We start from the raw sequence: 61,252 nt of genomic DNA, 5'->3' as shown, positions 1-61,252 counted from the left end.
ATACACCACAAAGTTGGGTTTGAGTAGCAGTTACCAGTAATTCGGCGGAATGTTATACCAGTACAGTGTAAATATTACTTGTCCATTTCAGGAAATGATAGTGGATTTATCTACATTCACTATCACAGATAAATCATCAAGCTCATCGATTGATAGCTATTCTTAGGTAGAAGTTACAGTTACGTTATCATTGAGACGTTGGAACTGAGAATCAGCGTTTTAATACTTGCAACGCTACTACTATATTAATACATATATAAACTGAGAATATTCTCACCGGGTATGTTTCCCGACATAATAAATATGATGGAATTGTTAAACCCTCAAAACAAATAAAAAGAACACTGCCTGATAGGCATCAAAAGTGGTTACAATTCGGAGAAGTTAAGAGACAGGAAAAGGAGAGGAAGCACCGAGAACTGAAGAAGCGGTGTAGTTCGGGACTGAACTGCAAACTTCCCATACCAAATAAGGATCTGGTTGCTCCTCAGACCAAATATGGTGGTGCTCCAGTACCACATAAGGAAACAGCAGCTAGTCACCGCATCATATTGAGCTACTGAGCCGTGTCTTCCTGGGAAACTGTTGGAGAACAACTAACAAATATCTAGCAGCTACGTTTTACAGGGTACAATCTCACCGCTAGCTACAAGCAGCTCTACAAGCAGCTCACACAGGACCAATAGAGTTACCTCCCTCCCTAATTGTCTCACTATCAGTTGGGATTGCCATCCGGCAACGGAGAATGCCCAATCAGGAGGAGGAAGAAGCGGCGGGAGCCAATCAGAGCGGAGAACAAGGTCACGTGATATGAGAAATGGGCGGGAAGATTTAGTGTTCATTAACGACATTAGTTACCACCTGCAGTACTGGCATCTAGATACCTGCAGGGTATCTAGATGCCAGTACTTCACTCCTTCACCACCAAGTACCCACACTACTGTACCCTGCAACTACTATAAGTTATCCAGCTCACTGCGTATTGTTTAACGAAAGTTCCCCAATAATTAACTACCTCAGTCACAACAGTTCTTCTGTACCCTTCACTTTAAGCAAAGGCAACTACGAAACTTTAACTTAATATAACGAACACATGTCTAACCCTCAATAAGTCGAGAACTGCGACAACAGCTTATTTATAAAGAGAGCCCATCTGGCTGAGTAACTACTGCATAACATTTCGGCCTATTTTATCACAATGGCAATTTCACAACCGAACAAATGATGATAATATAGCGAAAAAAACCTACCACTATGATAAATTATTATCAAATTTTTAAAAAATCTGAAGTGATTACAAGAAACTTCCTAAAGATCTGATAAGTCTTTAGTTTTTATATAAAGTTCTTTAAAGAATAATAACTTTCACCCCGGTCAGGTGATGATCACATAATCATAACACCTGTTATTTGTTGCTACTACCTGTTAGTTACTAATACTACCTGTTACATGTTACCCTGCCTGTTACATTACATGGTAATAGCCTGCTAGTAGATGTTAATGTAACGAATACATACGGCAACTCTACAATCTCATTAAACTTGCAGTTCCTGATAAACTGATAGCCTGAAGTCAGCCACCGACTGAGATTTAAAACGACGGAAAGAACCACATCAAAATAAATCTATACTATATTATAATACACCCGAGTTTATGGATTTGTGGAGTAGCGCGTGTTAAATTATATAGCTTAAATAAAAGCCACCTCATTCAAAATAGACACAGCTGCTAATGTCTAACTTTCTACAAATTACCTTTTGAGAAGGATGCTGGTTTCTTGGCCCTGGTTTTGGTACAATTTAATACATTTGTTTGAAGAGTTCAGGAGTTGAGCAAAGAAACAGTTTAACTTTAAGGCAAAGATACACAAATTAAAGCAGCAACACACAATACTGTAACCTTAGAGAAACGGAGACAGGGCACAATGCACATTGTAAATATTTACCTGGTAGACAGTGCTTAAGTCTCAGCAGGAGTACTATAAATACATACCTGGATACCTGACTACCTGAATCAACAGAAATGAACAGCTCTGAACAGCACTGAACAGCTCTGAACAGCACTGAACAGCACTGAACAGCACTGAACAGCACTAAACAGCTCTGAACAGCACTGAACAGCTCTGAACAGCACTGAACAGCACTGAACAGCACTGAACAGCACTGAACAGCACTGAACAGCACTAAACAGCACTGAACAGCACTAAACAGCACTGAACAGCATTGAACAGCTCTGAACAGTTTGATCCTGCTTTCACTATCACGATATCAAGATATCTAACGAAAGAATGAATAAAAATGTCTCCAAAAAGTAAATCATTTCTCGGAAAAGTATTGAATATTATAGCAGTGACGAGATCTATGAAACGTGCACAGTAAATAACAAGATCTCTGAAACGTGCACAGTAAATGACAAGATCTCTGAAACGTGCACAGTAAATGACAAGATCTCTGAAACGTGCACAGTAAATGACAAGATCTCTGAAACGTGCACAGTAAATGACAAGATCTCTGAAACGTGCACAGTAAATGACAAGATCTCTGAAACGTGCACAGTAAATGACAAGATCTCTGAAACGTGCACAGTAAATGACAGGCTTGAGAAAGGGATGAGTTAGCCGGGAATAATCCCATCAAACATCGAGTTAGTTCGTTAAATAACCTAGTTACAACTTTACAATATGGTTATAAGGTTATACATATACTCATGGCTTACTGGCTGTGATGTTGCGCTTCGTGATCTTGTTATATCCCAGTTATAAATATGTCATAAAGAAGTTATATCCAGGTTATAAACGGGTTATATCGTAGTCATCTGGAGCTATTCAGTGGAGATACCATTATCAAGTGGAAATTAAAAAAGAGATTAAAGTTGCAAATATTTTCAAAAATGCCCTATCTTTTTTTTTAAAACTTTTTTAACTATGAATTTTAAAGATTCAAATGACACCCATCCCCCAATATCTCCTATGATAAGTTAAATAACGGAGCTAAGAAAGACAGATTAATTGATGTAGAGGTAATCTAAAAGCTCTAGTAATTGTGTAAAAGACGGTTCGGTTACCGTGGGTAGTTACAGAGTTAGTACAACAAGACTGGAGGGCATATGTTTAGAGTCCCAGTTCTGAGTTTCATGAGGTCAAGGAGGGCTTCCTCTCAAATAACCCGCGCTCAGAGTGGAGACCAGAACTTTGAGGGATGTTTTTTGGGGGGTAGTTACAGCGGGCTTCCACTGGTATTTGAAATTAAGAAATTATTGCGTATCCTGAGTTTTATGGTACTGAATGACGTGCTTTTTTAACTTGGTTAATCGAAGATTTTAGGCGCTTAAATTTGAAGAAAACCGTACAACGAAATGAGAGTAATTGTGGGAGGAAAACAACAATCTTGCAGCTTCAACTTTTCGAGAAACTAAACGTCGTGACTGGGAGTTCATGACTTACATTTCCAAAAACTAGCAGTCTAGTGTACCAAAGTAAACTGGGTCAGAGACAATATCTCTCACAAGGTAGCCGTCTCATGGAACCCTAACTTCCCGGCCCTGGACCCTGAACAACATTACCCCCACTCCAGGGTCACAATCTAACCGAGCATTTCCTGGTCCCAGACAAAGAATCAAACATAAAGAGCAGTAGGACACGAGACTTCCGCCCCTTATATGGTAGTGTTACTATAGTAACACTACCATATAAGGTAATGTTCTCCACTTCCGCCCCGGGGGCCGGGATAGTATCAGGCAGGGGGAGTGAGTGGCTTTGTGGTTTACTAGCACCGCCCTTCCTGCAGCATCAGGGTACATCTGTTAATTGAATCTGTTAATTGAATTGTAATAACCTGGGATTAATAACTGTGGATGAGCAGGAGTGGGCGAGAGAAACGTTTTATTTTAGAGGCGGCGAGAAAGTGAGAAGAGCGGGGTTTATAGTAAGTTCAGGTGTCTTTATAAGAGCAGGATAATTGTAGCTGCCAGAGGGGCAGTATTGCACTTAGTGTCTCATTATGCTGTCAAGCGAACAAGGGCTGCTGTAAAGTGAGAGGGGTACATTGTCGCATTTAGTGTACTGCATTTGTGCAGCTGAGGTAGCCAATAAAGTGACTAAGTAAGACGGAGAGAAGTTGAGGGGGGATGTGCGCTGCTGGAACTATAGGATCTATGACATACTTTTTCGTAAGTAAATTGAATACATTTTTTTTGGAGCAATTAAAAAATCCAAACTAAGGAACAATGTTATGAAAAAATCCAGCGAAGGCGACTTGAACCTAACTCACAAATCTAAGTATAGCCTTTAATATGCCGAAGTGTTTGACTTAACGAGCAAAAACAAATAGAGAGCCAAAATATGTTGACACCCGGCACATCAGGAGAGGTATGTAATGCTTGCGGAGGGGGTATGTACTTTAGTGGTATGTAAGGTATGTACTTTAGTGGAAGATAAACTGCAGTCTCATAGCTCTGCACTGAACATCTGATGTGCGTCATTTGTAGTACTATAACACATTTTACAGATAGCTCTACAAATAGCAGCTTTTATACCAGCAACAAATCAAATACCAAATCTTATACCAGCTGTTATACCAGGTCTTATACCAGCTTTTATACCAGCATAATGTCCAAGCTTTTACGTTAAACGTGAAGACAAAAGAGATAAAAATTAGGATGAACTACAATCAATGTCAGGAATATTTAAAATCATTATTGAAACATTAAAATGGTCGATCATGACCAAGGTGTTGTCAGATACTAAACAAACATCTCGGCAATATTTGAACGAACCTATTAACAATAGATTAACTAATGTATTTACAATAGAAATGGTATTAAACGGTAATAAGTTTGCTATTGATCACACGACACACTCACAAATCCAAAATCACGAAACGCTGCAGCAAGTTTTGCTTTCCCCCGAAAACTTTAGAACTTTAAACATACTTCTGATATTCTCCCAGGTAATTTAAAAACGAAAGGAGAAAATAAGGGGTAACCTCACATTGCGCTGTATTTAAAGGGATGACACGTTAAGATTTAAGAAGCCCTGTTCAGAGGTACTCATGATATTACACTTCCACGGGAGACAGTACTAAACGGCTATGGAGGCCATCTTCCAGACACACCACATTTGGAGAGAGACACAACTGCGACACCAATTAAAGGGTTGCTCTAAAATTGAGGGTTCTTAGATGAATTAGTCGAAGGAATCGTATTTAAAAGACAAAATAGGGGGTGGGAGGGGGGTTAGTGTGGTTGGGGGGGGGGGGGGGTTTGTGTGGTGTGGGCCGGGGGGTTAGTGTGGTGGGGGGAGGGGAGGGGGTTAGTGTGGGGGGAGGGTTAGTGTGGGGGAGGGGGTTAGTTTGGTGGGGGGTTAGTGTGGGGGTTAGTTGGGGGGGGGGTTAGTGTGCGGTATGTTGGAGACCGTTCTATATACTATACCCCTCCTATCTTATGTGTTCATGTGTTGATGCTATTATACTGGCAGCAGATGTCACTGCTGTCTAAAGAACATTCTCTACACTTTACTCAACACATTATAATACATATTGTATGTTATTAATGCATTATGCTATGCGGTTTTTGAATGTTCTAGATTTTCTAAGAAATTGGATGTTTCTAGAGACTAATGGTTATATGAATTACACAATTCAGATAAAACTTATCAGCTGCAGCTGCAGCTGATAATTTCTATTTTTAATGGTGGTCCAACGTATTTATACTTATAAGTTCTAGCTAGAAGAAAAACCCACTAAGTCTTGATTAACTTAGTCTTGATTTATTATCATTAATACTGAGATGAATATTAATCTTATTGACAACAATTAATGAATATTATTTCCAGAGGATAATGTAAAACAGCTTTAATAAACTGTACTAAAGTATTATCAGCTGAGCGCGTATCAGAAGCTCTGCAAACCCTGCAGAAACATGGTACAATTATTGGTACATTAATAAGTGCTGATCGCTGAAGAGGAGGTGTGAAGTAACTATGACGACTGCAGAACTCTTAGTGATCCTGCAGGGCTTCTCCCCACACAGGAACAAGACAGGAAGTGTAGGTATAATGTACTGATAGTGCTGGTAAGGGTAGTGTAGTGGAACTGTGGAACTACACGTCGCCTCACTCTTATTACCATGGAGCTGTCACCACTGGTTACATGTCACCCCCATGACCCTATTAACACGGCTCTAACTGCAGTGTCAACACAAACCCTACTCTAACTATTTATCCTGCTGATACAGTGCCATAATACTGTCTATTTTGGCGGAAGCGGGTTTTTCAACATGCTACTATCTCCGGGCCGTGTGTAACCCAGGCAACATTAAAATGTCTAGTTACCAAGGCAACGGTAGAATGTCTAGTTGTCATAGCAACGAAGGTTTTTTATCATGACAACGACAGGTTGTAATCATGCTTAATATAGTTCCACGCATAAAAAGCTCCGATCAAGGAAAATTCAAATTTAAACCTAAATATATCTTGATAGTTGCATGACCTGTTATAATTTAATCGCACAGCACTACTACGGTATCATCAAAATCCGGGCTTAACGCAAATGTAGCAATTCGTAGAATTTGCTGCGCTATTTTGGTACCAAGAAGTTAGAGGGAACTTCAATTCAAAACGTCAAGAAAGCTACTCCTTCGTAATATTAAACGTTGTAAGAAAGAATCCCTGGTGACGCTTACAACTTAACAAGTTAGGGATATAAAGTGTACTTTCCATAAATTCTCAAATGTGATATTTTACAAAGCTGGGTTTTTAAGAGGGTCCTTCGTTTGAACAGTTGGTGGTCCATGTTTTACTTTCAATGGCAAGTCTCTTAAGTTAGGCAAACACACATCCTAACCATTAAAATAAAATCGAGAGGTAAAATCTTCAAAAGAGGACACTAATTTAAATAGAAACAGAGAGCTGGAGAAATGAAATTAGTTGGATTAATCATTAAATTCGTGACAGACGAAAGACAGAAAAGATGACATGAAGAGCTCGGGCTACATTTCAAGGAGTAAAGAAGGACGAAACTAAGAAACACACGTATTGCAACAAGTCAAGTAGTGGAGTAAAACTACTTCCCCTTGAATAAGGGGACACACCATGTGTATTATATGTCCACTTCTATTCACCTTCAGATTTTAGGTTACACAAACTAATGATGGTAAATCATTGACATATATATATTATATAAGGTAAGCACTGCGCTATTTAATGTCAAGCAACATTGATGAATTGCCCTAATAGGGGCCCTTGGGGGGGGGGGGGGTGGGCTTCCTTGGGGGGAGGGGGCTAAGCCTTGGGGGGAGCGGGCCTGCTTGGGTTATCTTCCTCTCTTAAACGTTCCTAGATGGTCTGATTGTAATGGTAAAGGTAAGTGAAGTGAGGAGGGGGGTGTGGAATCTAAGCTATCCACACTGTGGATAGCTTAGTGACCGCCTCGTCTGAAATACTTTTATGTTTTAATATACTATATTGTTAAATAAAGAAACATAATTTCATCACTGACTAGCCTGTACTCGAGAATTAGAGTTTGTGTAAAAATAAAACGTTATTAAACAACAAATTCTGTCGAACGAAAGACGCAAGTTTTAAACAAATATATGCCAACGTCAAAATATCAGCGGAAAATTAAAGAATCGAAATCTGACATCAGATATTGATGTATCTGCGAGTATCAATTACCGAGGTCAACGTTTCTAGGCACAAAACTACTATTGGTAAATACTTGGATATTGTTCCACTGAGAGCTTGCTAATGGAATATTTAGGAGGGGGGATCATCCCCAAATTGGGGGGATCGTTGGGGGATCATCCCCAAATTGCTTTTGCAATGGCAACATTGAAGAATATGGCCGGACTTTTTTCGCCATTTTTGGACGGAGAAATAAAGATAAAAGATGTAACTTTATTTAAGACATTTACGCTATAGCGAGGATGGGAAATTTGCGAGCTTAAAGACTCTGACAGCGTTTAATATTATGAAGGAGTAGCGCTTATCTCCTTCAGGTTGTGATGGAAATGTGCTATCATGTAAGGCAGGAGAGCAATACGAATCAAAATTATCATATGAGAATTGAGAATTATTGGACAATATATAAATGTGATATAATTGATTGAGAATATATTAGAATATATTTCTATATTATACTTTCGTAAAAGCTTGGAACTGCTCGCCCTGGGTAATTAGGAGTGGAAATCAGGAGCCAAGAAAAGTAACGCCTGATACAGAGTAAGAGAGTAGGGAGATAAATGTAAATGAGCTTGGTGTCAGCGTTTATTATTCTACCACAACAAGAGCCTGTAACTGGCACCACGGACAAAGGATATGCAGAATCTCAACAAATTAGAAGCATCGATGTTAAATACGCCGAAAAACCGGTCGAAAATACGCCATTTGTAAAAATTCTAAGAAATACGTGAAATACGGCCCATTTTGCAGTTTCGGAAAAAAGATTTTTGATGTTAAATTTTGTCCGAATACGCACGTATTTCTTACGATAAACGTTTCCGCAAAGTACACAAGAACTTAAAAGATCAGCTGCCACGCTCCGCACATCTGACATCATAATCTGCCTAATCAGTAATCGGCATCATAATCTGCTTGAATACAAATTGCTACCAAAATGGCCCGGTGGCTAAAATATAAAATTAAAAGTGACTAGGAATCTGATTAAGGCGGAAAAAGTAGCTATACATTTTTCGGCCGGATGACTATTTCATAATGTGTCACCTTCAAGTTCAATTCCATACCATACTGTATCGTGCTTTGCTGATTATATTACTGAGGTATTATTAGTTATTTATAATTGCCAAAAAGTGAGAATAAAACTATCGTCGGCGGCATTGCCTAGACGTCCAGTTTTATATATTATTATGATCCTGGACCTATGTGGCAAGTTTGCTCTATGAAAAAAAGGGAAAAAAGAGAGAGGAGGTTATTATGAGCAACACATCATCAAATACTGAACATAGAGGTGGAGGGACTAATTCTTTAATAGGCTAACATAATTAGGGAGCTACAATGTGGTAGTATAGTATTAGTGGCACATCTCATGAAATAGCGGCAGTTCCACTTGTATTGTTTAGAGGTGTTTCCCAGCTCAGTATTAACAAGTTTGGGGCGGTTTCGAGCAGGTGCATAGTTACAAGTAGAATTTACATGTAACTATGTACCTGCCTCAAGCCGTTCTTAACAATCCTGATATCAGCTGCATTCCTTGCCTCAAGCCGTTCTTAACAATCCTGATATCAGCTGCATTCCTTGTTCCATCAAATACACAAGTACTCACCAGCAAGTTTAACCCATGGTATGTGAGGTGTTTCTCTTAATCTACTGACAACTTAAGCAGAAGATAGTGTTGGTTTTTCGTGGAACAGATAGAAAGAGCGGTACGTATAGTCAGTAAAGGGGAAGAAAGAGCGAAAGGAAACTGTTTAGTATAAGACTGTACCGAAGAAAAGACCCATCATATGGACCGTGCACTGTGCAGGCTGCAGGACCAGCAGGACCTATAGGAGTAAGACTAAGAACAGTGGTAGGAGGAAATGGGGATCACGTGACCTATAAAATGGGGGGTCGCCGTAATATCACATAAGTGAGTTCCGGGAGGTTGGAGGGTGCCCACTGTGAGGCCACTGTGCCTTATCCCCACATCAATTGAGTGTGCCCACGTGATATCCAAGCAACAGTGGAGTTATTGCACGTGGAAACATGGTGGAAGTTCACGTGACAGTCACGAGGTGGAAGGAACTCTCCCATACTTTCGGGCCGGTGTAATCGCCATCAACCCCCTTTTCAAACGGTCATCTGCCGGAAAAAGCTATTTTAGGTACTGATCTAAGAATAGGTTGTCACGTGGCGGAGTTCAAGCCCTCTGATTGGTGCTCTCTGATCCCACATCCTTAACTTAAGCGCTGTATGGGACGTCGTGGAAATTTCTTTAGATTGTACCGTACAAGGGTGGGTTAAAGTTTCGGCCCACTCCCCACCATACCAAAATAGTCCCTACCAAACAAATATCTACGAGACAAAGTTGAAGAAATGGATGGAAATAAAACAGAAAGTGATCGTCTTGATCAATTTAAAATCAATCAACAAATCGCTGTTAGGCTATTAAAATGTATGTAACCAAATACACATCCAATCAAGAAAGATCACTTAATGAGAATATGACCAATCGAGTGTTCACTGGTAAATACGATTGAAGGAAAACATTCTTCAACAAATGTCGATTCTAAAATTTTCAAATACTCCGCAAGAAAATAAAATACGAGGTTGATAATTTATTTCGCTAATTGGTGGATAATTAAAACTGGAAAGTCGACAAAAACGGAGCTGTAAAATTAGGAGGGTACGTGTTATCTGGTATTTGTGAAGCTGTAAATCAGGGCGCCCTCTCTTTACACAGAAACTACTGAAAAACTTACACAGTCATAAAATTGTAAAATTACTTATCATTAATGTGACACGATATAATGTGCACAGTTAGGGCTATCGTATGGAGACAGCCATTTAGAACACACCATTTCACCTCTCAGCCACTCACAGCACAGTATCCACACCACGTGACTTATCTTCACCAATCACAGCACAGTATCCACACCACGTGACTTCTCTCGTCCAATCACAGCACAGTATCCAGACCCGTGACCACTTTTCTGTAACTGCTTGGTGTCATCGCTAGCGTAGCATCCACACCGGGGGTCCGCGTTTTTTGGGTGTAATTAAAATCGTATTTAAAAGCCTGGTACCCGATAACAGGTAATACAAACTAGGCCACATAGGTTAGGCAGGGAGGCTACAAGTTACTACAGAGCTATGTGAGAGTTGCTATAATTAAACACAAATATTAATTATATGTGCAATATCAAGTTACATGACCCCTGATTATCTGTAGCGGAATTGTTGTTTATCGTCTAACTTAGCAATCACAAATCATGGCAAAAAATAGCCAGGGCGTTTTGATGTTTATGTCACCAATGGATAAAATAGCCGGGGCGTTTTGATGTTTATGTCACCAATAGATAAAATAGCCAGGGCGATGTGATGTTTATGTCACTCAAAGATAAAATATCCAGTGCGTTTTGATGTATATGTCACGAAGAGATTACTAAAATATAACCACGATAGCAGCACAAGTACTCCTGAGTCCTGATAAGGTGAGCCGTGTGGTTCACAATAACGATTGTTAGGACGAAAGCTTATTTAAATATTAGCAGTGCGAAACTAGAAAAGTCGAAAATCACTAAAAATCTAACATTATAGTCTCTGAACCACTCACGCTAGAACCATAACTCTAACATCATAGTCTCTGAACTACTCACGCTAGAACCATAACTCTAACATCATAGTCTCTGAACTAATCACGCTAGAACCATAACTCTAACATCATAGTCTCTGAACTACTCACGCTAGAACCATAACTCTAACATCATAGTCTCTAAACTACTCACGCTAGAACCATAACTCTAGGTTCTAACATCATAGTCTCTGAACTAATCACGCTAGAACCATAACTCTAACATCATAGTCTCTGAACTACTCACGCTAGAACCATAACTCTAACATCATAGTCTCTGAACTAATCACGCTAGAACCATAACTCTAACATCATAGTCTCTGAACTACTCACGCTAGAACCATAACTCTAACATTATAGTCTCTAAACTACTCACGCTAGAACCATAACTCTAGGTTCTAACATCATAGTCTCTGAACTAATCACGCTAGAACCATAACTCTAACATCATAGTCTCTGAACTACTCACGCTAGAACCATAACTCTAACATCATAGTCTCTGAACTAATCACGCTAGAACCATAGCTCTAGGTTCTAACATCATAGTCTCTGAACTAATCACGCTAGAACCATAACTCTAACATCATAGTCTCTGAACTACTCACGCTAGAACCATAACTCTAACATAATAGTCTCTGAACTAATCACGCTAGAACCATAACTCTAACATCATAGTCTCTGAACTACTCACGCTAGAACCATAACTCTAACATCATAGTCTCTAAACTACTCACGCTAGAACCATAACTCTAACATTATAGTCTCTGAACTACTCACGCTAGAACCATAACTCTAACATCATAGTCTCTGAACTACTCACGCTAGAACCATAACTCTAACATTATAGTCTCTGAACTTCTCACGCTAGAACCATAACTCTAACATCATAGTCTCTGCACTACTCACGCTAGAACCATAACTCTAACATCATAGTCTCTGAACAACTCACGCTAGAACCATAACTCTAACATCATAGTCAAAAGCAGGTGAAGCCGCGGTTAACTATCCTCTGCCAGACCACTGCCACTAAAGGAACCTTGTAAGGTTACACCAGGCGGCCCTGTCCGACACAGGGCATCCCTACAGGACCCTTCAGAGAACTCATCGTCTACCTAAATTAGCACCAAAAAATTGAGGTCAGGATATGTTCATATAGTTCAGGTTATGTTCATATATAGGTTTAGACAGCTTCCAGTGGTAGGCCAGTGGAGCTGGGTCTATCCAGACAGGGTTTATTTGAGTGGTGACACTAGCAGATAAGATACGGTCTAGTTACTAATTTAATTGTCTCCTTCAACCAAAATGTTTCATTTTGAAATACTTTCCTCTAAAGGTGTTAATTTAAATAACCCCCCAGATAATAGCTATACCCCAGAGCTCCTAGAGCTAGTAGTAGTACTACTAAACAGAGCATACCAGTACGGGTCTATTTAACCTGGTTACCACAGTGCACTGAGCTCCATCAACCTAGTAGTCCTGTGATCTCCATTTAACCCTGGAGTCCGCAATCACTTCTCGATATGTTACTATAAAGTGGTGTTCCTATATCCTAACTCAGTAGTGATTTGTCCCGTATCCATGACAACCTGTATTTATGGAGCCTGTGGAAGCTGTTACTTTTACGATACTCTGTTACTTTTACGATATTCTCAAATATTGCTTGCGGAGTAAAATGGCCGCTCCCGCTCCTCTGTAATAGTCACGTGATACCCATATAAGGTAGTAGCTCCCCCTCATCTGATATGAACGGTTAACACTGCTGGTACGGAAATGAAATGTTTCTCTATGTCAGCCGAGCCCGCCAAAACTTGACAGTATAAAGAGAGAAAATGTTGCAAAGCTCACAATTTAATGGTCTAACACTTAACAATAATCAAGGACGAAAATTATGGAGAGAATCAGAAAAATGCGCGGTTCTATCGAGAGGACTGTCATTCCAGGAGCAGACGTACAAGTACATACTTGAAGCAACAAGTTAAAGTATTCAAACAGTTAGTTTATATGGCGGATCGGAAAATGCCAGATTCGTTGAACGGTTCCCAGAAAACCTTAGGTATGGATTCGTTAATTCTCCGGTGATTATGACAAGTTGCAAGGTACTACGGTTTCACTGATGGGGGTAGTTCCCTAAAAACAATTAGCTGAAACTCAGCAGTAAGCCAGAAAACCAGTCCTGTGCCAGTTATACAGGACGAAAATTGGTTATCACCGTCCGACCCGGAGTCCGGACCAATGTGTGTTGCTATGGTCACGTGACCAATGCTGTGTTGCTTTGGTCACGTGTTGCTATGGTCAAGTGGCAACTACGCAGGAAATGGGAGCTAGCATGCCCTTTGGTTGGGAACTGAGCACTGCACTGAGGAAGTGAGTAAGTGAGAGGGCCACATTACCACACTTTCACCCTTACATTTCACCTATTACCCCTCAATTGGTAAGGTAATATAGAGTTACCCAGGGTGAAACACCCCCTCCCCTCCCCACTAGGATATAAGATAGAAGTGAATCACTGCACTGGAGTCAATGTATCCTACACTGGAGTCCTGATAACTAGAGCCTTTATATTATTTATGTTATATATTTATAATTATGTAATAAAATTATTATATTCTGAAACATTGACTGGCTAATAAACCAGTCCCCAAACAAACAAACAAACAAACATTACCTTTATATTCCTACTACTTGGAGAACAGGCTCTTAAAAACTTGGGAGAGAGCCTTGGAGAGCTACCAAATTGACACACAAATTAAACTTGGAACGCAGCCAAATTGAAACATAAATAACACGACGCGGAGTTAAGATTCAACAGATCAGCATCATCACATATATAACAACAGATCGTCGCATAGTTGTGTAGTGTGAACATAGCTGCACTTTACACAGGTGCCGTGTTGCTATGTTGTCACTCATTATTATAATTGGGTCTTTTGCAGTCTTAGTAAGTTAGTGAGGAACACGGCCGTGGTTGACCAGAAAGAGGAAACTGAAGTTGAAAGGGAAAGATACGCACTGCTAAACTCAAATATATAAACACGATTGTATGCTTAACATGATTAAAGACCTCTAATTAGGGATCTCTAATTAGATCTCTACTACTCCATCATGAATAATGAATATTAAACTAAAGGAGCCCTGTGTTAAGGCGTTTTCGCGGTTATTAAATGTTTAATATATCAACTATACAGCATTGTCATAATGCTATAATTAACTTATAATTTAAATAATATAATGCTAACAACTTTAGTGTTGAACACGAACCACACATTAACAACCAGCATTAGTTCTCATTACCTGTACCCCTATAGTAGTGCTACTAAACACAACAACCAGTCTACTGTAACTACCACTGTAGAACCTGTCCTTCTGAGAAGTAACATTCTCTACATCACAAGGGAAATGCTATTATTAATGATAAAATTGTTACTTATTAATGATATTAACAAAATAAGAAGAATAAACTCCGCACGGTACGTTACATTTACAAATGCTTACTCAAAAACTGTGAGCAGTTTGACTGCTGGACCACCTGATGTGTGAGGTGAGATGACTGTCAGGCTGAGTTCACTGTCAGAGCGAGGCAACAAATTAGAGTACATGGTTAAACCACGTGACCTGACTCAGCCGAGCTTCTGAGTCATTGGTGGGCTCCGGCGGACATTTCACTGCCAATACTAGAGTTCACAGAATCTCTGTGAACTGGAAAAGCTGAATAAAATTCATTTTCTTGTTTTCCGGAACATTTAAATTGAGCTGATGACTTGTGAGTTGTATTGAAAGAATATGAGCAGTGTTCCTCAAATGAAGGCAACTTGAACAATACACGAGCATTTAGCTAACTTATAATATCCTTTTAAATGTAAGAAATAAAATCCGGTGGACAGATATATTGTGAAAGGTCTGAATGTCTTATTCAGTTGGTATCTGCTACAATTTGTCTGTTATTTCTATGAGAGACGATGCCTTATAATATTAGTAGGGCTAAGAGACCCACTAACTTCTAGTCAAAATCCCAGCTCAACACTAAGAAACCCCCAATATTAGTGCTAATATTCCCTCAAAACCCCAGCTCAACACTAAGAAACCCCCAATATTAGTGCTAATATTCCCTCAAAACCCCAGCTCAACACTAAGAAACCCCCAATATCAGTGCTAATATTCCCTCAAAACCCCAGCTCAACACTAAGAAACCCTCAATATTAGTGCTAATATTCCCTCAAAGCCCCAGCTCAACACTAAGAAACCCCCAATATTAGTGCTAATATTCCCTCAAAACCCCAGCTCAACACTAAGAAACCCCCATTATTAGTGCTAATATTCCCTCAAAACCCAGCTCAACACTAAGAAACCCCCAATATTAGTGCTAATATTCCCTCTAAACCCCAGCTCAACACTAAGAAACCCCCAATATTAGTGCTAATATTCCCTCAAAATCCCAGCTCAACACTAAGAAACCCCCAATATTAGTGCTAATATTCCCTCAAAACCCCAGCTCAACACTAAGAAACCCCCAATATTAGTGCTAATATTCCCTCAAAACCCCAGCTCAACACTAAGAAACCCCCAATATCAGTGCTAATATTCCCTCAAAACCCCAGCTCAACACTAAGAAACCCTCAATATTAGTGCTAATATTCCCTCAAAGCCCCAGCTCAACACTAAAAAACCCCCAATATTAGTGCTAATATTCCCTCAAAACCCCAGCTCAACACTAAGAAACCCCCAATATTAGTGCTAATATTCCCTCAAAACCCCAGCTCAACACTAAGAAACCCCCAATATTAGTGCTAATATTCCCTCAAAGCCCCAGCTCAACACTAAAAAACCCCCAATATTAGTGCTAATATTCCCTCAAAACCCCAGCTCAACACTAAGAAACCCCCAATATTAGTGCTAATATTCCCTCAAAACCCCAGCTCAACACTAAGAAACCCCCAATATTAGTGCTAATATTCCCTCAAAACCCCAGCTCAACACTAAGAAACCCCCATTATTAGTGTTAATATTCCCTCAAAACCCAGCTCAACACTAAGAAACCCCCAATATTAGTGCTAATATTCCCTCTAAACCCCAGCTCAACACTAAGAAACCCCCAATATTAGTGCTAATATTCCCTCAAAATCCCAGCTCAACACTAAGAAACCCCCAATATTAGTGCTAATATTCCCTCAAAACCCCAGCTCAACACTAAGAAACCCCCAATATTAGTGCTAATATTCCCTCAAAACCCCAGCTCAACACTAAGAAACCCCCAATATCAGTGCTAATATTCCCTCAAAACCCCAGCTCAACACTAAGAAACCCTCAATATTAGTGCTAATATTCCCTCAAAGCCCCAGCTCAACACTAAAAAACCCCCAATATTAGTGCTAATATTCCCTCAAAACCCCAGCTCAACACTAAGAAACCCCCAATATTAGTGCTAATATTCCCTCAAAACCCCAGCTCAACACTAAGAAACCCCCAATATTAGTGCTAATATTCCCTCAAAACCCCAGCTCAACACTAAGAAACCCCCATTATTAGTGTTAATATTCCCTCAAAACCCAGCTCAACACTAAGAAACCCCCAATATTAGTGCTAATATTCCCTCTAAACCCCAGCTCAACACTAAGAAACCCCCAATATTAGTGCTAATATTCCCTCAAAATCCCAGCTCAACACTAAGAAACCCCCAATATTAGTGCTAATATTCCCTCAAAACCCCAGCTCAACACTAAGAAACCCCCAATATTAGTGCTAATATTCCCTCAAAACCCCAGCTCAACACTAAGAAACCCCCAATATCAGTGCTAATATTCCCTCAAAACCCCAGCTCAACACTAAGAAACCCTCAATATTAGTGCTAATATTCCCTCATACTGCTATTAATTTACAAGCAACTCAATACCAGGTCTTGTAAACAGCAACTCTAAATTTTACGCTACTAGAACCCCTACACTGCAGGAATATAACAGACTGATAATAAGAACTAGTCTATTGTTGCGAGGGGAGGCGACACACCATCACTGTGACCATGGTAACATGTCTCCTTGTTACTGTAACATGTCTCCTTACTGCGTCTAATACTGGCAGCAATAAATAATTGAATATGTAGCAGGTAGCCCTCCCGAATTAGGGGCCATTAATTACATTAACTGTCGCCAATTTATACTAAATTATGCTAATCCATCAAGTTGGCCTCGGAGTGGTATAGTTCTCTATAGTTCTCTTAAGTAACAAGACTTTATTTGCATTCGACTAAAGGCAAACTTGCTAACTTGGAACTGAGCCCAAATTCTCTTTTGTTAAAAAACTCTGAAACCATTGCAAAGGAAACAATGCTCGGTAGATTCAATGTTGCACTACTTACCGTATGAGGAGGCTATAAAGAACTAATGTGAGCTAGGCGCTGAGTGAACACAAGGAGGAATTTTAATCTGAAAAGTCTCTTTGTACCGTCTAAAACAGTAAAACTACAAATAACAAATAAACAAATTTTATTTCTTATTTGTAGCACTCCAAAATTAGCGGCCCCTTATTACTAATGCGAATTAATATTTAATGCGAATCTTTGCTAATTATCGACAAAGAACCAATCACGAATTTTTGAATATAACAACAGAAAAAAGTAAAACACAAACACAAGTTTATTGCTAACGTCGTACGAGGAATAGGAACTCAACTCCTCCCTGCTACTAGAGTAAACATTTATTAGCTGTACCCTAGCTCTTGTAAAGTAAGCACAGAGAGAGGGAGCACCATTAGTTCTTCTAAACCTTATCTTACAGACCATGAAATCAAAACGTAGAGAAGTAAGAAACTGTAAAACGTTTTAAATCAGTAAAATGAAATTGAGAAGCGTTACATAACGTTTGAAACCATTTTTATTAATTTCATGATTAATTTCATACTAAATTTCAGGCATATTGTTATTTCCCAACTAAGGGTTAATACTTTTAGACAGTAACTGATTAAATCAAAATAAATTTCATTATTGTGACAAGATCGAAAACCTATACCGAGCTTGTATGTAAAACAACATTTGAAAATAAATAGTATTGACAAAATATTTTCAACTTAATAATCCACCATATTACCTAATATAAACACTGTACATTAAACTCCAATACAAGCGATAACAAGTTGCAGAAAACAAACACACAATGAATTGTGGTATTCCCTCAGCTGAGCAGGTCAGAGAAATCCATATCCGGTTCCAGAAACTACAACTACAGTGGAGTACTGGGCTAGTTCTACTACTGGGCTTACAGCCGACTCTACTGACGCTCATACCAGACAGCAGCTACAATATTATACCTGCAACAATAATATACCTGCTACAATATTATACCTGCTACAATATTATACCTGCTACAATATTATACCTGCTACAATATTATACCTGCTACAATATTATACCTGCTACAATATTATACCTGCTACAATATTATACCTGCTACAATATACCTGCTACAATAATATAACTGCTACAATATTATACCTGCTACAATATTATACCTGCTACAATATTATACCTGCTACAATATTATACCTGCTACAATATTATACCTGCTACAATATTATACCTGCTACAATAATATACCTGCTACAATATTATACCTGCTACAATATTATACCTGCTACAATATACCTGCTACAATATTATACCTGCTACAATATTATACCTGCTACAATATTATACCTGCTACAATATTATACCTGCTACAATATTATACCTGCTACAATATTATACCTGCTACAATAATATACCTGCTACAATATTATACCTGCTACAATATACCTGCAACAATATTATACCTGCTACAATAATATACCTGCTACAATATTATACCTGCTACAATATTATACCAGCTACAATATTATACCTGCTACAATATTATACCAGCTACAATATTATACCAGTTACAATATTATACCAGCTACAATATTATACCAGCTACAATATTATACCTGCTACAATATACCTGCTACAATATTATACCTGCTACAATATTATACCTGCTACAATAATATACCTGCTACAATATACCTGCTACAATATTATACCTGCTACAATATTATACCAGTTACAATATTATACCTGCTACAATATTATACCTGCTACAATATACCTGCTACAATATTATACCTGCTACAATATACCTGCTACAATATACCTGCTACAATATACCTGCTACAATATTATACCTGCTACAATATTATACCTGCTACAATATTATACCTGCTACAATATTATACCAGCTACAATATTATACCTGCTACAATATACCTGCTACAATATTATACCTGCTACAATATTATACCTGCTACAATATTATACCTGCTACAATATTATACCTGCTACAATATACCTGCTACAATATTATACCTGCTACAATATTATACCTGCTACAATATACCTGCTACAATATTATACCTGCTACAATATACCTGCTACAATATTATACCTGCTACAATAATATACCTGCTACAATATTATACCTGCTACAATATACCTGCTGTGTAGTTGTAGAGATGGGAGGGAGCTACCTGGGAGGGAGCTACCTGAACCAGCAACTACCCCAGCATAGTCTCTAACCCTTGCTCCCACATCAAAACAAGCTTGTAACAAAGTACCATTGTTTTGGTGGAACAAGAGGAGCAGCAGGGTGTAACACGCAACAGGGTGTAACACGCAGCAGGGTGTAACACGCAGCAGGGTGTAACACGCAGCAGCGTGTAACACGCAGCAGGGTGTAACACGCAGCAGGGTGTAACACGCAGCAGGGTGTAACACGCAGCAGGGTGTAACACGCAGCAGGGTGTAACACGCAGCAGGGTGTAACCACGCAGCAGGGTGTAACCACGCAGCAGGGTGTAACCACGCAGCAGGGTGTAACCACGCAGCAGGGTGTAACACGCAGCAGGGTGTAACACGCAGCAGGGTGTAACACGCAGCAGGGTGTAACACGCAGCAGGGTGTAACCACGCAGCAGGGTGTAACCACGCAGCAGGGTGTAACCACGCAGCAGGGTGTAACCACGCAGCAGGGTGTAACCACGCAGCAGGGTGTAACCACGCAGCAGGGTGTAACACGCAGTGTTGTAATAATGAAAATAGACACGCTGCAGTTACAGATACAGGTTGCAGTTATGCTCGCTATAAACTCATGGGGCTTTTAGCATACTGACAATTACGTTCCAGCTGAGTTTAGCGTCAATTTTATCTTCTGTACGTGTTAATAAGTATAACTGTATAACTCGCTCAACTAACAGGGGGTAAACGAACATAGTTTAGATAGTTCTAGTGGGTTAAAGGTTTCTTAAATTAAACATTAATTCAAACTTACTGGAGACTTTACAATCCCTATCTTATCTTATCACAGTGATACTTGCTGTAAAGTGTTACAGTGTTACAGTGATACTTGCTGGACAGTGTTACAGTGTTACAGTGTTACAGTGTTACAGTGTTACAGTGTTACAGTGTTACAGTGTTACAGCGTTACAGTGTTACAGTGTTACAGTGTTACAGTGTTACAGTGTTACAGTGTTACAGTGTTACAGTGATACTTGCTGGACAGTGTTACAGTGTTATAGTGTTACAGTGTTACAGTGTTACAGCGTTACAGTGTTACAGTGTTACAGTGTTACAGTGTTACAGTGTTACAGTGTTACAGTGTTACAGTGATACTTGCTTCAGTGCTACAGTGATACTTGCGGGCACAGACTCTGCGAAGAAGACTTTACAAAATGCCGATTTTAACTAAAAATGTAACAGTTTACGAATGAAACAGGAAGTACAAGACTAAAGTTAAAAATAGCAGCCACATTCCACAGTGGTTAAAACAGCTAACTCTTCAAGACTAGTCGCTGATCTGGGAAACTGTATTTGCAAGCAGTGTTTACACTTTACATATATTTATTTGAAGATATCCATTTATCAAAAAAGATGAGTTTAACCCAAAAGATATCCTTTAATATCACCTACTGCATCATCTCCGGAAAATATATCACCGGTAGTTTCACATACTGAATCAGTCCTCAATTGATCTAGTCTAGGAATGCCAGGAATCCGTCAGCATATTTTCAGAAGACATGCACGTGCACTAATACAAAAAGAAAATGCAATTTATAGTACTTTTCTAAGGAGTTTGACTTGATTTAGCTATATAAGAATCTAAATGGGCTTTAAAGTCTAGATATAGGCTAGACTACACTATACTACACTAGACGTGCGGCCATTATTTGTTAGTGAAACAACATCTGAATTCAAAAAGAATGTTTCAATAACAACAGAGTTTGCGTTTTACTTAAGATATGTAACAGTGTGGATAATTGCAAAGTAAGCCGATGAAATTGCTGTGACAAGAAAACTCACGCTACTCAGGGCTAAGTTTCAGTTATTAAATTTCAATAACAGTAACTTAATACTTAGTGCAGTGTACATTACACATACCGCTCATAGAAAAACTTTGAAAACTGTAAAATGATAAAACTAAGAAAGGATCATTATTATTATATTGGCAGGAACGTGTCTACAAACGTGATTAATAACTCTCGTGTATAGTAGTGTTAGTACTATTACTATTGTAATATATAAGCTGTTCAGTAAGTTTCAAACTAAAAGAAATTACGAAAAGCTTCAGTAATACATTCAATGTATAACCATCTAATATACTAATCCTCAAGGAAAATATCAAAAATCAGCGACTCCTGTTAGCATAGTATTTTACAGGAAGTATCACTTATAGGAAATCACAGTAAAATTATATATTATTAAAACATAAGAATATCGGGACTGCAGCTGATAAGCCTCAATAATTAATAACATGAGATATAGATTCCTACTAACCACTACAATCAAATGGGTGTTGGGACGCAACACTAACTGGAAGGTAAATTTACCTTTGGCTAACCGAACCACAAAATTGGAGCAATCTTCGAATGATTTGACGGAACCCTAAATTGAACGATGACATCAGTTCTATCTGTACACGCGGCGCTTCAATCTGATCTCACGTGACAGGCAATCAGCCAATCGCCATTCAGCGCGCGCGATTGATATCATGTGACTATGGCTCGTCCAATGAACGTGCTGCAACTTCTCAGACAACCTCACCCAGTGTAATGAATGTGGGAGTGTTAGTGAAACTCACATTCTTCTGAACGATCTGTCCTGGGGAGTGGGGAGCAGTGGCGTAACGAAAGGCCCTGCTGACCCCGCTGTGCAGGGGGGCGCCGTCTTAGGGGGGCGCCAAATCGTCGTTTGAATGTGGGACAATTTTGAAAACTTAACTAAAGTACTAGCAAAACTGCGCGTTTTGCTCTAGATACACACTTTTTTAGAGATTTTACCGGCGTATTCTTTAAAATCACCTAATTTGTTCAATTTTAGGGAGGGGCACCAAAAGGGGAGGGGGCGCCAACAGGGGGGCGCTTTTTTCGGCAGGGGGGCGCCAACAGGCAACGTTACGCCACTGGTGGGGAGGCCATGTTTCAATGTTTTCTTACTATTTTCACTCTATCTGCGGACATATTCATCAACTATTTGTTACGTTATATCTAGTTGAGTAACACACTGACACATATGAACCCAGTGTTTTGGTTTATTACTTTTGGCACTTGCTAGCTGTTTCATCTAGCATTCCAGTATGAGAATAACATGGGTTTCACCAGTGTTACACGTTGCCGATCAAATTCGTAAAATTGTTCAGATGTTATATTGAATATATTCCTACTGTATTCCTACTGTATTCTATATATCCTACTAGGCGTTCAGCTCCAAAAATGGAGCGTCTAAACTCTAAACAGTAAATCATTGGAAGCTATATAATATCAGTAGGATACTGCCCATCAAACTCCTTTTATGATCGCAATAGTATAATTAAATGCAATCACGGATCATGATATAAAGATATAGTAATTAGTACTTAATATGGCTTAGTCACGTGACACAAGGCTTAGTCTAACAGGGCGGACTCCTTTATAAACACAACTCTTTTAACATAACCTAGTATAAAGGGTTTAGTACAGATACATTTTGTCTTTATAGACTTTACCGATTATCACCAATCATTATCATGATTAAGATTTACACATATTTGCCTTACAAAGCGAGGTAAATCGGGGTTTTACTGCACTTTGCCGAGAGGTTATAGTTTACCAACAAAACAGTTTAACCAGCTCTATAGCTGTCTGGTAGATGAAGTATTTAAACCATTATATAATAATAATACTGGTATTACCTAGAGTTTGGGAGCCTGAAGGGTATTTTACCAAAGCAAAATCTAGTCAGTTATATAATTGCAGTGGTAAATTATAAAGGCTAATTAAATTAAGTCATATTAAGACTAATATATTGTCTATGAAACTGTTCAGAAGTAAATTAACGTTGGTTTAAGCATTATCTGCTGACCACATATGAAAATATGTAATCATTATTCACTTTTTTGTTATTTGAGAAAACGATCCTCTTGAAAGGCGAGTTAAACATTACAGCAGGAAAATCGATTACCGAGATTAAATAATACTTAAAGGTATTTAACCTAAACAGTGCATTAAATGGTTCCTTAAACGATTCCCTGGATAGGGATGTTATAATTGCTGCATGGTCTAAAATCTAAAAAATTAGGTGCTTATTCTCCGAAGTCGACAAAAATCGACGATTTATTTTCTGTTAAATCTAAAAACATGGTTGTCTAATATGTAATACCATTACTTTAGATTGCACCAGTGTACTGTGTACTGTGTAGGTGTACACTGTACACTGCATACATCATAGTTACCCACACAACTGTTTATCTCGGTAGGGGGCATTTGCTGCACTCAATATGCCCTTATATTGGCATCACGTGACTACAACACGGCACTCACTGCTTGTCAGGTGTTGTTAGTTGTTATTATGTTGTTAGTTGTTATTCTATTCTTATACACAGTGATCTTCTAGTGATCTTAGGAACTTTAGTTTAGGCTAAAACTTTACGTAAAAGCTCGACAAGCAGCTATTGGTTGTAGTCTGTAACTGTAATTGGTACATACTATAAAATCACAACTATAAGGACAAAAAACAGGAATTAAAAACGTGCGAAAGTAGGTTGCTTTTAAATTTCAATCCTAGTAAATGTGAATTTATGTATTTAGACTTTAACAATAACCCAAAATCAAGTAATTCCAATAATGGAGTTATTCTAGAAGAATCTGTACAAACTCCCGATTCTTCATTTCTGTCAGTCATTCCGTTTACTTTACCATTATCATTATTATCATTAATAATCCTCTCAGTAATCACCGGGTTCTTATATACCCAAACCTGGAACCAGTACATCCTGGGCAATATAAACCATCTTAATTGCAATAAGTGTACTTTATATATACATCTTCTAGGATAGAAGTAACTCGACGTTTACATTTTATAAATGACTTAAGCTGTCCAAGAGTTAAAGTTTCTTTACATTATTTAATATTCTGCTTGCATCTTCCTTTTATCCTTTCCATTGTTTTTGTCCTCGTTACATTATATTAAATAAAGAATGCTAGTGTGACTCTATTATCGCATCACTGACAATATAATCGTGAAGAATAAAGTACATTTGCAGAGATTGACTGGATAGTGGCTATGTTGTTGCAGTGATATGCACGTTTTGTGCACCCCTGATCTGTACACTTGAGCACTCTGCTTGTTAAAAGCGTCCTGTGCTTTCTGGAAATCGCTCATTGTTAATTACACTTCGCTTATTGTTGCAGCTAACGTCGTTTTAATTACACTTGCTGGCATAGTTTAGATACATTTACATAGTTTTACAAGGTGCATGCTGCTTACGTTACTTACAGTCAACCTGAGGTGCTTTTCTTAAGGTTGATATGTTTTAGTGGGTGCCAATGTCTTTGTAACTAAAACGTTCAGACTATTAATTTAGTTAATACAATGCACATCTTACTATTATTTAAGTTAGTACAATGTATTCTACACTACTATCTTAGTTAGTACAATGTACATCTTACTACTATTTTAGTTAGTACAATGTATTCCACACTACTACTATTTTAGTTAGTACAATGTATTCCACACTACTATTTTAGTTAGTACAATGTATTCCACACTACTACTATTTTAGTTAGTACAATGTATTCCACACTACTATTTTAGTTAGTACAATGTATTCCACACTACTATTTTAGTTAGTACAATGTACATCTTACTATTATTTTAGTTAGTACAATGTATTCCACAATACTTTCTTAATTAGTACAATGTACATCTTACTATTATTTTAGTTAGTACAATGTATTCCACACTACTACTATTTTAGTTATTAGTACAATGTATTGTACAATGTATGTATAGTTCAATGTATTGATTAGATGGAGGTGGTGTTAGTGAGTCTGGGGGTAGAAATATTACCTGTAATACGTATATCCCCAGAACTTGTACCACTTACCCATGCTTTTAGTATTTCTACAATATGGTCTACGACTTTTACACAGCATAATACCCCATGATGTCGTTTATTTTAAATTCTCTTTGCTGTATTGTATATGTACTATTTGTAAAAGTTTCAAACAAAAAAATCAAATCAAATCATTCCACACTACTATTTTAGTTAGTACAATGTACTCCACACTACTATTTTAGTTATTAGAACAATGTATTCCACACTACTATTTTAGTTAGTACAATGTACTCCACACTACTATTTTAGTTAGTACAATGTACTCCACACTACTATTTTAGTTATTAGAACAATGTATTCCACACTACTATTTTAGTTAGTACAATGTACTCCACACTACTATTTTAGTTAGTACAATGTACTCCACACTACTATTTTAGTTAGTACAATGTACTCCACACTACTATTTTAGTTAGCACAATGTACTCCACACTACTATTTTAGTTAGTACAATGTACTCCACACTACTATTTTAGTTAGTACAATGTACTCCACACTACTATTTTAGTTAGTACAATGTACTCCACACTACTATTTTAGTTAGTACAATGTACTCCACACTACTATTTTAGTTAATACAATGCACTCCACACTACTATTTTAGTTAGTACAATATACTCCACACTACTATTTTAGTTAGTACAATGTACTCCACACTACTATTTTAGTTAGCACAATGTACTCCACATTACTATTTTAGTTAGTACAATGTACTCCACACTACTATTTTAGTTAGCACAATGTACTCCACACTACTATTTTAGTTAGCACAATGTACTCCACACTACTATTTTAGTTAGTACAATGTAGAGGAGCTACAGAAATGAGAATGGCCTCCCCACCACCTGATCATGTGATCCCCGCTACAGAACCTGCTAGTAAACCTTGTGGAGCTAAACTTATCCTACAGGAGATCATCAGGAAACACTTTGAGGTGGGTTTAAACAGGTGGTCTCTAGGTGAGGAGGCACAAACCGGGAGGGGGGATGCCGGGTGACGTTAGAGGGAAGTTAGATAGGTTAGAGGTTAATCTTAAGCAATTAGCGCTAAAGGAAGAGGGACAGCATTCAGGGTCCAGGGAGGCAACGGCCGATCCTAGCAGTAGTTTTCCGCCACCGAAAAAGCCAAAAGTTTCCGCTAAACAAGATATTTCGGCTGCATTTAGAGCTCAGGAATTTAGCTCTTCCCTTTATGACTCGACTTACAAAGTTGCCGCGCATTATATTAAGCAATTTTAAGCTCAAATTGACCTCAAATAACAAATATTATTTCAGGGTTTTACCTCATTCTCCCTTATCTCAGCGTTTTACCTCATTCTTCCTTATCTCAGCGTTTTACCTCATTCTCCCTTATCTCAGGGTTTTACGGCATGTCCTCTAACCTCTGCTCACCGGTTCAACACTCTGATGGTACTAGGGAAGTATGCTAGAGTCTGGCACCGACCTTACCTCAACCGAGCAAACAACCTTGCCTCTGTTCTAGGTCAGTTTAAATTGTGTATTCGACTTCATGGTAAAAATGAAATGGGTAAAAAATCATAATTTTGTGGTTTTGTCGTTAAATTAGATATTTTGCCGGATGAACTTACCAATTTCAAACAAACGGTCAACCAAATAGCAATCAACTACTTAAGAAATGGAATCCAAGTGATCAACCGTGTACTTAGGCTCCTGGATTGAGAGCACATGGATAGAGAGATCAGGGTTAGGAAGCGAAAAACGTGGGGTGCCCTTCACACTACATAGACTGAATAACATCTGGAAATCCAAACTTTCCAAGAACCTTAACATCCGATTGTTCATTGCGGCTTGCGAATCGGTACTGCTTTACGGATCAGAATTCAGAAACTTGGACACTGCTAAGTGCTCAAGAGAAAAGTTTTTTTTCTAGAAGGCTGGTGGAAATGTGAAGTTTTAGTAACACCAGAGACAGGCTTATTATTGGCTTGCTATTTTATTCTATTTATTGCTTATTATTGGCTTGCTATTGGACTGCATGGTCTTGTGAACACTAAACACCCTACTCCCACTTAACGAATATATTTCATCACTAGTATGCACAGGCTCCCCAGTTATCACTACTTATATATCCGTGATCTCACAGTTAATAAACTTTAAAACTAAAAGCTAAAGATACTGCTCACTATCTCTATAGTCTATAGTACCTGTGCTAAACAATAGTACTACTACTGGTGCACATGCACTATATACACATAGTACTGGATAGCAGTACTACTGGTGCACTATATACAGATAGTACTGGATAGTAGTACTACTGGTGCACTATATACAGATAGTACTGGATAGTACTACTACTGGTGCACTATTTACAGATAGTACTGGATAGTAGTACTGCTGGTGCACTATATACAGATAGTACTGGATAGTAGTACTGCTGGTGCACTATATACAGATAGTACTGGATAGTAGTACTACTGGTGCACTATATACAGATAGTACTGGATAGTAGTACTACTGGTGCACTATATACAGATAGTACTGGATAGTAGTACTGCTGGTGCACTATATACAGATAGTACTGGATAGTAGTACTGCTGGTGCACTATATACAGATAGTACTGGATAGTAGTACTGCTGGTGCACTATATACAGATAGTACTGGATAGTACTACTACTGGTGCACTATATACAGATAGTACTGGATAGTAGTACTGCTGGTGCACTATATACAGATAGTACTGGATAGTAGTACTACTGGTGCACTATATACAGATAGTACTGGATAGTAGTACTACTGGTGCGCTATATACAGATAGTACTGGATAGTAGTACTGCTGGTGCACTATATACAGATAGTACTGGATAGTACTACTACTGGTGCACTATATACACATAGTACTGGATAGTAGTACTACTGGTGCACTATATACAGATAGTACTGGATAGTAGTACTGCTGGTGCACTATATACAGATAGTACTGGATAGTAGTACTGCTGGTGCACTATATACAGATAGTACTGGATAGTAGTACTGCTGGTGCACTATATACAGATAGTACTGGATAGTACTACTACTGGTGCACTATATACAGATAGTACTGGATAGTAGTACTGCTGGTGCACTATATACAGATAGTACTGGATAGTAGTACTACTGGTGCACTATATACAGATAGTACTGGATAGTAGTACTACTGGTGCACTATATACAGATAGTACTGGATAGTAGTACTACTGGTGCACTATATACAGATAGTACTGGATAGTAGTACTGCTGGTGCACTATATACAGATAGTACTGGATAGTAGTACTGCTGGTGCACTATATACAGATAGTACTGGATAGTAGTACTACTGGTGCACTATATACAGATAGTACTGGATAGTAGTACTGCTGGTGCACTATATACAGATAGTACTGGATAGTAGTACTGCTGGTGCACTATATACAGATAGTACTGGATAGTAGTACTACTGGTGCACTATATACAGATAGTACTGGATAGTAGTACTACTGGTGCACTATATACAGATAGTACTGGATAGTAGTACTGCTGGTGCACTATATACAGATAGTACTGGATAGTAGTACTGCTGGTGCACTATATACAGATAGTACTGGATAGTAGTACTGCTGGTGCACTATATACAGATAGTACTGGATAGTAGTACTACTGGTGCACTATATACAGATAGTACTGGATAGTAGTACTGCTGGTGCACTATATACAGATAGTACTAGATAGTACTACTACTGGTGCACTATATACAGATAGTACTGGATAGTAGTACTACTGGTGCACTATATTTTTTGACGGCCCCAACGTTAATGTGGCTTTTGCTATGTGTTGGTTCAGCCGAATTAATTATTATGTAATCAAGTTTATTTTTCTCTTTTAGTTAGTTGTCATCCGGCCAAACATTAAGCAACTTATATTGCAGCACCATTTTTCAATTAGAATATTAAAATATGTCATTGTAATTTTGCATGGCTGAAATGTAACGCTTGATTTGTATATATAATAATTAATTGAATTTTCAAATAAAAAAAAATATACAGATAGTACTGGATAGTAGTACTGCTGGTGCACTATATACAGATAGTACTGGATAGTAGTACTGCTGGTGCACTATATACAGATAGTACTAGATAGTACTACTACTGGTGCACTATATACAGATAGTACTGGATAGTAGTACTACTGGTGCACTATATACAGATAGTACTGGATAGTAGTACTACTGGTGCACTATATACAGATAGTACTGGATAGTAGTACTGCTGGTGCACTATATACAGATAGTACTGGATAGTAGTACTACTGGTGCACTATATACAGATAGTACTGGATAGTAGTACTACTGGTGCACTATATACAGATAGTACTGGATAGTAGTACTGCTGGTGCACTATATACAGATAGTACTGGATAGTAGTACTGCTGGTGCAATATATACAGATAGTACTGGATAGTAGTACTGCTGGTGACAGACTGTCAGAGTAGAGTGCTGAATGACATTTCCTAACTTGTTGGGTTAACTAGCTTGTCCCCTGTGTGTGTGCAAGGAAGCAGGAAATATAAAGTAAGAGTTGTGACTTGTGAGTTCCTATCAAAGCTAGGCGGTAACGTAGCTGGTTACTAACTAGCGGTAACATTGGATGTATTTTAATATATCTTAGCTTTTTCGGTAGATTTGACTCAGTCAGAACTTCTCAGACATCATAAAGTTACAAAACTTAACCTATCATATTATTTGGACAAGATGGTTATAACCTAGACAGCAATTAGTTAAAGTCTGCAGAAATGAGAAATCTCAGAGAATATCCAACTTCTTTTATTAAAGTATTAAGCTATTTTACATTTCAGGAAATTTATCGGACCACATATTATACGCACAGGACTCTTTGGTGATCAACAAGTCATCCCCTACCAGGCTATTCATCAGGTAACTTACATCATCCCCTACCAGGCTATTTATCAGGTAACTTACATCATCCCCTACCAGGATATTTATCAGGTAACTTACATCATCCCCTACCAGGCTATTCATCAGGTAACTTACATCATCCCCTACCAGGCTATTCATCAGGTAACTTACATCATCCCCTACCAGGCTATTCATCAGGTAACTTACATCGTCCCCTACCAGGCTATTCATCAGGTAACTTACTTCATCCCCTACCAGGATATTCATCAGGTAACTTACATCATCCCCTACCAGGCTATTTATCAGGTAACTTACATCATCCCCTACCAGGCTATTTATCAGGTAACTTACATCATCCCCTACCAGGCTATTCATCAGGTAACTTACATCATCCCCTACCAGGCTATTCATCAGGTAACTTACATCATCCCCTACCAGGCTATTCATCAGGTAACTTACTTCATCCCCTACCAGGATATTCATCAGGTAACTTACATCATCCCCTACCAGGCTATTTATCAGGTAACTTACATCATCCCCTACCAGGCTATTTATCAGGTAACTTACATCATCCCCTACCAGGCTATTCATCAGGTAACTTACTTCATCCCCTACCAGGATATTTATCAGGTAACTTACATCATCCCCTACCAGGCTATTTATCAGTCAATCAGCACAATTGCTTTTTGACCACGTCTCTGTTTAATATCACATAACTACATATTGTATCAGTTACCAGGTTGTAACCCAGAAACTAGTAACATAATACTGATAGCATAAAATAACTGAAAAGACTGAAAAGAAATTTTATTCGACAACCTTCTATTCAGTCTCTCTGATGAATAAGTAAGTAAGTAGTGATATGTGTCACACCCGCGTGTTTACTACTGTGTCACACCCGCGTGTTCTAATAGTGTTTACTACCAGGTTCCACGACGAGTGGACGGACCTGAAGTTTGTTGAGGATATACCAGTAATAGATCACTACGACTACAAGACTAGCAAAGTGTATCACGCTGCTGTTGATTTGGGGGATGTTGTCGTCAAAAGCATCAACATCGACCATCTTAGGGTGAGTGTTCACTTTTCAGGGTCTACTTTGTTCAAAGTTTACCTTGTTCAGGGTCTACCTTGTTCAGGGTCTACCTTGTTCAGGGTCTACATTGTTCAGGGTCTACCTTGTTCAGGGTCTACCTTGTTCAGGGTTTACCTTGTTCAGGGTCTACCTTGTTCAGGGTCTACATTGTTCAGGGTCTACCTTGTTCAGGGTCTACCTTGTTCAGGGTCTACCTTGTTCAGGGTTTACCTTGTTCAGGGTTTACCTCGTTCAGGTTTTACCTTGTTCAGGGTCTACATTGTTCAGGGTTTACCTTGTTCAGGGTCTACCTTGTTCAGGGTCTACCTTATTCATGGTCTACTTTGTTCAGAGTCTACCTTGTTCAGGGTCTACCTTGTTCAGGGTTTTCCTTGTTCAGGGTCTACCTTGTTCAAAGTTTACCTTGTTCAGGGTCTACCTTTTTCAGGGTTTACCTTGTTCAGGGTCTACCTTGTTCAAAGTTTACCTTGTTCAGGGTCTACCTTGTTCAGGGTCTACATTGTTCAGAGTCTACCTTGTTCAAAGTTTACCTCGTTCAGGGTTTACCTTGTTCAGGGTCTACCTTGTTCAAAGTTTACCTTGTTCAGGGTTTATCTTGTTCAGGGTCTACATTGTTCAGGGTTTACCTTGTTCAGGGTCTACCTAGTTCAAAGTTTACCTTGTTCAGGGTTTACCTTGTTCAGGGTCTACATTGGTCAGAGTCTACCTTGTTCAGGGTCTACCTTGTTCAGGGTCTGCCTTGTTCAGGGTCTATATTGTTCAGGGTCTACCTTGTTCAGGGTTTACCTTGTTCAGGGTTTACCTCGTTCAGGTTTTACCTTGAAATGTTGCTCGAGAATAACTTGACATACGTGATTTTCGACGGGATGCCTTATAACTCGAGAATTATTTTGCGTACGTGCTTTTCGACGGACTGCATTATAAATTTATTACTCAAGTAAGTAAGTAAAGAATCTAACATCACAACACTATTTTAAAACAGAATCAGCACCACAAATTTACATAATTTGTTAAGGATATTGCAGAAGGAGTGCCAGATTGATATTTCTCTATCCAATATAAATAATAATCACGTGACACGTTTCTTTATTCAGGATTTGCTGCACACAGCCAGGTTTAACGTAGACCAGCTGGTTCCGGGACAGGTTTACCATTTGATCTACTCTGTAGTCATCTCATCTCGGTTAAAGTTTCTAGGGGATCTTCAGGTATAGTAGTAGTAGTAGTAGTAATACAGACAGATCCGTCTAAAAAAAATCGATCTACGGACACAAGAAGCTTCCAAAGGATTTTTGACGTTTTTGAGTCCTATTAGCTGCCCTTCATGGCTGACCAATTTTTCCTAACTTTTCCACGTGCCTTAAGGCCAATTTTTTCCATTTTTACCACTGTTTACCACCTTTCTTGTTTGTCGAATATCTTTATTTATGAACATCGTAGAATGTTGCAGATAAATCGAGGGTGTTCATCTTATCAGGGAAAAAACTTTTGTAGAGACAATTTTTACGTCAGACAATCAGTTAATTGGATAATTAAAATTACAATTTTTTGATTGGCTCAAAATGACCGGAAAAGCTTAAAACAAGGAGAAAAGTAGGTTTTAGAAAAACTTCGAAACTTTTTCACATGCATTTTTTTCGAGATTTGGAAAAATTTCGAAATATTTTTGTCGCCAAAAGTGATCAAAAGAAAAATGCTTTTTTTTAAACTCCGTATTTTTTCGTTTCAAGAATACTAAAATCACCAATATTTTTAGTTAGAGTTCAATAAATCTCGGCAGATTTTAGTAACCAGGAATTACTATTTAAACTAAGTGGAAAGGTCTGAAACTGATAAACGTTAACCACACGATTATTATAGTTTTATAATTGATTATAGTACAGTCTTATCGATTTTCACAGAAACTGCACCAAAGGCACATTCAAGATCGAACCGATAGCCTGATGTACTATCATTTTATAGATTTCAATGATTAAGGGGTAGTAAAGAAACGGTAGTAATCAATTTTGTTTAATGAGTTCCAGGAGAGTCAGTATTTGTAATCTTACTTCGCTCTTATGAGTGGGTCGATCATATAGTTTGATAGTTGGTGACGAAGTGAGAGTCTCCACTCAGTGTTTCAGAACAATAAGTTGTCGACGTGACAAAGGCGTGTTTCCGAAACGTCGAAAACTAATTGTTTTGAAACACTGAGTGGAGACTCTCACTTCGTCACCAACTATCAAACTAGAGTCAGTATTTCTTGGAAATTTCTTAGAGACGACGGGACAGATCAGGAAGGATTGTTATTAAGGATGTTGATATGGAATTGGGATGTTGTGAGTCTTTCTGGTCTTTTCTTGCCTTCTCCGACCTGTCAATGAGCCATGAAGCCAAGTAGAGTAGTAGACGTTTTCGTAAAAACTTCTCTATACCGGGCCTCTCGCGGGAGGAACGAGAAGTGTACGGTATAGATATTAACTTACATTACATCACCTACCAAATGCGATATGAGCTATGATAATTATAAATCACATTTATTGCACAACTCGGTCCGATTGTTGAGGAAAAGAAGAGGTCTGATGTATCCAGGTAGGCCGGTTTAGATTAGCACGATTGACGGTACAGAGAAGTTTTATTTATTACAAATGTGATTATCTTGTTTTAACCTATTCCGATCATTTTGAGCCAATAAAAAAAATTACATTGTTGCTAATTAGCTTATTGTCTGACGTAAAAATTGTCTTCACAAAAGTTTTTCTCCCTGGTAAGATGAACACCCTCGATTTAATCTGCAACATTCTACGATGTTCACAAATAAAGATATTCGACAAACAAGAAAGGTGGTAAAAAGTGGTAAAAGTGGCAAAAAGTGGCCTGAAGACACGTGGAAAAGTTTGGAAAAGTTGGTCAGCCTTAAAGGGCACCTGATAGGACTCGAAAACGCGTCAAAAGTCCTTTGGAAGCTTCTTGTGTCGGTAGATCGATTTTTTTCAGACGGATCTGTCTGTACTATAATCATAGTACTACTATGATAATAGTAGTAGTAGTAGCAGGTATATCCTTCACATTTTGTACTGTTCTAAGGCACTAGGTTTTAATTGTTATTTAGCTTCATTTATTTTATCAAATTTAATAGAATTCAATTTCAATTTTACTCAATCTTAGACTACAAATTTGTGTGTTTCCAAATTCCAATATTGCAGAGTTAGACTGTAACACTCCATTTGCTCAGACAGCGTACATGACTGAGATACCAGACGACGTTTTTGTAACGCAGTACACACAGTTCAACTCACTGAGAGACGTTGTGTGCAGGTAATAACTTAGTAACCAGTTAGTAACCAGTTAATAAACAGTTAGTAACCAGTTAGTAACCAGTTTATAAACAGTTAATAACCAGTTAGTAACCAGTTAGTAACCAGTTAGTAACCAGTTAGCAACCAGTTAGTAACCAGTTAGTAACCAGTTAGTAACCAGTTAGTAACCAGTTAGTAACCAGTTAGTAACCAGTTAGTAACCAGTAAGTAACCAGTTAGTAACCAGTAAGTAACCAGTTAGTAGCCAGTTAGTAGCCAGTTAGTAACCAGTTAGTAACCAGTTAGTAACCAGTTAGTAACCAGTTACTAACCAGTTAGTAAACAGTTAATAACCTGTTAGTAACCAGTTACTAACCAGTTAGTAAACAGTTAATAACCTGTTAGTAACCAGTTAATAACCAGTTAGTAAGAAAGCAGTTAAAAACAAATTGTTGATCAGTAACAAAATCAAATAACTAGTACTAATATATATATATATATATATATAATATTGTGTAAAGTGATATCAACCAATTCACAATTGCAAATAACGTTAATTACTTTAAGAGGAATTGCAAATAACTTTAATAACTTTCAGAGGAATTGGGGCAGTTCAAACTAATTGTCCGATAGCTTTCAAGACCTGCGACTTCGTTCTCGACAGTCAGGGAAGAATGACGCTGCTGGAGAACTGGGAACTATCCCAATCTGCTGAGAACTTAGTTAGCTCCGACCTTATCAGTAGTTTAGATGCAACTAGAATCATTCACACTGATTGTGAGTTCTGAAAATATATTTACTATTTGGTGAATGATTAGTTTTCCTAAGTTTAGAAAAGTCAATTTTTTCCTTCTTTACACTTTTCATTTTTGCACATGTTTGACAAAACGACAAAACGTTTTGACACATGTTGTATGTGTATTTAAACAGTAAACACTGATTATGTCTCATTTCAGCTGTAATCGGTTCCTCGTTCATCACGAGGTGTCTTCACGGTCTCTACCCAGTGTTAAAGACGTCTCTCAGAGACAAGTCAGCCATACCACGTGCTATGAGACTGGTAAGTAACACGTGCTATGAGACTGGTAAGTAACACTTGCTATGAGACTGGTAAGTAACACGTGCTATGAGACTGGTAAGTAACACGTGCTATGAGACTGGTAAGTAACACGTGCTATGAGACTGGTAAGTAACACGTGCTATGAGACTGGTAAATAACACGTGCTATGAGACTGGTAAGTAACACGTGCTATGAGACTGGTAAGTAACACGTGCTATGAGACTGGTAAGTAACACGTGCTATGAGACTGGTAAGTAACACGTGCCATGAGACTGGTAAGTAACACGTGCCATGAGACTTGTAAGTAACACGTGCTATGAGACTGGTAAGTAACACGTGCCATGAGACTGGTAAGTAACACGTGCCATGAGACTTGTAAGTAACACGTGCTACGAGACTTGTAAGTAACACGTGCTACGAGACTGGTAAGTAACACGTGCCATGAGACTGGTAAGTAACACGTGCCATGAGACTGGTAAGTTTAGTTGTGACGAACACTTTTCATTATCTTGCGACATAGAATAGTCAAAGTACATTTATTTAACTTTAATATATGCAATATGAATATTGACAATAATATGCTTCATCAAATCTTATAAGATCATAAAATGATATAATAAAAACCATTATCCAAAAGAGCTGTTAATTTCAAATTCTAACACCAAATACTGAACTGAGACAACCTTAATACCCCGCAGCTAAAAATGATCTCTGGAGTGTCGGGAAAAGTAACATTTCCTCGTCCTAAGTTTGTCTGCAGGACGTACGAAATAACCATGCTTACCAACTGTGGCTATAGTGTGCGGTAAGTTGTACATTAGATTTTCATTAAGAACTCTTACCGACTTACCCAGCATAGCTGGATTATATTCAAATTTATCGTGTCTACTTTTGCTGGATGAACAAGTACTACTAGGCTGATATTAGAGCGGATATTCTGACTTCAACTCCTTATATGGGCTTCACGTGACATTTACACTTTACTTTTAGGTCGTGTAATGATCTGAATAACGTGGCAGTTCAGCCTGTAGATCCGGACTGCGCGGAAACAAGTAGATTATTCGCTAGAGTCCTGTGCTGGGCCTCCTGGCTACCACTAGATATCTTCAACAATCTTCTTAAGGAACTCTCCTACGAGGTAGATATTACTATTAGCACACCTTGAAAACTAGAAAGGTTACCAATTATTAAGAAGTATAACTACTACTATTAAACTATTCGGCCGACAATATTAATGTCTCCAACTCCAATACTAATTTGATGCTTTGTAAGTTACGTACCATTCTGTATCAATCATACATTTTACCGCTTTATTGTCATTCACAGTGCTTTTTTACAACCAATGCCCCAGATTCCACAACCAGCAAAAGAGAAGAGTAAACAGAAAAAGAAGGTTCGAGTTTCCACCTCACTTCAGATGTCCGAGGTGTGACAGTGAAAGTGAAAGTGAAAGTGAAAGTGAAAGTGATAGATCGGATAACTGCAACATTGACTCTACACTAAGTCAGATTTTATAGACAAAGCCCCGTGTACATTAATTGTAGAAAATGTGAGGAATAAAGTGTCGGAACATTGTCAATATTTCTCGGACAGTTTCATGGAGCACTGTTTGATGTTCCCGGTGCAGATGAAACAAATGTGCGGAATATGAGGACTGAGGAGGGACACATTATGATGAACTAACCAGCATGCAGCATGTACGAGTCAGTACACAGTATGTACTATCTACCATCCTGTGGTACTTTTCATCGTTTTAGGCAGCTTTTAAGAAATAACCTGCAAGCTGTTACTCTTACACTAACTTATTACATATTATAATGAATATATTTCATATATTTAGTTAGTCAACTTTATTACATTATACAATTTTATTTAGTATGATCCACTCATTCTCTGTTCAATCGTGTACAGATAAACTTTTAAAATCCAAAAACAAGCACTTTTGAACGATTTTTGTTCAAAAACGTTTTTCACAAGTTTTAACCGTGAAAACGCATTCCAATTGTGGCAGAAGTCGACTCTACGGCAAGAAGGAACAGGATTCTATATATTCATTTTATGAAATTTCAATTAGTTTTCAACTTTTGACTAAAAAACAACGAATATTTTCTTGTTCTCACTCTCAGTGACGATGAAAGAATTACTGAAATTGTCAAAAATAACATATAATTACATTAAATTTAAACAGGAAATAAACTAGCAATATTTAGCATCATGACAATAAAATGACGAATGGTGAACATAAAAGCTACTTTCTACATAAATTACATTTTTTGATTGAATAAATTCGTTTAACAAATCTAATTAAATCATGTGACTCTTTACATGCAAATTATTTAAATAAGTTTAATTTATGAGTAATCTTAATTCATACGCAAATCAACACTATTCCGTAAACAAAGTCACCTAAAAATGGAATTTAAACATCTACAGTCTATTGAATATCCAAGGCTATTAAATGCAAATTAAAACTCTATTTAAAATAACAACATCCCCAATTAAATAGATACCGTAACCATGGTTACAGTCAGTGTTTTATTCTGTTGTCACACTCTTAGCTAAGTTTCTGGGGCAGTCAACATCCAGCCCCTTCAGAGTGGCCAGATGGAATGAGAGGAGCTGGAGGGGGATTACAGCTAGAATATTCATCAGACAGTCAACTGAGCTGGGCAGCGAGAATGATCTGTAGCTCATACCTGAACAATAAGTGTTAGCTTAACACTTAAAGGTTGGAAAAATCAGGGAATTTAAATAAACATATAAATTAAGGGTGTATTTCAGCTCATTAAATTGACAATACAGTGTATCTAATATTGGTATAATTTATTTTAAATGGAATAAACTCGGATATTAACACTAAACGAGTATTTACACAACTGTAACATGTGCTGATATACACAGTTGCTATATATTTATTATAGTGTACACAGCACTTACTTTGAACGTCTGAGTCGCCCTCTTCACAGATTGTGATTGGTCTGCCTTGTCTTGCTTTTACCTGGAAGGGACAGTTTAAATAGCTTAAGATAGGTTACTTATTTCATCCATTAACATGATTAGAGAACACTCTCAAATTAATTATTTTATGAATTTCCTCTCATGAACATTCCTGCTTTTGTTTGAAGATGGTAAATGGCAGGTTACCTGTTGCAATGCGTTGTGGCACTTGGTGTAGGTATTATCTTTCACTACCACAATAACGCACGGCATGTTCTCGTCAACCAGGGCTAGAGGGCCGTGTTTTAGTTCACCTGACAGTATTCCCTCACTGTGCATGTACGACACCTGGGATATTACTTTAATTAGTTTAACTTTACTTATAGGAAATGTTTAATAGAGGGACTATCATTGACCGGTATAGAATCACGGGACGATTGTTAATTAAATACCTAAACCATATAGATAATATTAGCTCAGCAATATTAAACAGAAAACCACAAATTAATAATAAAGTACACTTTTAAGATGTTTGGATTAAACACTGCTGAGTATAAGTTTCATCTGAATAATAGTGTTATTAAACTTCAATTTATTATTATTAATAACCTCCTTGACTTTGAGAGCTCCCTCCAGACAGGTCGCATAGTTGTAACCACGCCCCATTAAAAGTAAACTCTTCTCATCATACAACTCCTTGGCGAGAGATAAAATCTCATGATCCTTCTTTAACACTCTCCTGATCAGATCTGAAATAAAACATGTAAAAACTGGGCAAATTTTACAATTTTGTTTTTTAAACGCAAGACAGGAAATAAAATAGTCGATATATTAATTAAAATTATTGGACGGCAAAACAGACTTAAGCTTAATTATTTATTTACTGGGCGGCGCTCAGCCTGTCACTTCGCCATATCTTCGTTTGGTTTCATTGTGTTTATGAACTCTAAGCCTGGGGTCCCCAAGTAATTATTCATTTGAGAATATTATAAGTTTTATCCCTACTTCAAGTTATTTCAGTGCTCTTGATATTTAGTTAGGTGTTAGAGCGTTCTATCTTTTTGGTGAAGCTTTGAATTTTGTCCTGGCCAAGTAGGTTTCCATTCTGATGTTACCGCCTCTAAAATCTGCAAACCCTCGCCTTCATACCTTTGCTTTATCTTTTCCATTTGACTGGCATGCGCGCGTCAGAATGCAGCGCACATATTACCATAAAATTATGATCGCGCGTTCCAAATTCCAACTCCAGTAGACCGTTTTCAGTAATAGCGAGGAGCAAGGGACACGGACCGTGTGATTGGTTTTAACACGTGTAACTTGTAAGAAATACCGTCTGCAGATAATTTAAAGAATGAAACCTGGCAACTCTTTAAGTCCTTGAACTATTTCAGTACACCTCTTCTGTTTTGAGATCCTGTCGCTTCCAATCATTACTGATAACATCACCATAGAAACTATTTGACTCGTGTAGGCCTGAAATTTTAATCAAAAATTAAAAATTCAAATTGTGCACTGTTTTGTGAGAAATATACAATACATATTATAGAGAATATAGATTATAGATAGATAATGGATAATAGAAATTTACACTTTATATTCACCTTGGTACTGGCCACACCGATTTCAGGGCCCGCGTTAATGTGAATACCACAATCAGTCTCCCGTGATATGGCACTCCCCACAGTGTTTGTAATACCAACTAATAGTGCTCCACGTGATTTACAGTATCTCAGTGCGTTCAGTGTGTCGGCTGTCTCTCCTGATATATAAGGTGTTATTGCTTGCGGAGGTTACTGTTGTTAACTAATTCTAAATTAACAGTTAATCAATAATATCCAAGCTTTTAGACACTGAAAAATGGTCCTTTTGCGATGAATGTAACATTGCATCTTCCAAAATGTCACCCTAGTAAATTATTAAATATACCAACCAGATTGAGATATAAAGATACAGACATCATCTCTAAAAACAGGGCAGAGTCTGTCCAGGAAATCAGAACCCAGTTCAATAACTACAGGCACATCAGATAGCTCCTCCAGTAACTGCCTTGTTGCTACCCCGCTGTAATAGGGAAATGTTAGTTTGTTGGGAGATGTGAGTTAGTACTTTAGTAGAATCGTTATCAATCTCTTAATCAAGATTTAGCATTTGAGTCAAAGTGTGAAGCGGTACACATGCGTTTATGGGCTAATATTAATTGGACAATAAATTAAACTGAACAATTTTGCACCTGTTGTATGAAGTACCACTAGCGATAACAATAATTCTCCTACATCTTTTAATCGCACTCGCGTGAGAAATTAATCCTCCTAGCCTCACCTGTAGAATTACTCTTATTAACTAACAAACACTTCACAAACGTCTCTGAAGGCCGATAAATTGCTTTCTCTTAATAGCTTGGTAAATATCAATACAAAATACTAAGTGTAAATCAGGTTCTTAGTTTTAATGTTTAGCAGATCTTGTTAACAACAATAATTTACTGTAGTTACAGTTACAGTTACAGTTACAGTTACAGTTACAGTTACAGTTACGGTTACGGTTACAGTTACAGTTACAGTTACAGTTACAGTTACAGTTACAGTTACAGTTACAGTTACAGTTACAGTTACAGTTACAGTTACAGTTACAGTTACAGTTACAGTTACAGGTACAGTACCGTGTCAGTGCTAAAGTCAATTCTTCCTCTCATCGTGTTGAGGATACTTTCAGGTTGCTCGTGTATCTCCTTCTCCATAAAGGTCGAGTAGTTACCTGTAATAGTAGGTAATAGAAGTTACCTGTAATAGTAGGTAATAGAAGTTACCTGTAATAGTAGGTAATAGAAGTTACCTGTAATAGTAGGTAATAGTAATTACCTGTAATAGGTGGAGTAGTTAATAGCCTCTCTTATCAACATCCCTAAACCAAAGATATATAACATTCACTAAATAGAGTTTTAAAACATTTTGTGCAAAATAAGAAACTGATAATTATTCAATAAAATTAGAATTATAAAGTTGTTACCCTTCATGATTTGCTGTAGCTGTAGTCTGAGTGTAGTTATTTGTCTAGAGGCGGTCTCGTCTGTTTTGGCGTGTTTCTGAAGCCGGTTTATTCTCAAACCTGATAAGATACTTTTTACTATCCAATTTTTTAATTATATTTGCAAAACCTCAGACCATTCCTGGTCAGGATACTCGTGTAAAGAGCTATAACAAACTGTGTATAAGAACTGTGGACAAAGCGAGGGCAAGCTATATTCTGGTATTTTAATTCTGACAACAATTTAATAAATTTGAACATACAACTGTGGACCAACTATCTCTGGTTACATTTCCTATTCACTTGAAATTTAATTGTTTTCGAATTCAAAGATAAGTTAACAAATATATTCACTTATTAATACATCAGCGTAAACAACAGGTCAAACCATTCACTTAAGGACATAATCACAAATGCGTGTTTTCGGAAGACTAAGTTATTAAGGCTACAAGTTATTATGGTTACTATGGTTACTATGGTTACCAAGCATGCCTCAGCTAATGAGTTATGATACTAATGTCCCTACATCAGCTATAAAATATAATTTTCACGTACATAACTTAGGTCAGAGCCTTAATTCACTTTTCTCTAGTTCTTTCTGTTAACCTTAGACAGAAGATAAATGTTTATTTGTGATGATTGTATCTCCCACACAATCCTGACCAAACTTCTCTCAGATAGGTAATGATGATCTACCTACTGCAGATAGTTTGGGAACAGATCTCTTTTATTCTGGGCATATTTGGAAATGTTTTCGTTCTGCACGCAACAATTAACCACAACGCTATAAAACTAGACAAACTCTCTATCTGGATAATAAAGAATCTAGCAGTAGCAGATATTGGTAACCGTGTGCTTGTTCTACTCCCCTTCCTTCTCACTCAATATGGCAAATTGAACCAGACTCTTATATTCGGAGAAACTTTCTACGCTTACTTGGGTAGCTACTTGTACACATTTTTTGTTGCTAATCTATTTCTCGTCAATATATTGTCACTGAATAAGCTGGAGAGGTGCGTGTACCCACTAAGGAATCTTACCTCCACACGGTGCCAGAGAATCAAGGTAACAATATTTACAGTTCTGGTCAGTTCTATACTTACACTTTGGACTGTGTACGGACTTCTAGATGGTTTTCTAACTATTTCCGAAGAGTGGAGGATGAAAGATTACTTAGGAGCAGCAAGAATAGGAAAGCCGTATCGCAATGACAAAATAGGGTCCACTAGGAAGATTATTATTTTTGGGTTATTTTTCATCTTCGGAGCTCTTCCTTGTATTACCCTGGTCATCATTAACTCAGCTCTGATAATATTTGCACTGAAGAAATCAAATTCAGCGATCAACAAAAGGAAACTTCTGATGGTTGTCATTGTGACGGTTATATTTCTTATTTCCTTCATTCCGCACTTTCTAGATCTCATTCTTGGTAATTATATGACGGATTTGCCTCTGGAATACAGCGAAATAGCAGTGTCAGTAGCATTTCTATCTGTTTGGGTAAACCCGTTTGTATATTATGCTGTTAACCCCCCCTTTAAAGAATTCACCAAAAGAAGACTCTTCATTTTTAAAAGAAGAGTTGAACACACGCCTTGATGTCTGGAAATTAGCGATCAGATAGCTGAGCAGCTAGCTAATTAACTAATTAGCTAATTAGCTAATTAGCTAATTAGCTAATTAGCTAATAAGCTATAAGATAGAAGCAATACTTCTCTAAAATAGACGATAAGATGGTAATTGGAAAGATTGTAACTTTTAAAGCTTGCTCTTTTATGTAATAGTATAATCTCTTCAACTCACGAGCTGAGTCATTAGAAAAATGCACCTTTAATTGTTTTTCAAAATATGAAATATAAGTTTTAGTTACTGTATTTGTATTACTATTAGTAGTACTATATAAGACAGCAGTATGTAATAATTATTTATTTGTCATTAATATTATGGCGGTTAAAAATTAGCGGGTTTTGGGTCATCCCGAAATATTTTGAAAGGTCGGTATTTTTAATGGTCATAATGTTAATTGAGTTAATTTTTGATGTTCCCGTAACCGTGTGGTCTAACTCTTTCACATAAAATGTTCGTTTTATTGAGCAGCTCCTGATTAAGTTGTAATTATAAAACTGTACATTAAACAGTTAACCCCCGCCCCCCCCCCCCCCCCCCCACCTGTATCCCACACACGCTACCATGACTCCAGCCTCTACACGGTAATATATACACGTTGTACTACAAGTCATGTTATTGGTGTGTGTCCTATACGCTACACACTACTCAGTGAGGTCCACCCAAATCTGCAAACGTGGCTCCTACAACGTGTTTCTAATGAGTGTAGACTGTAGATGTGGATTTAACACGTAGATTAGCTTTAAATCTTGAAGTTACTTATACTTGCAGGAGAAAGATGTCTCAGGTCTAAAAAAGAGTTGATAAATTATTTATTAAGAAAGAAACAGTACACTTATCTCAGATAATCTACAAAACACCGCGAGATAATAGGAACAGAAGTATTTGCAAAAAACAAGTGAAATTTGAATAAACAACAATAAAATTTTAACAATTTGATATGAGGGAGGAACTGAAAATAAAACTCACTTCCATCGACAATAGAGGTGATATCGTCATCTTCTAGGTAAATAACTCTATCTGTGTGCTCTATCAGGGCACTGAGGGAGAGGGGTATTATTTTAGGGAGGGGGGTGTTATTTTAAACATACTACTAATTCTAAGCAGCGAGTAAAATCAGCAGAACTTTAACCTAGCATCAGAAGCGAAGAAGTACTCAGCAGATTGCCCCCCCTCATTAAAAGCTCTGTCGTCTCCAGAGCTTTGTCTCTGTCTGTAACTGATGTTAACTTTGTCCATGGAGATATCTCTTTCACTCTTGATGCCAACTAGGAGAGGGCTACCTCGCTTCACAGCTACTATCTGTTTTGGGAACACTGTCGACTTGAACACCAGGGCAAATGCTCCTTCCTGGGGGGTTAGGTATTTTAGGGGCTTAATCTCTTTAAAGACATATGTATGAGGAAAATAAAGGGGGGCGGGGGGGGGGGCGGGGGAATTCAGTGCGTTAAGACTTGAAAACGTGTAAAGTAAAGCCCAGATTTACCGTACCTCTCCCCTTTCCCCCAAATTTTGAACCCTAGATTATAGACTGACACACGATATTTTCTTGGCTGTTGACAAGTAATTCTACATTATTTCTTTGTAATTCTACACTGTTTCAAAGGAATTTCATATATTCCTTATCGGCAGATGATAATCTGCAAATCTGCAAAGTTTTCAAAACGTTACGTATTTAATATATTACCGATAATGTACGTTCTGTAGGTAACATATCTTACCGTTATCACTTTACCATTCTGTAATTCGCAACATATTATAATTATTCAAAACAATCCCTACCCCTCCCCTGATCATCAGCAATCCCTAAAATTTCTATAAAACTAATTAATTAACTAATTAACTAACCAGTTGAGAGATGACTCTCTCGACCACCTCTGGGAAGGTGAGTGTCTCCCCCTCCTCAGTGTGATGGTATATGTAGTGGGTTAGCTTGGGTATGACCTCTGTGTCAGTATCACTTGTAAACGTGTAGTTCTCTTTCTCCTAATTACATAATTACTTAAATTAGAATAAATCTGCATTAAAATAATACATTTTTAATAAGTGTTTTAGTAATATACAGCTAAAAATATAGTCCTAAGGTATTTATAAATACGTTCACTTATAAGTGAAGGTGAAATCGAACGTATAAGTAAAATGGAAATTGACGGAAGAAGTGAAAATGAAAGTAACAGTAAATTAAAGTTTAAGCTTACCAGAAACTGTTTGATGTCCTTGAAGTTAGTGATAATACCATTGTGTACCACCATAAAGCTGTTGTCTTCGCCAGACGACTGAGAGAACCAGTATTTAATATACAGGGTGCTGGGTGGGCCATAACGTAGTGTACATAAGTCAGTGTACAAACGTTCGGGCTTATTTTTCAGCCACTGAGTGCCCGATTAATATAATTCTTTCTGTTATGACTTGCTATCATCACTTATTCGAGGAATATAATATCAAATCAAGTAATGATAATGTTCATTTTTAAACAAAGGTTCATTTTTGCAATTTGTAGATATTTTTACACTGACTTATTATACCCTGTACAGTAATTAGAGTAACAATAAAATTTTTAAAGCGATCATTACAAAATGATATAGTTAAATAATTTCATGATGCTTAATATCAGTATGTTGATCTGTAATGTGTTTACCTGAGGGTGAGAGTTACGTTCGCTGGGTTCACCGTGAGTTGCCCACCTTGTATGTGCAATACCAACATGGGTGCTTACTATTGAACTGTACTCTGCCTTCTCAATATCTGCAACAGTTTGAAATAATAGATTATCACAAGCAGAGAAAACCTTCTGGGATCATGGACGGTTTGATCAGAGCTCCTTGTTGAGAATAAAGAAGACTAGATATAAACTCCATCACAGGCAAAAAATTACAGAATTTGTTGATGTATCTTTATATTTCATAGTTATTAAAATTTAAACATACCAAAAACTATGCCACGGAGCATTTTAACTTTTCCTTGCTTCCTCACGATATGAACACCTTCCTCTGGGTAATCAACTGCAATCCCTGCAATTAACCAAGTTAAATACTGAAGAGCTGAATTTTTGTGACTTTGAATGTTTAAATAAAAGTAATGTCCTTGCAAGTACAATACCGTCTGTTAGGCTATTGGTAAATTGTACAGTAAATTGATACAGACCTGCTTGATTTGGGAGCACTACATGGCACTAACCTGCTGAGTCATATCCACGGTACTCAAGACGTTCCAATCCTCTTAAAAGGATTTCATATACGTTTTGTCTTTGACATGGGACACAAAAATTGAGATAGGCAAAGATTCCACACATCTGGCCGTTCTTTTCCTATTGCAATAAATGCTTTTAGATACTTTAAATTAACTTTCTATTGAATTAAACAATGAAAAATAAAATTTTTAAAACTTTTCTCGAATCAAGCAGTCAAGTCATAAGGGTGTCTCATCCATATGCTGCATCAAATGTTGCTGTTCATGTCAGTCTTCCTGTACTATATGCGAGAAAAGAGAAGGAGAAAAGCCACCTTTATCAAGATCGGGTCTTGAAAACTGAGAAAGAATAATTTGAACTTCTTGTCTTCTTGACTACAGGAGGCTCAGGACCAAGCTAGACCAAGGTCATAAAGTAGGCGGCAGCCAAAATATCGTACTAAGGACAAGTCTTCGCTTCTCTCTACTTCTGAGGGTCCTCATAGCCGTTTGAGGTGTCAGGGGAAAGCAGTCAAGGGGGCTGGGGGGGTCTTCATCAAAATTCTCTCGAAATTGACTTTATAGTTGTTTCTGGTAAAAGGGAGTGATATCTACCAGCTGCTTTTGGTCCCATGGAAAAATATTGTTCCTAGCCGAAATTATCGCCGGTCTAAGGTCAGCGCTTATGTGTAATTGTATTGCGCGAGCGATTTTCAGATAGGCCTTTAAAAATTTTTTATTAAATTTTGAAAATCTTGGACCTCGTTTTTTTCAAAATTGAATCTCAAAATTTTGGCTTAAATGATCTCTTCTAAATGGTCCCTAGAACATATCCTGAAAGTTTCAGGGTGATTGCTCAAAAAATGTAGGAGAAGATAGATTTTTAGACTCGATTTTCAGAATTTGTGATTGAAAATCGCTCGCGCAATACAATTACACATAAGCGCTGATCTTAGACCGGCGATAATTTCGGCTAGGAACAATATTTTTCCATGGGACCAAAAGCAGCTGGTAGATATCACTCCCTTCTACCAGAAACAACTATAAAGTCAATTTCGAGAGAATTTTGATGAAGACCCCCCCGGCCCCCTTAAGGGAGCTCATGTTCAGTTCATCCTTTCAACCTTACTACAACAGGTGAATCTTATGATTGTTTATATTATTCTTGCTACTGCACTTATATTGCTCCGATATTCTTGGCAGAACTTGATATTTGTTTTGGGACATGATGAAAATATAAAGATTTCAATTAATTTTGGTAGCAATGGCCCATTTCTGTTTCCAGGGTACTGTGCTCTGCCAATTGCATCACATGGCTTGATTGATTGTATCATTTTATGCTTGGCTTATGTATTGGCTTTTGGAGGATGTTTTAATAGAAGATTTTCTGCCGTTTCCTTGACTAAAACTTCACAGTTATTGAATCGTTATTGCTGAGTATTGGGAAAAGCGAGCGACCGATTTCATTCTCGGTATCATTTTGCATTTGTAGAAGGTCATTCAAATTAGTATAATGTCCTTTTGTTTGGGAAAGACAGACACTGGTCCACTCTACCCAATTATGGCTTTTGGTCAAATTTCATCTCTTTTTGATTAATGTCAGGGTACTTTACTAAGTCGAAATATAAACTGATAGCGTCATTAATAAGGAGGTTTATTTCAACGATTTCGAAATTGTCCTTGTGTTAAGGTAAGCCTATATGTCGATTACTAACTGAATATGCCACTTTATACTCTCACGAATGAGCAAAATTCTCACCTTTTGTACGTGCAAACTTTGAGCGGGCGTTGCGTGCGCAGCTATTATTGAATCACCATACATTTTTGCACGTTGGTATTTTAAATATAGTTTGATAAGCATGAAAAGTTTTAAGAGATTCCAAGAAGAACTTGCATCATAACGTTCCTCCAAAGTTGATAAAAATCATGATAATAGCAATTTTCAGCTATTTTAGCAATTTTCCATCGATTTGGGCATGTCCCCACATATCTTTTAATCTAGCCTAATGCACAATAGACCCATAGGAAGCAGAACTGAGCTAATCACAAAATGGGTGTTTTTATAAGATTATTCTTAACTTCAATAGCGAATATTTTTATGAACAATGAAGGAACAAAATAAGAAATCTTTCCAATAGATTTTCAGAATGCTTAAACAATTATCTAACTTCAGTATGATCTCAAATTTTGAATTAAATTGCATCTTAATGGTGTAAAATCGATTTTAACATTCAAAAGTTGTAACTTTGTCAAAAACCAAGTTACAAAACCGGTTAACTTGATGAAGTCGTCAAGTGGTGATTGCGCCTTTAATAATTTTGTTATATAATGTAAATTGAAGTCTAAACGATTATCTTCAAGACCTGTGGTTCGAGATGGCTGTATCCTGTAGCCTTTGGATCTACGTTGTAGGTTTACAACCTACCAGGACGCGCGCCGAGTTGGACTCGTCGACGGTACAAATATTATACGAGTATCTACGGACACTTAAATATAACTTATTATTGACTGCCAAAGGGTCTATACATACAAAATATATAACACAGGGGGGCTGAACCAGGTTTTCGATCAAACGCTGCCATTTGTAGTCAAACGTCGCCAACAGTTGCTTTCGCTGCATTTTGCCTGCCATTATGCATAATTGACTTACATATATTCGTATGCGAAGCTTGGCTTTCATAATGCAGCGATTTCATTGGACGAAAGCAACTGTTGGCGACCATTGACTACAAATGGCAATGTTTGATCGAAAACCTGGTTTCAGCTCCCCCTGTATCTATAAATAGATATACTTCACGACAATCTGTCGTAAAACAGGGGTTCCATAAAACCCATTATATTTCCCAATACTCCTGAAACTCGAAACTTTTGTTGTTGATTCACGATGTCAATCCTTCCTATACTAGCTCGGCGAGGCCCAATGGTGCATCTCGCCGATCTACGGTTGCGATAATATGCGCGGCACGGCCCAGTAGTGCATCGCGCTACAACTTTTGTTGCAGTCGATTCTGTCATATCAGCGTCTAAACGCTTTAAAAAAGGCGTCTAAACTTGAATATGGCGATGTTGGGTTTTACCGAAATTTGTACAATAATATAATTAACGGATGATACTCGTAAAACATCTGTTCCATATAATTATTATTATATAGGACTGTCAACGAGTCCAACTCGGCGCGCGTCCTGGTAGGTTGTAAACATACAATAATACAATAATTACCTGGTGACCTCAGGCTATCATGTTCATAAACATATAACGATTAACAAATAGAGGTTGGCGGAATGTTGACGGATGTTACTCGTCTAAATTTCTTCGAAGTAGCGCGCTCCGCTTTCTTCTCGAAATGGCCCGATGGCAAGTGCTACGAAGTAGTGCGCGACGGGTCAGATCATTAACAATGGTCAATGAGGCTTAATGACAGGAAAAACAGTAAAGGAGGTATAATAGCATGGGGGTATTATAATATAGTGAGTATATTGTCAATTTTTAGTATGGACTAACCGGCTGTTGTCCGTTGTTTAGCATTAAGGAACTAACCCGGTGCACCCTATAATAATATTCCGTAGCACTTTTGATTGGAGGACTTCGCCGCTTCGACGCGCCGCGCAAACTATCATTCTTACTTCTGACTTCACATTTGCTCTATCCAGAGCCCTTGCGCTTGCAGTAGCGCGCGCCCGCCTCACGGCCTCTTGACTTGTGAAACAAGCGCGCCCGCAGTGGCGCGAAAGCACATGGTTAGGTGAAACTTCGCATTAACAAGATTGTTGCTTTCATGTTAATTCGCAGCGCAAAGCAACGATCTGGAAGGGTTGATATTTGACATACGTTGCATGCCACTTTTCGCGCGCGAAGCGCGCGCCACCGATACGTAACATGTATCAAGTCGACATCGTCAATTGACATTTTTGACTTTGTCGGGCTATATTTTGGAGGACTTCGCCGCTTCGACGCACCGCGCAAACTATCATTTTACTTCGAGGTCAATTTTACTGACGAGATCGTTGCTCTGTTAATTCGCAAAGCAACGGTCTGGACGGGTTGACATCGTCAATCAACGGGCTAATGTTAAATCTATCCAGAGGATCAGAGCCGGCCTTGCGCTTTCAGTTGCGCGCGCCCGTCTCCATGCAGCTTTGCTTGTGAAACAAGCGCGCCCGCAGTGGCGCGAAAGTACATGGTTAGGTGAAGGCTAATAATGTGTAACACTGTAACGTTTCTAAAATAAAGCTGCATCGGGCATCCGCGACAGTTGACAATTGAAAACTAACTTAGATTTGTGTATTTTTATTTTTCAAACGCTGATTCCGAATCATGTGCCCCAATGACATTGACATTGACATAGCCACGCGTACTGCGTGACGCGCTTGTTTCACAAGTAGAATATCCTCCTTTCACCTTTGCCGCCTTTGGCGGTCGCGCGCTACTGCAAGCGAGAGCAGAGAGGGCTCTGTTTAGAGCAAACATTGACATAGGGTAAAACTAAAATGCTCCATTGGTAGGATATGATATTGGCGAAAAACCATGTATCCAGTGATCACGTGATTGCTCTAACCATAGCCCTAACGCTTACAGTAGCGCGTGCCCGCAGTGACGCAAATCACAAATAAAATGACAAATAAACAAAATAAATAAACAAAATAAAAAATAAAAAAGCACATGGTTATATATTAAGTAAAATCTTGCTTACCCGGGGACCCCAGGCTTCACTTGTATTATGTCGTGACTTGATTGACGGTGTCAAACGATCGACGATGCGAAGCAAAAGCAACGATCGACGATGCGAAGCAAGAATGCTAGTTTGCGCGGCGCGTCGAAGCGGCGAAGTCCTCCAAGGTGTGACCCCCACGCGCGGTTGTTTCACTATAGTGGTAGTAGAGTTTCTACGATACAGGGGGAGCCGCAGCGGGTCATACAACGTATGACAAGGCTTCGCATAGCCGTGTGTCTACGTGTACTGCGTGACGCGCTTGTTTTACACGAAGTAGAATATACTCCCGTGCCTTTGGCGGTCGCGCGCTACTAGACTGCAAGCGAGAGGGCTCTGTGCTCTGGTTAGAGCAAACCCCTTACCTGGGGACCTCAGGCTATCATGTTCATAAACGTAAACATATAGAGATTCGGCGGAATGACAAGCTGAGGCGCTGAGCGCCGCCCATGCAGTAAGTAAAATTTCTTAATATGAGTATGACCAACGACCGTATAGTATAAGAAAGTTGAATTAGTCTAATTTCTTGTTAGGGTTAGAGTATTAGCGTATGTTTTTGTTAAGGGTTGGGGTAAGGTTGGGATCAGATTAGAGGGTACTAAGTTCACATAGCCATGTGTATACGCGTACTGCGTGACGCGCTTGTTTCGTGCGCTTGTTTCGCGCGCTACTGCAAGCAAGAGGGCTCTGGTTAGAGCAAGGTATACTAAGGGTTTCAAATAGTCGTTCAGGGCCCTAGCTAGAGAACAGGTTTAAAAAGTCACGTGACAGTCTTGATTCACGATGTCAATCCTTCGCAGCTCGGTGAGGCACAGTGGTGCATTTTTGTATCACGTTGCGACCCCCACGGTCGTTTCACTACACCTTTATCGTCCTGACGATACGAGGGGAGCCGCGCACTTCGTGCGCGGTGGGTCATACAATGTATGACAAGTGCATCTCTGATCTCGCCGATCTACCGAAGGTTGCGAGAAGCATTATTTGATGCGCTCGCGACCCAGTAGTGCATCGCGCTACAAGTGACAGTCAAGTATATAGTGCAGTGATCAATCATCATCCGCGCGTGCTACACTGCTACAGGCTACTATTCGGAGTATTTTAGACGAGTAACATCCGTCAATAGTAAGTATATATAATGGCAACGGTCGTGCTTGCCAGCATGAGCACTGTAATATGTTTACAGTGTAACAATTGAAACATTGCAACATCAAACATCAAACATGCTATGTTTAAATACAGTTAAACTTAAAATAGGTTAATTTTGTCACTTTGTTTTTTCCTGTTTAACTCTGTTTTTCTGTGACAGAATTTAAACCTCGTCTCACAATAACCAAGTGTAAGTGTAACTGTGTCATGTATTAGGCATTAGGCAACCATTCAAAACAGCATATGTTTTGTTTGTTTGAAAACCAGTTTTTGCTGGTACCCATAAGGGCTTTGGAACCAATATATAATAAATTGTATGAATAAATCAAAACCCCGTGGGGCACGCGACATTCAAGATCTAGTTGCAAGCACATGGTTATAAAACATTGTAAAATAGCCTCAAGACCAGAACTGCATATTGCTTGGGCTTCCAGCCCAGTTTGCTCAACAGTTCGTGGCCTACTTACCTAACTTAAAACCTTAGTGCAATGCTTGCAACAACTAAAATCCTATTCTATAACTAAGTTACCCTATTACGTATAATCTAGAAGAGTGATGCAAAAAGTCAACTGATAACGCAACACAGTCTAATCATACTCTTATCAGTAGTTCCTCTAACCTCTGTTCTCAGTTATACAAAAAGTTTTAACTCCATGAAATTAACATCACACACATACACAAATGCTTGACTTTCTCAAATAATTAGTCACTCAGCGACACAAACTTTATTGTTTTTTATGTAATATTTCTTGCTCGGGTCCTTCTTGATTCCCTCTTTCATTTCCTGTACGAGCTTTTGGCGAGAGATTCGCTCATCCTGCGACCTGTCTGGAGATAAGTAGAGTTTGTTGTAGTTGAAATTGTAGTCTGCCACATCAACCGATTTCAAGACTTTTGCTCTGCTCAGAAATTCACGTACAATTTCAGGATCTCGCAAAGTAACTTTTATCGGCCGTGATCGAGGGCTGTCAGACTTCTTTACTCCCACTCTCTCAATGTTTGTTATAGTCGGCCTTCCAATGAACTTCATAAAACCCCAAATATCACCCACGAGATCCCGTTCGTTCATTTCTTGCTCTTCACATTCGAGCTGTTCTGGGGCCCCGAAGATGATAAAGTTTTTCGACCGATCATCTTCTGTAATCGCCGATTTCACAGCCATTTTGATTTTAGCTGGAGAGATATCAGAAGCTACGCTGTTATTCTTCACAACATCTGTAAACAGTTTCATTTCTGTTTTCACTGTCTCCTTCACTGAAGCTAGTTTACCAGATTTGCATTGGATGAGCTCGTTCTGAGTTTTTATCTGTTCTGATTTCTGTTGGTCAAGCGTCTCTGCTGCTGATCTCAAAACATTTCTCGATTTACATATCATAGACCCCATCTTCAAAACTATTTCGGTTATTACATCCTTTGTAACGCCTTTTGGCTTGAACAAGTCATGAGTGAGGTCCTCTAGTTTCCTGCAATTAAGATTCGCTAAAACCGAGTCTGATAAGTCCTCAATCTGTTTCTCCAGTTCGTGAAGTGTACTGACCGAAAATTCCATATTGTGTATACTTCGTGTATAGCAAAGCTGCACAGTAAAAGGCAGTGCAATTACCTATTTACTGATAAGAGACAACTGATATCAACTCACAAGCGAAAAGATTGATTGCACACTCTAAAAGATTGATTGCACACTCCGGCTGCAATCGATAGAAAAACCATCATATAATGGGTTAAACTTAAAAGGGTTTTGAGGACACCTCACAGTAGCTAAAAGAGGTATCGTATTATGAGTGTGACACAGTTATCCAAATATTGCTGTATATGTTATGACCGTTGGGCCCGTTACGTAGGCCGTACCCTTTAACTAATGTTGTATCATAACTGTAAGATTGACCTAATCTACTATATTTCAGACCAAGGAATGTTAATTGGGCAGCTACAGTTAACTAAGTCACAAAAATGTGATATTTTAGACATTATAGTGCCTAACAACAACACCTTTTATTTTTAAGCAGTGCATATGAGAGTATGGGTCACGTGGCTAATGTTCAGAACTTCTGAACGTGCTATGTTAATAGATGCCAAAATTAAGCCACTATCGTCGAAAATGCTATTATTTTTGTTTACCAATATCCTCAAACTCGAATGTGTCCATATAATCTCCTCTAATGTCTAACATCTAACTAACCAGGAAACCACCGTTTTGGTAGTTACATTCCTTAAAGACAAAAGTCACTACTTATCGCTGTATAACGAGATATCACAATTTAATTATATATCAGCTTATTAATGGAGTTTTCTTCTCCCTCGTTACCAAGTAACAGAATTCTAACGAATCACTATAAGGGTAATTAGATCATAAACAGGGTATCTAATATCTGGTATGCCCCCTTATCACAGCCTTATTATATCAACCGGAAATATTATGAGGTAGATTATTTTAAACAGTTACGTGTCCCCTTTCTTTCCAACATTTCTCTTATTTCCTGAAGTGGTCACTTTTTTGTCAGACACTTCTCGACCCATCATCTCATCGGTAGGCGGGACAGTCATGGAGGGGGGGGTGCATGCAAAGCCGTACAATTACTTTTACACTTAGCTTTTCGTAGAAATTATTCTAAGCATTTCCGAACCCCTTCCCTTGCTTACTTATTTGCGATCTGTTATCTGTTAATTTTATCGTGATACCTTGTGAATGTGATCAGTTCTCTACTTATCTTACCAACATATCCATATATCATCTCACGATAAAATTGGCTTATTTCAGTGCCTGTTTGATTGTAATTTACACTGCCACATTGCTCTCATGTTTCAAGATGTTTGTCAGATGATGCTATTGGAAAATGGAGGATACTAGTTACGTTCGGATTTGAATAACGAGTTGGCTTCTTAGCAATCGTAGAAAAAGAGGATATCAGTTAAAAAGATTTTAGTTTCCATTAACAAAAAATTTGTTAATTTTTTGTTTGACTTTGAGGTCCAAAAGATCAACTTTCCAGTTGAATAAACACATTTTTGAGGGCATCAAAAACTGCGCCAGAATTCAGAGAACAATTTCATGTCAAGCATCAAAACAATCCGATGTTCCTTAACGGATTTTTCGTCAAAACAAGCCGATGTTCCTTGGCGGACTTTTTGGTCAAAACAAGCCTGAAAAGTAAAATTACCATTTTTTGACTTTTAAAAATTCATAAAAACGCAGCGTTTTCGGATAAAATATCAAGATTTTGCACACATCTTGAACAAGATATGAATAGACTTCGTGCAAAATTTCAGCTCGATATCACAAGAAATGATTGACTTATAGCCTCTCAACAAAACAAATTGTGCTTTTCCGAAAAATGCACTTTAACCAGGAAATGCTCGATTACAAAAATGGGAATCCTCAAAAACATTTTTTGTGTGGAAACGGTGCGCTAGATGGTTACTGAACTTATGAGGTCATTTGGGTTGGACAGTTTTGGCGTACGCCCCCTTGATATTAGCCATAGAATGTCCTCATATGACACTACAATATAAGATAAGGTCATACTTTTATTTAGCTTAAGGCTAAGTCATCTGTTCATGATTTAATCAATAATATTAGTTTGTAGTCACTGTACGAGACCACTGACCAGCGAACTTATATCCTCTGCTATAATTCAGGCACACACAGGTAATGCAATATGCAACATAACTCTGTAAAAGTTACACGCAACTGGCCTGGTAATGAGATAATTGGTTTACTCCTCAATATTCCAGGAATTCTAGATTCTGTATTGTTCTCGAATCATCTTCTCTTGCGACACAACGTCTTGTTGTCCTCAAGCTTACTGCTCACTAAGGCCAAGCTTACTGCATTCAGCTAAATAACAGTCGGCCAAGTAACAAGCAATGATTTTAAAACCAGTCACTATATCCGTTAACTCCGTATAGCTACATGATACATTCACAGTTTCTCTAATACCTGCACGTGAGTTGTAGCGCACGTGACTGTTACGCAGTCGCACGTGACGCCGCCCGGCCTCATTATAGGATATGCTGCTGCGTCACGTGATGCGCGCTACTGTCACGCGGCTGCAATTATTCCTTATATGGCGCTCTCTTACCACATCATCTCGATGTCTTCGTTTGGCTGTCAGCTATATTATATACAGCGCGGTCCTTTCATAACGTTGTACAGCATATCATAAGTCATAACGTTGTACAGCATATCATCTTTTCTCTTTCCTGTTTCACTGGTTTTATTTGACTGTCAGCTTGACTGGCGATTAGAGTTATGCCTGCTAGACTTGACCTCGAGACGGTGTATCATTTCTCAGTGGCCATCCAGCGTACGTGAGCTCTTATATTATATTCTCGCACAAATGTAGGGAGTCCCGCGGCCGCTTTGGTTTACTTTTGCAGTGCACGCTATATACACATGTAATATGTTATAGCAATACATATACGTTAGCATGTGCATCTTTAATTAACCTTCTCCGCTTAAATTGCGTACACAGTACATGCATGTACCCTCGGTTTGCACTGTTGCCATTTTTGTGACTATCTTTTCATGACCGAGCATGACCTTCTGATATCTATTTAACGTGTCAGTAAATGTTCATTATGAATAAACGAATCCATATACAAAATATATAAATTAAATTGTTGTGAAAATTGATATTTGATTATTCTGTAATACACATTTTATTTTCCTCATCACCCTGACCCTCCCCAGTTGTTCTTCTGCTCCTCCTCGGCCTTCTTCCCCGTTCCTCTCTTTTCTTCCTTTTTCAACTCATCGGTCTTCCTTCCTAGTTCCTTCGTCCCCTTATTATCCTCTTGATCGTTACCTTTCCTATCAATCCTCCTCTTCCTCATCCTCCCCCTCTTCCTCATCCTTCGGCCTCCCCCTTCTCCTCATCTTCCTTCTCCTGCTCTACCTTCTTCTCTTCCTCCTTCTTCGTCTCCTCATCATCCTTCTCCTTCTTCATCCTCCTCCTTCTCTTTCTTTTCCTTCCTATCTTCCTCATCCTCCTCATTCTCTTCCTCCTCCTTCTTATCTTCCTCATCCTCCTCCTTCTTCGTCCTCCTTCTTCATCCTCCTCTTTCTTCTCCTTATCTTCCTCATCCTCCTTCTCTTCCTTCTAATCTTCCTCATCCTCCTCCTCTTCCTCCTTCTTCACCCTCCTTTTTCTTCTCCTCCTTATCTTCCCATCCTCCTTTTCCTCTTTCTCCTCCTTCTCATCCTCCTTATCTTCCTTCTTCTCCTCCTCTTTCTTCTCCTCATCCTTCTCCTCTTCCTTATCCCCCCTTCTCCTCATCATCCTTCTCTTCCTCATGCTTCTCTTCTCCTTCTCTTTCTCCTCCTAATCTTCCTCCTCCTTATCCTCCATCTTCTCATCTTCTTCCTCCGTCTCCTCATCATCCTTCTCCTCTTCCTCCTTCTTATCTTCCTCATCCTCCTCTTCTCTCCTTCCTCCTTCTTCACCTCCTCTTCCTTATCGTCCTCCTTATCTTCCTCCTCCTCTTCCTGCTCCTTTTCTTCCTCCTTCTCATCCTCATTATCTTCCTTCTTTTCATCCTCCTTCTCATCATCATCCTCATACTCATCCTTCTCCTCTTCCTCCTCCTTATCTTCCTCCTTCTCATCCTCATCTTCCTCCTTCTCATCCTCCTTATCTTCCTTCTTTTCCTCCTCTTTCTTCTCCTCATACTCATCCTTCTCCTCTTCCTTATCCTCCCCCTTCTCTTCCTTCTCCTTCTCTTCCTCCTTCATCCTCCTTCTCTTCCTCCTCTTTATTCTTCTCATCATCCTCCTACTCCTACTCTTCCTTATCCTCCCCCTTCTCATCATCCTTATCTTCCTTCTCCTGCTCCTCCTCCTTCTTCTCCTTCTCTTCCTCCTTGTCCGTCTCCTCATCATCCTTCTCTTCTTCCTTCTCCATCCTCCTCCTTCTCTTCCTCCTTCTCCTCTTCGTCCTTCTTCACCCTCCTTTTTCTTCTCCTCCTTATCTTCCCAATCCTCCTTTTCCTCTTTCTCCTCCTTCTCATCCTCTTTATCTTCCTTCTTCTTCTCCTCTTTCTTCTCCTCATCCTTCTCCTCTTCCTTATCCTCTCCCTTCTCCTCATCATCCTTCTCTCCCTCATGCTTCTCTTCTCCTTCTCTTTCTCCTCCTAATATTCCTACTCCTTATCCTCTTTATTCTCATCTTCTTCCTCCGTCTCCTCATCATCCTTCTCCTCTTCCTCTTTATCTTCCTCATCCTCCTCCTTCTCTCCGTCCTCCTTCTTCACCCTCCTCTTCCTTATCGTCCTCCTTATCTTCCTCCTCCTCTTCCTGCTCCTTTTCTTCCTCCTTCTCATCCTCATTATCTTCCTTCTTTTCATCCTCCTTCTCATCATCATCCTCATACTCATCCTTCTCCTCTTCCTCCTCCTTATCTTCCTCCTTCTCATCCTCATCTTCCTCCTTCTCATCCTCCTATCTTCCTTCTTTTCCTCCTCTTTCTTCTCCTCATCCTCCTCTTTCTTTTCCTTATCTTCCTCATCCTCCTCCTTCTATTCCTTCTTCTTCTTCTATTCCTCCTCCTTATCTTCATTCTCCTTATCCTCCTCTTCCTCTTCCTTATCCTCCCCCTTCTCATCATCCTTCTCTTTCTCCTCCTTATCTTCCTTCTCCTGCTCCTCCTCCTTCTTCTCCTTCTCTTCCTCCTTGTCCGTCTCCTCATCATCCTTCTCTTCTTCCTTCTTCATCCTCCTCCCTTTCTTCCTCCTTCTCCTCTCCGTCCTCTTTCTGATCTTCCTTTTCCTCCTTATTTTCCTCCTCTTTCTCCTCTTTATCTTCCTCCTTCTCATCCTCCTTATCTTCCTTCTTCTCATCCTCTTTCTTCTCCTCATCCTTCTCCTCTTCCTTATCCTACCCCTTCTCTTCCTCATGCTTCTCTTTCTCCTCCTCTTCCTCCTTATTTTCCTTCTCCTGATCCTTCTTCCTCCTTCTCCTCTTCCTCCTCATTATATTCCTCCTGCTCCTTATCCTCCTCCTGCTCCTTATCTTCCTCCTTATCTTCTTTATTATCCTCCTTATCTTCCTTCTCCTCCTTTATCTTAAATAACCGGTTACACTTTTCAGGATGATTCAAAGATGTCAATCTCCCAGTTTTATCTACTCTTTACGAATAGCCCGATTGAACATGCAAATGTTCGTTGCAGGAGTCGCCAATTATACTTAGTTAAACCTTGTAGATATGTGATACCTTCACTCACTTAACGCAGCACTCACTTCCGAGCCAGTAGCTGGATAGCCCTCGTCAGATGAGCTTCAAGATTACTTGGACCGGGAATCACTTGTGAACCATTAAATTGAACTGAAGATGTAGGACTGATCTTCTGCAGGAGCCACCAATTGGCTTCTGCAGGAGCCACCAATTGTCTTCTGCAGGAGCCACCAATTGGCTTCTGCAGGAGCCACCAATTGTCTTCTGCAGGAGCCACCAATTGGCTTCTGCAGGAGCCACCAATTGGTTTCTGCAGGAGCCACCAATTGGCTTCTGCAGGAGCCACCAATTGGATTCTGCAGGAGCCACCAATTGGATTCTGCAGGAGCCACCAATTGGATTCTGCAGGAGCCACCAATTGGTTTCACGGCATGTCAGATTAATCGCGGAAAATCTCATTTTGTGATAACACGGTTTGGACGAAGTACGGAGGAATTCTAACAGGAGCTACCGATTTTCGAATTTTTTAAACAAATTGTATCCAGTTGTCTTGCTCTACATCTTTACTGTTTTCAATTTGAATGCTGTTAAAAGTTGTTTTAATGTATCAGACTTATGATAACCGGAAATTGTACTGTAGTATCAATGTAAAAAACTCCTCTTTACAGTTTACAAGTATCTCCCACACTTTTCTTGCTCTTTTTTCCCAGCACTTCTCGCTCATCTCCTCTCCCACCACACTTTTCTCGCTCATCACTCCCACCACACTTTTCTCACTCTCGCCACACTTTTCGCGCTCAAGTGATCTAACCAAAAACGATTTTCTACAAATCGGTTCCAGAAATCTTTAAATTTTGAATTTCGTCTCTCAGAGGTAACTGCGCTATATATTAACAACAGCTTACTGGTATTGTCGGCGCTCAGCCTGAAAGTAATGTGGAACTCTAAACACTCATCTGTTATCATAATTTTTGTCACAAAAATTGGCTAAATCATAAATGTTGCTGATAATGATATGATAGTTATCGAGCATGCTAAAGTTAAATGATTACATGCACTGGAAAATCGAGATTGTATAAGAACCCTATTTTTTGTTTTTGAGCGCTGATTTTCATTGTGATACCGAATATCTATGAATCACCAGTTATCAAGTTCAAAGTTATGACGTCATTGGTCATGCTACACTGTACAAAAGGAATCCCACGGACCCGGATTTTGGGTTGTCCGTTCTATTGTATGTATGACGCAATGATGACCGAATCGGAATAGAAGCTCTTAGAATAGGAGCAAATATAAATGCGGTTTGCGTCTGATAATAAGCATGCACGAAATGAAACGGTATACCTTAAATCTGTGATCAGAAGGTAAATGCAATGTTTAGGCCTCTTGATATTCCTGATCTGGCTCCCTTGTCCCTGCGCGAATAGAATCAGAATCT

At 38.6% G+C, this 61,252-nt stretch overlaps 3 protein-coding genes and 1 pseudogene across 3 annotated transcripts; 2 read left to right on the top strand and 2 right to left on the bottom strand.

The window, feature by feature from the left end:
* Positions 1-26,502: 26,502 nt before the first annotated feature.
* LOC134822534 (uncharacterized) lies at positions 26,503-38,126 on the top strand. Its single transcript, XM_063833642.1, has 11 exons — positions 26,503-26,647; positions 27,072-27,195; positions 30,542-30,620; positions 31,530-31,674; positions 32,793-32,906; positions 34,913-34,995; positions 35,575-35,753; positions 35,933-36,036; positions 36,735-36,841; positions 37,027-37,174; positions 37,388-38,126. The coding sequence occupies exons 1-11, from the start codon at positions 26,537-26,539 to the stop codon at positions 37,466-37,468; spliced, it is 1,275 nt and encodes a 424-aa protein (XP_063689712.1). The 5' UTR covers positions 26,503-26,536; the 3' UTR covers positions 37,469-38,126.
* Positions 38,127-38,141: 15 nt separating this feature from the next.
* LOC134822533 (glutamine--fructose-6-phosphate aminotransferase [isomerizing] 2-like) lies at positions 38,142-47,154 on the bottom strand. The gene is made up of 17 exons (XM_063833641.1): positions 46,801-47,154; positions 46,551-46,634; positions 46,262-46,368; positions 45,822-45,899; positions 45,472-45,609; positions 44,756-44,973; positions 44,593-44,663; positions 41,980-42,078; positions 41,633-41,727; positions 41,204-41,292; positions 40,904-41,034; positions 40,575-40,732; positions 40,332-40,446; positions 39,583-39,722; positions 39,181-39,321; positions 38,974-39,034; positions 38,142-38,732 (listed from the first exon to the last, which is right to left on the bottom strand). The coding sequence occupies exons 1-17, from the start codon at positions 46,913-46,915 to the stop codon at positions 38,572-38,574; spliced, it is 2,001 nt and encodes a 666-aa protein (XP_063689711.1). The 5' UTR covers positions 46,916-47,154; the 3' UTR covers positions 38,142-38,571.
* Positions 47,155-57,937: 10,783 nt separating this feature from the next.
* On the top strand, positions 57,938-59,076 carry LOC134823597 (uncharacterized protein DDB_G0271670-like; annotated as a pseudogene).
* Positions 59,077-59,176: 100 nt separating this feature from the next.
* On the bottom strand, positions 59,177-59,536 carry LOC134823596 (uncharacterized). The gene has a single exon (XM_063835130.1). It carries the CDS (start codon positions 59,534-59,536, stop codon positions 59,177-59,179), a length of 360 nt encoding a protein of 119 aa, XP_063691200.1.
* Positions 59,537-61,252: the final 1,716 nt, after the last annotated feature.

Source organism: Bolinopsis microptera, chromosome 11 (genome assembly GCF_026151205.1).
Source record: "Bolinopsis microptera isolate Bmic1 chromosome 11, MBARI_Bmic_1.0, whole genome shotgun sequence".
In the NCBI taxonomy this organism is placed as follows: domain Eukaryota; kingdom Metazoa; phylum Ctenophora; class Tentaculata; order Lobata; family Bolinopsidae; genus Bolinopsis; species Bolinopsis microptera.
Note: the sequence above shows the minus strand (reverse complement) of the source record. Positions and strands in the feature narration are given on the sequence as shown.

Bases quoted from the DNA above. Each gene is read 5' to 3' on its own strand.
- LOC134822534 (XM_063833642.1), top strand. From the start codon at position 26,537: ATGAGAATGGCCTCCCCACCACCTGATCATGTGATCCCCGCTACAGAA. The intron at 26,648-27,071 runs GTGGGTTTAAAC...CCCTTATCTCAG, and splicing joins TCATCAGGAAACACTTTGAG to GGTTTTACGGCATGTCCTCT. The intron at 35,754-35,932 runs GTGAGTTCTGAA...GTCTCATTTCAG, and splicing joins TAGAATCATTCACACTGATT to CTGTAATCGGTTCCTCGTTC.
- LOC134822533 (XM_063833641.1), bottom strand. From the start codon at position 46,915: ATGTGTGGAATCTTTGCCTATCTCAATTTTTGTGTCCCATGTCAAAGA. The intron at 46,635-46,800 runs GTTAGTGCCATG...GGTTAATTGCAG, and splicing joins CCGTGGATATGACTCAGCAG to GGATTGCAGTTGATTACCCA. The intron at 38,733-38,973 runs GTAAGTGCTGTG...CTTATTGTTCAG, and splicing joins GGGCGACTCAGACGTTCAAA to GTATGAGCTACAGATCATTC.
- LOC134823596 (XM_063835130.1), bottom strand. From the start codon at position 59,536: ATGAGGAAGAGAAGGGGTAGGATAAGGAAGAGGAGAAGGATGAGGAGA.